General features: G+C 43.7%; 12 non-coding genes and 1 pseudogene across 12 annotated transcripts; 5 read left to right on the forward strand and 8 right to left on the reverse strand.

Annotated features, from left to right (window-relative positions):
* Positions 1–16458: 16458 nt before the first annotated feature.
* Positions 16459–16574, reverse strand: LOC112433392 (U2 spliceosomal RNA; annotated as a pseudogene).
* Positions 16575–17673: 1099 nt separating this feature from the next.
* LOC112433394 (U5 spliceosomal RNA) lies at positions 17674–17786 on the reverse strand. The gene has a single exon (XR_003023501.1). It is a non-coding gene; the product is annotated as a U5 spliceosomal RNA (small nuclear RNA).
* A 9867-nt stretch (positions 17787–27653) lies between these two features.
* trnal-cag (transfer RNA leucine (anticodon CAG)) lies at positions 27654–27736 on the forward strand. Its single transcript has one exon. It is a non-coding gene; the product is annotated as a tRNA-Leu (tRNA).
* A 1351-nt stretch (positions 27737–29087) lies between these two features.
* On the reverse strand, positions 29088–29159 carry trnaq-uug (transfer RNA glutamine (anticodon UUG)). Its single transcript has one exon. It is a non-coding gene; the product is annotated as a tRNA-Gln (tRNA).
* Positions 29160–30657: 1498 nt separating this feature from the next.
* On the forward strand, positions 30658–30740 carry trnal-cag (transfer RNA leucine (anticodon CAG)). Its single transcript has one exon. It is a non-coding gene; the product is annotated as a tRNA-Leu (tRNA).
* Positions 30741–32091: 1351 nt separating this feature from the next.
* On the reverse strand, positions 32092–32163 carry trnaq-uug (transfer RNA glutamine (anticodon UUG)). Its single transcript has one exon. It is a non-coding gene; the product is annotated as a tRNA-Gln (tRNA).
* Positions 32164–33661: 1498 nt separating this feature from the next.
* Positions 33662–33744, forward strand: trnal-cag (transfer RNA leucine (anticodon CAG)). Its single transcript has one exon. It is a non-coding gene; the product is annotated as a tRNA-Leu (tRNA).
* Positions 33745–35095: 1351 nt separating this feature from the next.
* On the reverse strand, positions 35096–35167 carry trnaq-uug (transfer RNA glutamine (anticodon UUG)). The gene has a single exon. It is a non-coding gene; the product is annotated as a tRNA-Gln (tRNA).
* A 1498-nt stretch (positions 35168–36665) lies between these two features.
* trnal-cag (transfer RNA leucine (anticodon CAG)) lies at positions 36666–36748 on the forward strand. The gene has a single exon. It is a non-coding gene; the product is annotated as a tRNA-Leu (tRNA).
* A 9733-nt stretch (positions 36749–46481) lies between these two features.
* trnal-cag (transfer RNA leucine (anticodon CAG)) lies at positions 46482–46564 on the reverse strand. Its single transcript has one exon. It is a non-coding gene; the product is annotated as a tRNA-Leu (tRNA).
* A 592-nt stretch (positions 46565–47156) lies between these two features.
* On the forward strand, positions 47157–47228 carry trnaq-uug (transfer RNA glutamine (anticodon UUG)). Its single transcript has one exon. It is a non-coding gene; the product is annotated as a tRNA-Gln (tRNA).
* A 2088-nt stretch (positions 47229–49316) lies between these two features.
* trnal-cag (transfer RNA leucine (anticodon CAG)) lies at positions 49317–49399 on the reverse strand. Its single transcript has one exon. It is a non-coding gene; the product is annotated as a tRNA-Leu (tRNA).
* A 2752-nt stretch (positions 49400–52151) lies between these two features.
* On the reverse strand, positions 52152–52234 carry trnal-cag (transfer RNA leucine (anticodon CAG)). Its single transcript has one exon. It is a non-coding gene; the product is annotated as a tRNA-Leu (tRNA).
* Positions 52235–71827: the final 19593 nt, after the last annotated feature.

A 71827-nucleotide genomic window follows, 5' to 3' on the forward strand; every position in this document is an offset into this window, starting at 1 on the left:
CCACCAATCCAGTTTATTCATGTATAACTTCTCCGTCTCTGCCCATAAGGGGAAGAGCTCTGCAAATTTTTTCTTATATTCTTTTTCCATAAGTACTTCATTATTTAGTTTCCAGTAACCTTTTCCATAGTCTGTTCCTTTTATCTCCACTTCCACCTCTACCATTTGATGATCCGTGAACAGTGCCGGTATTAGTTTTCCTTGCTTTATTTTGCACTTTTTGTCTACCAATATATAATCTAATCTACTTTCCACCCCTCTTGTATTCTTCCATGTGTGCCCCACTTGTTTCCCCTGTAGTGTAGCCATTGCATCTATCAAACCATATTTTTTTATGAAAGTCTTGAAGGGGAGGGAGGATTTTTCCTTCTCCAAGGTGCAGTTGAAATCCCCTCCCACCAGAATATTTTTTTTTGTCATAAAACAGGTATCCATTTTTAAGAGTAGTTCTCTTCTCAACTTTGGGTCCACATGTGCGTACACGTTTATTATCCGGTTTTGCATTCCACTTTTTTCCACATCTACAACCATCACCCTTCCCTGTATTAACGTGTAACTTTCCTTTATCCTTATACTTTTGTTTCCACATAACACTCCGACCCCAGTCCCGTGTACCCCCCCTATACTCCAAGCCGATTCACCTCCTCTCCATTCCTCCGTAAAAAGGTCAATATCCCCCTCATCCTTTAGATGTACTTCTTGCAGTAGGCAAACATCAAAATTATAATGTAACAAAAATTCATAAACCATTTTCCTCTTTCGGGCGTTTTTAAGCCCCCTTACATTTAAAGTAATTATTCGGAATTTTCCCATATCTTAACAACAAAACCAAATCATTACCAAACAAAACCATGGGAATACGTTTATAATTAAAGTCCGGAGGAAAAAATTAAATAACTGCATTAAGTAACCTAAAAAATCTTCTTTTATTCCGAAATCCCCATTTTTAACTCTCCATATTAACTTGCGCCAGCAAGTTTTTTATAAAGGAATCTTCCGACTTTTCTTCACTTTCGGCCTCTTCCCCCGTATCCCCATCACTAGTTAAGTCACTTAAAGGCGTGTGCATACATTCAGTCTGTGTACCTCTCAGAACATGTCCCTCCACATTTTCCACCTCCTCGGTCCGTTCCTCTCTGTCCTCTCTACTTTTCATTTTAGTCTCTTCTGAAGAAGCGCCCGAGCTCACCTTTCTCCGCCTCTTAGCTGATTTTCTCCGAGGCTTCGCTACTACTTCCCACACCTGTCCGTCCTCCCCTTGTTTCTCTCTCTCGGCATCCAGTTCGCGTGGATTTCCTCCCTCCTCCTTTCTCTGCTCTGCTCCACCTTCCTTGCTCCCATCTCTCTCCTCATTAGTCTGATCTTCGGCAGCCGTTGGCGCCTCCTGTGCTCTCCTTTCAGTATCAGTTTCTGTGTCCGTTTTTCTATGATATCCGTCTTTAGTTCCAGATTTTGCCGCTTCAGAATATGACCTTGGCCTAGTACAGTCTCTTGCCATGTGCGTCTCCGAATCACACAAGTGACATTTTCTAGGCTCCTTGCAGTCTTTTGTTATGTGGCCTATCTTTCCGCAACTCCTGCACCTCATTTGTTCGCAACTGTCCGCATTGTGTCCGGTGCTACCACATTTTCTGCACGCTTGGGGCTGCCCGGCATACACTAGGAAGCCCCTATCCGCTCCAATAGAGAACACCGCGGGCGGGTGGCAATACCCGTCTTCGGTGGCCATATCCACATTTAATTTGACTCGAAATTGTCTTTTTCCGGTCCATAGGCCTAAGCCATCCTTTATTTTCCGCACTCCTGGTAGTACTGTAACGTACCTTCCCAAGAAATACTTAATAGTCTCTTCAGAAACCCATGGGTTGTACATATGAACAGTTAGGATCCTATAATCATTTCTGTACATAGGGGTTACCATGTATTTTCTCAATTCTTCGTTTTCTTCTCCAGTACACTTCCTTCTCACCTCCTCCGCGCATTCTCCCGTGCAAAAGGTTACATCGTAATGTTTACTTGCCGTGCTCTGCTGAAGGCAGTAGATTTCCTCAGGCTGTATCTTTAAAGCCTCGTATAGGATCCTCCGTCCAAAATTAATTCTGTCATGGATTTCCTCATCTTTCTCCATCAGCTCGAATCTCAAAGTATTTCTTGTACCTTGCATCCATGCATTCCTCTCATGGAAGTTGGCCGATGATGCCGCCATCCTGCATTGCTTCTCGCCTTATCACTGATAAGAACAGATTTTTTTTTTTTTTTTTTTTTTTTTACTTCTTTTATTTTCTTTCCACAACAATTCAAAAAACTTTTTCCATTTCCATTACAAAGACATATTTACATTTCATTTCTTTCCCACATTCATTCATCGCAAACCAATCATTTTCATGTAACATATTCATATAACTTATTGCTTTTCATTGCTCCTTTTCCCTTTCTCCCTTCCTTACTCTTTACCTACCACCACTTTTTAGGTGCCTTCGCAGTAAAGAAGGAAGGGAAATCTTTCCATCTATCCTTGATCGTGTCTATTCCCCAGTTTTTGTAGTTCATGCCAGTATGTCTTTTCAAATTCCCTCTCTACAGCTTTAGTCGTACCTATTTCCCCCTCTTTATATCCTCCCATTATACAACTCTGTCTTGCCTTCCACAATTTCATTTTTACAATTGTTAACAACATACAACGTATTTTGTATCTCTCTTTTTCTATGCTGTTAGCCCTGAAAAGGGTAATCTCTTCATAAGTCACCGTGCCCAAACCTTTATACTTCCCCTTTACCCTTTCCCATACCTTTTTTGCGTATTCGCATCCCCAAAGTACGTGTTCTATTGTTTCCTCTTCTACGCAGTTGTCCCTCGGACACTTTTTCTGTTTTCCCAAGTTATGTGCATACATGATGATCCTCACGGGTAACCTTTTGTGTAAATGCATCCAATTAAAATCCTTCAAAACATTTTTAAAGGTCTTATCCTGTGCACATTTCCACACTTCTGGACTCACCGGTACCTGGTTATAATTAGCTTTCCATACCATTTTCTTATATAAAAGTTTATGGTTTAGTACGGTATCCACCTCTTTACATTCAGCATGTTTCTTTCCCCATCCCAGCATCCTCTGAAAATATTTTGGTCTAGTTTCCGCCTTTGGTCCCTTATTTTCCCACCCTATCAAAAAACGGTATGGAATCGCTAACCAAAACCATAACAATATTTGACATTTATGGACATAGTTCTGTTTCAATAGCTTGCATACATTTGCATAAAACATTGTATCTAACTTCAAAGGGACATTTGGTACCCCTTTCCCACCATCTTCAATTTCTTGATACATTTGCGTTCTTTTGACATACTCATAACCCCCCCAAATAAATTTAAATATCGCTCTGGTTATTTGCGCTCTGTAGATCTGAGGCATCGAAAACACATAGGCCAGATGTAATAACTTCGGCACCACCTCACTCTTTATAATCAGAACCTTCCCCGTAATTGTTAATTTCCTTGCTTTCCAAAGGCCTAGCTTCTTTTCTACCGCACTTAACCTTTTTTTCCAATTGCTAAGCTCATCTCCTTCCTTATTTCCAAAGGTGATTCCTAAAATATTCATTGGGCCTTGGCACAAAGTAAAATCACAGATATTATCTCTTCTACCCTCCCATGTCCCCAAATATTTATACATCGACTTCTCTTTATTTATCTTTGATCCAGTCGCTTTTTCATAAATATCTAAAATTTCTATCGCACCCTTTAAACTATCATCATCTGCCAGATATAATACTGTATCGTCCGCATACTGCGATATCTTTAAAACTTCCCCCCGCGGCATCGGAATCCCTTTTACTCTCTGGCTTTCCCTTATTGCGCAAGCCAAAGGTTCAACATACAGTACATAAAGAACAACAGATAATGGACATCCTTGCCTCAAACCCTTTGTTTGATACACTTTTTCTGTAAGGAATCCATTTACTTTTATTTTCAGACTTATGCCGTTGTATAAATTTTTTACCCATTTTTTAAATTTCTCTCCCAAGCCCATACACTGCATTACCCTCCACAAAAAATCATAATCTACCCTATCAAAGGCCTTTTGTTGATCTAAGCTCACACATAGTGCTGGCAAATTTCTATCTCTAACGTATGTGAGTATGTCTCTGTGTAGTTGCACGTTCCAAGACATTTGCCTCCCCCTAACCCCACACGTCTGATCCTTCTCCACTATTTGCATCATTACTCCCGCGAGTCTATTTGCCAATATCCTACTCAGGATCTTATAATCCACACATAGCATAGTTAACGGTCTATAATTATCAAGTTGTTGTGGGTTACCTTTCTTGAATAGAATAGAAACCACACCCGTCTTCATACTCTCTGTCATCTCCTTTCCCTCCATGATTTCCTTAAAAACTCCCAACAAATGTATCCCCACCATTCCCCAGAAAGTTTTGTAAAATTCCTTTGTTAATCCATCTATCCCTGGCACTTTGTTTGCCTTCATTCCTTTTAATACTTTATATGCCTCCCCTATTGTAACTTCCCCTTCTAAACTGTCGCTTTCTTCTCCCGTTAATCTCTTTTTTATTTTCTTTAAGAAAAAATCCCCTTTTTCTCCCTCTAATTTTTCTTTTCTAAACAAGACCTCATAATACTCCTTCGCCGTTTTAAGCATATTTTCCTTCCCTTCTATCATTTTCCCATCCTTCTCTAATTTTATTATAACTCCCTTTTTTTCCTTACTTTTCATCTTTTTAAAGAAAAAGGCCGAACATTTCTCGTTCTCCTCATACTCCTCCTGCTTTATCTTATATGTTTCAGCCCTTGCCTTCCTTTCAAGTAGTTCTTCCTGCTTCAATCTTAAACTTTCCATTTTCTCGTCCATGTTTTTGTTGTTTCCTTTTTCATTTTGTAGTGTATAAGTATATTCTATTTCTTTTTGCAATATACGAAATTCCTCTTTCCTTACGCTGGACCTTTCCGTACAATAATCCACCGTAAACTTTTTTATTTTGTTTTTTACATCCTCCCACCAATCCAATTTATTTATATATAAGCTTTCCATCTCCTCCCATAAAGGGAAGAGCTCTGCAAACCTTTCCTTATATTCTTTTTCCATAAGTACTTCGTTATTCAGTTTCCAGTATCCTTTTCCATAATCTATTCCTTCTATCTCCAAATCCACCACTATCATTTGATGATCTGTGAACAAAGCCGGTATTATTTTCCCTTGTTTTATTTTACACTTTTTCTCTATCAAGATGTAATCTAATCTACTTTCCATCCCTCTTGTGTTCTTCCATGTGTACCCCACTCTTTTCCCTTGTAGTGTGGCCATTACATCTATTAAACCGTATTTTTTTATAAAGGTCTTAAAAGGGAGCGAAGTTTTTATTTTCTCCAGTGAACAATTGAAATCCCCTCCCACAAAAATATTTTTCCTTGTCATAAAACAAGTGTCCATTTTTGAAAGAAGTTCTCTTCTTAATTTGGGATCCACATATGCATACACATTTATTATACGGTTTTGTGTCCCACTTTTTTCCACATCTACAACCATAACCCTTCCCTGTATTAAAGTATAACTGTCCTTTATTCGTATACTTTTATTCCCACATAACACTCCTACCCCAGTCCCATGTACTCCCCCTATACTCCAGACCGATTCACCTCCTCTCCATTCCTTCGTAAAGAGGTCAACATCCCCCTCATCTTTTAAATGTACTTCCTGCAACAAGCAGACATCAAAATTATAATACAACAAAAATTCATAAACCATTTTTCTTTTCCGAGCATTCCTAAGTCCCCTTACATTTAATGTTATTATTCGAAAGTTTCCCATGTCTTAAAACATAAATCAAATAAAAAAAAGGGGGTCTCAAAAACAAAACCAAAACAAATCAAAACCATAGGAGTTTTATTTCAGTATCCCCATTTTTAACTCTTCATATTAACCTGCGCCAATAAGTTCTTAATAAAGGAATCTTCCGATTTTTCTTCGCTTTCAGCCTCTTCCCCCGTATCCCCATCACTAGTGAAGTCACTTAAGGGGGTATGCATGCATTCAGTCTGTGTACCCCTCAAAACATGTCCCTCCGTATTTTCCACCTGCTCGATCCGTTCCTCCCTATCCTCTTTATTTTTCGTTTTTGTCTCTTCTGGAGAAGCACCTGAGCTCACCTTTCTCCGCCTCTTTGCTGATTTTCTCCGCGGCTTCGCTACTACTGCCCACACCTGTCCGTCCTCTGCTTGTTTCTCTCTCTCGGCGTCCGATTCACGTAATGTTCCTTCCTCCTTATTCCTCTGCTCTACTCCGCCTTCCTTGCTCCCAGCTCTCTCCTCGTTAAGGTGATCTTCGGCAGCCGTTGACGCCTCCTGTGTTCTTTTTCCGATATCAGCTTCTGCATCCGATTTTCTGTAATGTTCATTTCCTGCCGCTTCAGAATATGACCTTGGCCTAGTACAGTCTCTTGCCATATGGGTCTCTGAATCGCACAAATGACATTTTCTAGGTTCCTTACAGTCTTTAGTTATGTGGCCTATCTTCCCGCAACTCCTGCACCTCATTTGTTCACACCTGTCCGCATTATGTCCGGTACTGCCACATTTTCTGCACGCTTGGGGCTGCCCAGCATACACTAGGAAACCCCTATCTGCTCCTATGGAGAATACCGCGGGTGGATGGCAATATCCGTCCTCGGTAGACGTATCCACATTTAATTTGACTCGGAATTGTCTTTTTCCGGTCCATAGTCCTAAGCCATCCTTTATTTTGCGCACTCCTGGTAGTACTGTGACGTACCTTCCTAAGAAGTACTTAATTGTCTCTTCCGAAACCCAAGGGTTATACATATGGATCGTTAAAATCCTATAATCATTTCTGTACAAAGGAGTTACCGTATATTTCTTTAGTTCTTCGTTTTCTTCTCCGTGAAATCTCCTTCTCACCTCCTCCGCACATTCTCCCGTGCAAAAGGTTACATCATAATGTTTACTTGCCGTACTCTGCTGGAGGCAGTAGATTTCCTCAGGCTTTATCTTTAAAGCCTCGTAAAGGATCCTTCGTCCGAAGTTAATTCTGTCATGAATCTCGTCCTCTTTCTCCATCAACTCGAATCTCAAAGTATTTCTTGTACCTTGCATCCATGTATTTCTCTCATGAAAATTGGCCGACGCCGCCGCCATCCTGCATTGCTTCTCGCCTTGTAACTGATAAGAACAGATTTTTTTTTTTTTTTTTTTTTAAGAACAGATTTTTTTTTTTTTTTTTTTACTTACAACACCATCTTACATTTCCATTTGCTCAACATTCCATTGAATACTTTTCATATTTCACAAAAACATCTTTTACATCATTCATAATAATCCTTCCACCTGTCCTTAATCGTGTCTATTCCCCATCTTTGTAATTCATGCCGATATATCCCCTCAAATTCCCTCTCTATATCCTTTATTGTTCCCATCTCTTTCCATTCATACCCCCCCCTTATATACCCCTGTCTTGCCCTCCATATCTTAAGTTTTGTAATTGATAACAACATACAACGTATTTTATTTTCCTCCTTCTTTTTATCCTTAGGCCTAAGATAAGTTATTTCCTCATATGTCAAAGCCTCTAGTCCCTTATACCTCCTCTTCATTCCAGCCCATACCTTTTTTGCATATTTGCACCCCCATAGGACGTGTTCAATCGTTTCTTCCTCTGTGCAATTATCCCTCGGACATTCTTTTAACTTCCCCAAATTATGTGCATACATCGTAGTCCTTACAGGTAATTTCCTATGTAGGTGCATCCAATTAAAATCTTTCAAGACATTCTTATAACTCTTATCCTGTGCGTATTCCCAAACTTCCGAACTCACTATCCCCTGGTTGTAGTTAGCATTCCTCACCAGTTTTTTATACAGAAGTTTATGATTTTGTATTGTATCCACCTCCCTGCACTCTATATGTCTCTTTCCCCACTTAACCATCCTCTGAAAGTATTCTGGTCTTGTCTCTGCCTTCGGCCCCTGATTTTCCCACCCAATTAAAAACCGGTATGGAATAGCTAACCAGAACCATAACAATATCTGACATTTATGAATATATGGCTTCTTTAACAGCGTACACACATTTGCATAAAAAATCGTATCTAACTTTAACGGAATGTTCGGTACCCCTTTTCCCCCATCGGCAACCTCCTGATACATTTGTACTCTCTTTACGTACTCGTAACCTCCCCATATAAAGTTAAATATTCCCCTCATTATTTGTGCTCTAAATACTTGTGGCATCGGGAACACATAGCCTAGATACAATAATTTCGGCACCACCTCACTCTTTATCACTAACACCTTCCCAGTAATTGTAAGCTTCCTCATTTTCCATAATCGTAATTTCCTTTCCACCTCTGCCATCTTCCCCTTCCAGTTCCAAATAGCATCGCCCTCCTTATTCCCAAAAGAAATTCCTAGAATGTCCATAGGACCTTCACACAAAGTATAATCACAAATATTTTCCCTTCTACCTTCCCACGTCCCCAAGTACTTATATTTTGTCTTTTCCTTATTTATTTTTGATCCTGTAACTTCTTCATATATTTTTAATATTTCCACAACTTCTCTTAAACTGTCGTCGTCCGCTAAATATAGTATAGTATCATCCGCATATTGAGATATTTTCAAACATTCCCCCCCCGGCATCATTATCCCCCTCACTCTTTTATTCTCCCGAATCGCACAAGCCAATGGTTCAACATATAATACATAGAGTACCACCGATAACGGGCACCCTTGTCTCAACCCCCTCGCTTGATGAACTTTTTCCGTGAGGAACCCGTTCAATTTGATTTTTGAATATATCTCTTTATAAAGGATCCTCACCCACCTTATAAATTGTTTTCCCAAGCCCATCTTAGTCATTACCTCCCACAAAATTTCGTAATCTAGCCTATCAAATGCCTTTTGTTGGTCTAAACTTACACAGATTGCCGCCATTTTTCTATCCTTTACATATGCAAGTATGTCTCTATGTAATTGTATATTCCATGAAATTTGTCTCCCCTTCACCCCACACGTTTGATCACTTCCCACTATATCCGACATTACCCCTACCAATCTATTTGCAATTATCTTACTTAAAATCTTATAATCTACACATAACATAGTGAGCGGTCTATAATTATCAAGTAAATGAGGATTCCCTTTCTTAAATAATAACGAAATCACACCCGTCCTCATACTCTCCGCCATCTCTTCCCCCTCTAATATTTCTTTAAAGACCTCCAACAAATGTAACCCTATCACTCCCCAAAATCCCTCATAAAATTCTTTCGTTAATCCATCTATTCCTGGTACCCTATTTACCTTCATTCCCTTTACCACCTTATATGCCTCTTCCATCGTTATTTCCCTTTCCAGAAACTCCCTGTCTTCCTCTACTAATCTCCTCTTTAATGACCCCAAAAGAACATCTCTTTTTTCTGTCCCTACTTTTTCTTTTCTAAATAAATCCTCGTAATATTCTTTTACTACCCCCAACATGCTTTCCCTCCCTATAATCTCCTTCCCATCCTTTTCCAATTTCTCTATAACCCCCCTTTTATCCCTACTTTTCATCTTTTTAAAAAAATATGCGGAACACCTTTCATCTTCCTCATACTCTTTCTGTTTTAATTTATATGTTTCTGCTCTTGCCTTCCTCTCTAATAACTCTTCTTGCCTCACCTTTAAGTCTTCAATTTTCAAATCTACATTTTTTTCCTTCCCCTCCTTTTGTATAACATAAATATGTTCTATCTCTTTTTGTAACATATTAAATTCTTCTTTTCTACGTTTAGATCTATCTGTACAATATTCTATCGTAAATTTTTTTATCTTGCATTTTACATCCTCCCACCAATCCCCTTTTTTTCCATAAAGTTCTTTTACTTTCACCCATAAAGGGAAGATCTCTAAAAATTTATCCCTATAATCTTTTTCCTTTAACACCTCATTATTTAATTTCCAATATCCCTTCCCGTATTCCATCCCTTCTATCTCCAAATCCACCTCTACCGCCTGGTGATCCGTGAGTAGAACCGGAATCGTTTTTCCCCCTTTAATTTTACACTTTTTATCTATCAAAATATAGTCCAACCTACTCTGTACCCCCCTTGTATTCCTCCATGTATACCCTACTTTTTTCCCCAGAAGTCTGCCCATAACATCCGTTAACCCGTATTGTCTTATAAATGTCTTTAATGGGAGAGAAAATTTTTCTTTTTCTAAAGATACATTAAAATCCCCTCCCACTATAATATTTTTCCTTGTAATAAAACAAGTGTCCATCGACAAAAGGAGTTCTCTTCTTTGTTTTGGATCCACATGTGCATACACATTTATTATCCGGCTTTGGACCCCGTTTTTTTCTACATCTACCACCATCACTCTTCCCTGTATCACCGTATAACTTTCTTTTATTTTTATACTTTTATTTCCACACAACACACCCACCCCTGTCCCATATACTCCTCCTATACTCCATGCCGATTCACCCCCCCTCCACTGCTCCGAAAAAATAACAACATCCTTCTCGTCCTTCAAATGTACCTCCTGTAATAAACATACATCAAAATTATAAAACAACAGAAATTCATATACCATTTGTCTTTTTCTGGCATTTTTTATCCCCCTTACATTTAACGTAATTATTCGGAACCTCACCATTTTGTAGTAAAAAAAGGGGTATCTATACACCTAAGCAGAGGGCACTTAATAATTTTATAACAAAGAAACAAAAGAAAAAACAGATACCATCTCCTAGTTGTCTTTTTGATCTTCATATCCCCTGAAAAAAAGGAAAACTTTACAAAATTAGAGCCGAAAAAGAAAAAAAAAGAAAAACCTCTGTCGTCCATTTTCCCCTTCCTTATTAGTCCATGTTGACTTGCGCCAGCAAATTTTTTATAAATGAATCTTCCGATTTTTCTTCACTTTCTACTTCTTCTTCTTCAACGTCTTCATCACTCGTTAAATCACTCATTGGTGTGTGCATACATTCAGTCTGCGTCCCTCTCAACACATACGCTCCCATCTCCCCTCCCTCTTCCATCCGCTCTCCTTTACCTTCTTTCAAATTAGTCTCTCCTGGAGGAACTCCCGAGCTCACTTTCCTACGCCTTTTGGCCGACTTTCTTCGTGGCTTAGCTGCCACTTCCCATATTTGTCCTTCTTCGCACTGCTTCTCCCCATTTTTCTCCCCCATCTTATCGCCTTCTTCTTTTCCTTGTTCGGCCCCATCCTCTCCCCCCCCCCCTTCTTCCTCATTAGTCTGATTCCTTTCTGCTGGTGGCGCCTCTTGTGCGCTTTCCCCAATATTTGTTCCTATATCCGTTTCTTCATACCGCTCTACCTCGGTCCCTGCTTTAGCTGCTTCCGAATATGATCTGGGCCTAGTGCAATCTCTTGCCATATGTGTATCTGAGCCACATAAGTGACACCTTCTAGGCTCTTTACAGTCTCTTGTGATATGGCCATTTTTCCCGCAGCTCCTACACCTCACCTGCTCACAATTGTCTGCATTATGTCCCGTACTGCCGCATTTTCTGCATGCTTGTGGCTGTCCTGCATACACCAAAAAACCTGATAAGAACAGATTTTTTTTTTTTTTCTTTTTTATTTTTACTTACAACACCATCTTACATTTCCATTTGCTCAACATTCCATTGAATACTTTTCATATTTCACAAAAACATCTTTTACATCATTCATAATAATCCTTCCACCTGTCCTTAATCGTGTCTATTCCCCATCTTTGTAATTCATGCCGATATATCCCCTCAAATTCCCTCTCTATATCCTTTATTGTTCCCATCTCTTTCCATTCATACCCCCCCCTTATATACCCCTGTCTTGCCCTCCATATCTTAAGTTTTGTAATTGATAACAACATACAACGTATTTTATTTTCCTCCTTCTTTTTATCCTTAGGCCTAAGATAAGTTATTTCCTCATATGTCAAAGCCTCTAGTCCCTTATACCTCCTCTTCATTCCAGCCCATACCTTTTTTGCATATTTGCACCCCCATAGGACGTGTTCAATCGTTTCTTCCTCTGTGCAATTATCCCTCGGACATTCTTTTAACTTCCCCAAATTATGTGCATACATCGTAGTCCTTACAGGTAATTTCCTATGTAGGTGCATCCAATTAAAATCTTTCAAGACATTCTTATAACTCTTATCCTGTGCGTATTCCCAAACTTCCGAACTCACTATCCCCTGGTTGTAGTTAGCATTCCTCACCAGTTTTTTATACAGAAGTTTATGATTTTGTATTGTATCCACCTCCCTGCACTCTATATGTCTCTTTCCCCACTTAACCATCCTCTGAAAGTATTCTGGTCTTGTCTCTGCCTTCGGCCCCTGATTTTCCCACCCAATTAAAAACCGGTATGGAATAGCTAACCAGAACCATAACAATATCTGACATTTATGAATATATGGCTTCTTTAACAGCGTACACACATTTGCATAAAAAATCGTATCTAACTTTAACGGAATGTTCGGTACCCCTTTTCCCCCATCGGCAACCTCCTGATACATTTGTACTCTCTTTACGTACTCGTAACCTCCCCATATAAAGTTAAATATTCCCCTCATTATTTGTGCTCTAAATACTTGTGGCATCGGGAACACATAGCCTAGATACAATAATTTCGGCACCACCTCACTCTTTATCACTAACACCTTCCCAGTAATTGTAAGCTTCCTCATTTTCCATAGTCGTAATTTCCTTTCCACCTCTGCCATCTTCCCCTTCCAGTTCCAAATAGCATCGCCCTCCTTATTCCCAAAAGAAATTCCTAGAATGTCCATAGGACCTTCACACAAAGTATAATCACAAATATTTTCCCTTCTACCTTCCCACGTCCCCAAGTACTTATATTTTGTCTTTTCCTTATTTATTTTTGATCCTGTAACTTCTTCATATATTTTTAATATTTCCACAACTTCTCTTAAACTGTCGTCGTCCGCTAAATATAGTATAGTATCATCCGCATATTGAGATATTTTCAAACATTCCCCCCCCGGCATCATTATCCCCCTCACTCTTTTATTCTCCCGAATCGCACAAGCCAATGGTTCAACATATAATACATAGAGTACCACCGATAACGGGCACCCTTGTCTCAACCCCCTCGCTTGATGAACTTTTTCCGTGAGGAACCCGTTCAATTTGATTTTTGAATATATCTCTTTATAAAGGATCCTCACCCACCTTATAAATTGTTTTCCCAAGCCCATCTTAGTCATTACCTCCCACAAAATTTCGTAATCTAGCCTATCAAATGCCTTTTGTTGGTCTAAACTTACACAGATTGCCGCCATTTTTCTATCCTTTACATATGCAAGTATGTCTCTATGTAATTGTATATTCCATGAAATTTGTCTCCCCTTCACCCCACACGTTTGATCACTTCCCACTATATCCGACATTACCCCTACCAATCTATTTGCAATTATCTTACTTAAAATCTTATAATCTACACATAACATAGTGAGCGGTCTATAATTATCAAGTAAATGAGGATTCCCTTTCTTAAATAATAACGAAATCACACCCGTCCTCATACTCTCCGCCATCTCTTCCCCCTCTAATATTTCTTTAAAGACCTCCAACAAATGTAACCCTATCACTCCCCAAAATCCCTCATAAAATTCTTTCGTTAATCCATCTATTCCTGGTACCCTATTTACCTTCATTCCCTTTACCACCTTATATGCCTCTTCCATCGTTATTTCCCTTTCCAGAAACTCCCTATCTTCCTCTACTAATCTCCTCTTTAATGACCCCAAAAGAACATCTCTTTTTTCTGTCCCTACTTTTTCTTTTCTAAATAAATCCTCGTAATATTCTTTTACTACCCCCAACATGCTTTCCCTCCCTATAATCTCCTTCCCATCCTTTTCCAATTTCTCTATAACCCCCCTTTTATCCCTACTTTTCATCTTTTTAAAAAAATATGCGGAACACCTTTCATCTTCCTCATACTCTTTCTGTTTTAATTTATATGTTTCTGCTCTTGCCTTCCTCTCTAATAACTCTTCTTGCCTCACCTTTAAGTCTTCAATTTTCAAATCTACATTTTTTTCCTTCCCCTCCTTTTGTATAACATAAATATGTTCTATCTCTTTTTGTAACATATTAAATTCTTCTTTTCTACGTTTAGATCTATCTGTACAATACTCTATCGTAAATTTTTTTATCTTGCATTTTACATCCTCCCACCAATCCCCTTTTTTTCCATAAAGTTCTTTTACTTTCACCCATAAAGGGAAGATCTCTAAAAATTTATCCCTATAATCTTTTTCCTTTAACACCTCATTATTTAATTTCCAATATCCCTTCCCGTATTCCATCCCTTCTATCTCCAAATCCACCTCTACCGCCTGGTGATCCGTGAGTAGAACCGGAATCGTTTTTCCCCCTTTAATTTTACACTTTTTATCTATCAAAATATAGTCCAACCTACTCTGTACCCCCCTTGTATTCCTCCATGTATACCCTACTTTTTTCCCCAGAAGTCTGCCCATAACATCCGTTAACCCGTATTGTCTTATAAATGTCTTTAATGGGAGAGAAAATTTTTCTTTTTCTAAAGATACATTAAAATCCCCTCCCACTATAATATTTTTCCTTGTAATAAAACAAGTGTCCATCGACAAAAGGAGTTCTCTTCTTTGTTTTGGATCCACATGTGCATACACATTTATTATCCGGCTTTGGACCCCGTTTTTTTCTACATCTACCACCATCACTCTTCCCTGTATCACCGTATAACTTTCTTTTATTTTTATACTTTTATTTCCACACAACACACCCACCCCTGTCCCATATACTCCTCCTATACTCCATGCCGATTCACCCCCCCTCCACTGCTCCGAAAAAATAACAACATCCTTCTCGTCCTTCAAATGTACCTCCTGTAATAAACATACATCAAAATTATAAAACAACAGAAATTCATATACCATTTGTCTTTTTCTGGCATTTTTTATCCCCCTTACATTTAACGTAATTATTCGGAACCTCACCATTTTGTAGTAAAAAAAGGGGTATCTATACACCTAAGCAGAGGGCACTTAATAATTTTATAACAAAGAAACAAAAGAAAAAACAGATACCATCTCCTAGTTGTCTTTTTGATCTTCATATCCCCTGAAAAAAAGGAAAACTTTACAAAATTAGAGCCGAAAAAGAAAAAAAAAGAAAAACCTCTGTCGTCCATTTTCCCCTTCCTTATTAGTCCATGTTGACTTGCGCCAGCAAATTTTTTATAAATGAATCTTCCGATTTTTCTTCACTTTCTACTTCTTCTTCTTCAACGTCTTCATCACTCGTTAAATCACTCATTGGTGTGTGCATACATTCAGTCTGCGTCCCTCTCAACACATACGCTCCCATCTCCCCTCCCTCTTCCATCCGCTCTCCTTTACCTTCTTTCAAATTAGTCTCTCCTGGAGGAACTCCCGAGCTCACTTTCCTACGCCTTTTGGCCGACTTTCTTCGTGGCTTAGCTGCCACTTCCCATATTTGTCCTTCTTCGCACTGCTTCTCCCCATTTTTCTCCCCCATCTTATCGCCTTCTTCTTTTCCTTGTTCGGCCCCATCCTCTCCCCCCCCCCCTTCTTCCTCATTAGTCTGATTCCTTTCTGCTGGTGGCGCCTCTTGTGCGCTTTCCCCAATATTTGTTCCTATATCCGTTTCTTCATACCGCTCTACCTCGGTCCCTGCTTTAGCTGCTTCCGAATATGATCTGGGCCTAGTGCAATCTCTTGCCATATGTGTATCTGAGCCACATAAGTGACACCTTCTAGGCTCTTTGCAGTCTCTTGTGATATGGCCATTTTTCCCGCAGCTCCTACACCTCACCTGCTCACAATTGTCTGCATTATGTCCCGTACTGCCGCATTTTCTGCATGCTTGTGGCTGTCCTGCATACACCAAAAAACCTCTGTCTGCTCCGATGGAAAACACTGCAGGCGGGTGGCAGTATCCATCTTCCGTTGTCATATCCATTTTAAGTTTTACCCGAAACTGTCTTTTTCCAGTCCATAGGCCTAGCCCGTCCTTTATTTTTCGTACCCCTGGGAGCACTGTAACGTACCGCCCCAGGAAGTACTTAATGGTCTCTTCTGTAACCCAGGGATTATACATGTGCACCGTTAAAATCCTATAATCGTTCCTGTATAACGGGGTTACCATATATTTTTTTAGTTCTTCATTTTCTTCTGTACCACATCTCTTTCTCACCTCCTCCGCGTACTCTCCCGTGCAAAAAGTCACGTCATAGTGCTTACTTGCCGTGCTTTGCTGGAGGCAGTAGATTTCCTCTGGTTGTACCTTCAATGCATCATAAAGAATCCTTCGTCCGAAATTAATTCTGTCATGGAAATCCTTTTCTTTATCCATTAGTTCGAATCTCAAGGTATTCCTCGTTCCATACGACCATGTATTCCTCTCCGAAAAATTGGCCGACGTCGCCGCCATCCTGCATTGCTTCTCGCCTTGTAACTGATAAGAACAGATACTACACTTGATCTTAGCCAAAAGGCCGAGAAGCGATGGCCTCCCGCAGGTTCCTGGCTGAGCCGCCTTCTCGGGACACTTCTCGCTTGTGACGGTGCGCTCTTTCACTTGGCTGACAGGGAGGGAGCCGCTTCAAATCTCCGCCCACCTACAGTACTTCAGAGGCCTGCGAAGCTTCCTGGAACTGTGCGTGTAGCTGAGATATAATATACTGAGTGTGAACATTCTCAAAACTGTATTGTATATAGTTTATTTATTTTTTATTGTGTAAATTTAATTTATGTAAAACTAAGGTTCCACGTGTCACTGTTGAAGTGGGGCATTAATCAGTGTGACGCCACTTGTAAACATGTTGCGTGTGTGGGGTTTCCCAGCCAGAGCTGCATGGACTCCACACTGGTGAGGCACACTTTCTGTAGCTCCTCTCCCTGTACTAAATTATACATTTAAATTTGGTGTATTTTTCTTTGCTAACTATTAGTTCTCATGGCTAAAAGCTCCCAAAGTGTTTTTGATTGCTTTGAACGAGAAAAATAGTAATTGGAACTGCGTTTTATCTGTTACACCATCCGTTTATGTGGTCCTTACTTGTGCTAAACAGGGATGAGGAGAGGCCTGCTGTTGCTGTGTGACACTGATTTTGCTGCTGCACTTTGTCTTCTAGGTATGTGTAAATGTATAGGTTATGTTTTATGTGTATAATGAGTTCATCACCTGAGGCTGCACACTGCATAGTATTTTCAGCCATGTTGAGAAAAGTTAAAGTTGTTTGAATATGTATTGTGTAATTGATCCATCTTAGTGGGGATTTAAATATTACAAGTTATTATTAGTGGCTTCATATTTGTCTCTGTTTTACCCCACTATAACATTTGACTTTAAAGTGGCTGTTGGGAGAATCGTTGTTTTGATAGATTGTATTTTCTTTTATATATTGTAAGCAGAGCTGCATGGACTCCACACTGGGATGAGGAGAGGCCTGCTGTTGCTGTGTGACACTGATTTTGCTGCTGCACTTTGTCTTTTAGAAATAAATCCAGTTTCCAGCCAGTCTGTCGTCACAACGCAGTCAACCATTTGAAATCTGCTACACGCGCTTTCTTCTATTTCTTCTTTTGAACAACGAGGAGAGGGGCCAGCCAGACGGCAGACCCTGCCAAAAATAGGTGCAACTCCTTAGCCTCACTCTCCACGGAAGTCTTTAGTAAAAGGCGAAAGACTTGTACGTTTTGAAGAGAAGCCAGAGTGTGTGTTTCTTTGGCCTCGCAGGAAGCCGCAGTGACTCCTCGTCCCGGCTTCCGGCGTCACGGTAGGCCCTGTTTGCTTGGCTGAAGGGGCAGATCTCAGGCCCCGCCTGCTCTGCTCCAGAGTTCCACTTTGACAGGAAAGGGGTGACTGGAGAGGAGCACATATGTTACTGTAATACATCACATCCAATTTCAAAGGGATGTATTGGACATCCCTCCCACCTTTTGATATTGTCTGATACATAGTTGTTCTTTTACATATTCATACCCCCCCCCCCCCCCCCCCCCCATATTAATTTAAAAATTCCCCGTGTTAGCACCTTCCTATGAGTCTGTGGCATTGGAAAGACATATGCCAAATGGAGTAGGGCAGGTAAGATGTCAGCTTTTACGGCCAAAACTTTGCCAGTTATAGTGAGCTTTCTTTTTGACCACATCCCCAATTTCTTTAAGATCTTCGCTATCTTCAAATCCCAGTTGTAATTTGCTGGATTTCCAAAATCAATGCCCAGGACCTGCATGGACACTTCACACAAAGAAAGCCCGCAAAGCGTCTGTCTCCTACCTGCCCATCGTCCCAAAAATGTATATTTTGATTTCTCCTCATTGACCTTTGACCCCGCAGCGCTCTCAAAGGTCTGTATTGTTCGTATCATCTCCCTCACACTTCCATCATCTTCCAAGTAAAGAACTGTGTCGTCAGCGTACTGGGAGATCTTCAACACCTCCCCCCTGGCAAGGGCACTCCTCTAATTTTCTCGTTTCCTCTTATTGCACATGCTAAAGGTTCTACATATATAACATAGAGTAGGGCGGACAGGGGGCAACCCTGCCGTAGCCCTCTCGTTTGTTGTACTTCCTCTGTTAAGTGTCCATTTATCTTTATCTTGCAGATTATGTCAGTATACATCATACTTATCCAATTCAAAAATTTACCTCCTATATCAAAATTTCTCATCACCCTCCATAAGAAATCATGATTGACCCTATCAAAAGCTTTTTCCTGATCAAGTGTTACGCATATTGTTGTCAAGTTCCTCTCTTCGATGTATGTAAGCACATCTCTATGTAATTGTAAGTTCCAACCAATCTGCCTGCCCTTTACCCCGCATGTCTGGTCTGCATTAATAATAGCAGGCAAGACTCGGGCCAGGCGTCTTGCTAGAGTTCGACTCAAAATTTTGTAGTCCACGCAGACCATTGAAAGAGGCCTATAATTTGAAAGCACAGCAGGTGAGCCTTTCTTATGTAGAAAACTTATCACACCCGTCCTCATACTCTTTGGCATTCTACCCGTTTCACACATTTCTTCAAATACCTCCAACAAGTGGTCTCCGATGAGATCCCAAAAGGTGATGTAAAACTCCTTTGTGAGTCCATCTATCCCAGGTACCTTGTTATTCTTCATTGTCTTTATCGCCTCGTATAGTTCGTGGTTTGTTATGCTCCTTTCCAAAAGCTTCCTTGCGTCCTCTGGTAACCTCTCTTTCAGAAAACCTAAAACCATTTCTTGAGCCCCTCTATCTACTTCTTCCACACCAAACAATGAACTGTAGTACTCCTCTACCATCTTCAAAATATTATCCCGTCCAGTAACCGATTTCCCTTCCCTTTCCAGTTCCATAATTGCCCCTTTTTCCTCTTTCTTTTTCATTTGAGCAAAAATGAGCAAAGACGTCAAGACCAAGATCCTGTGCCGCGAGTGCCGAGTGCACGTGTGTACAAACTGCGCCGTCACGTACTGTCCCAACTGCGCCGCTTCTTCCCGCGCCGCCGCTCCCCAGACGCCACCGACGCCGTGATAACACAAGCGCCCCACGGTGGTCCTAGCGACCCCCCCCCACCCTATCATCATCATCATCATCATCATCATCATCATAACACACATATGCCCCGAGGGGGGTCCTAGCGACCCCCACCCTAATCACCATAACACACATATGCCCCGGGGGGTCCTAGCGACCCCCCCCCCCCCACCCTATCATCATCATCATCATCATCATCATCATCATAACACATATATGCCCCGAGGGGGTCCTAGCGACCCCCACCCTATCATCATCATCATCATCATATTTTTTGTAATTTTGAATTCCAGTTCTTAATTCTCATATTTTCTCCTATTTCCACCCCTAAAATTTTCAACGTTTCTGATTTTTCTTGCAATCCCCATTTTTCTTTAATCTTCCGCCACTTAAAATAAATCACCTCACTCTTCTCTTTATTCATTTTCATCCCTGAGGCTGCTGAAAAAGCTTCACAAACTGCCAAACTTACTTCAATCGACTTATTGTCCGTAAGCAGCAGAGTTATATCGTCCATATACATGGAAAATTTAATTTCCAACCCTCCGCTACCCGGTGGGGTCAACCCTTTAATTAGCTCATTAGCTCGTAATGCACACGCTAATGGCTCCATCACCAATATAAATAAGGTGGGAGACAACGGGCATCCCTGCCTTACTCCAGCTTTCACTGCAACTGTAGTAGTCTGTACACCATTCACATTCACAACACTACTACAACCAGAATACAACACCTCAATCCATCTCTGAAAGACTTCTCCAAATCCTAATTTATCTAGGACTTTCATCAGAAAGGCATGACTGACATTGTCAAAGGCTTTTTCTAAATCCAAGCTTAACCCACAAAGGGGGATATTCCGCTCATGGCTATAAAGGTAGCTATCCCTTATAATCACTAAACTATCTGTCATCTTACGTCCTTGTATCCCACATGTTTGTTCCACTCCAACTAACTTAGGTACTACTGTCTGTAAACGAAAAAAAAGGGCTTTTGCTAAAATCTTAATATCTACCCCTAACAATGTCAGGGGTCTCCAATTTCTCAAATCTTTTTTAGAACCCCTTTTCCATAACAGGGAAATCACTCCTGTATTCATGGACGTTGACCATACACCTTTATCCCATGCTTCTTTATAAACCTTGCACAACGACGGGCTAAGTTGTTCCCAAAAGGCCTGATAGTATTTCTTAGGTAAGCCATCCATACCTGGTGACTTGATATCTTGCATACTTTCCATGGCTCTTGTGATTTTCTCTAGTGTTATACCTTCATCTAAATTTATACCATCTTCTGGATCCAATTTTTGTGTTAACTTTGAGATAAAGGATTCTACAATCGCCTCATCAATACTTTGTTCTTTGTACAAGTTGATATAAAAGGAATATACTACCTTTAAAATTTCTTGGGTACTTTTCACTTCTTTCCCTTCTTCATTAATCAGGCTGTCAATAGCAGGTTTAGATTTATACAATTTTAAAAAAATATATCTCGTACATTTTTCATTTTCTTCCACATGTTTTACCCTACTCCATATTAATACTCCCTTGCTTTTGTCATTTAAAACTACCATCATTTCTTTTTTCAGATTTGTAATCTCTTCACTAACATCAAAGCCCAAATTCAGGAGGTTGTAAAACCTTTGTAATTTTCTTGCTTTCTCAATAACCTCCTCTTTGCCCGCCTTTTCCCTTCAAGACTAAAAAATACTTGGGTCCTAATCTTTATACTCTCCCACCATTCCCCTACAGATTCATATAGTGGTTGTAGAGAGACCCATTGTTGTAATTTAAGTTTATACCTTCCCGTAACCTTTCCGTCCTTCAATAGATTCAGGTTTAGTTTCCATGGCCCTGGGGCCGACTGAAAAGAAGATTGAATACTAAATCCACACATGACCTTATGGTGATCAGAAAAAGGTACTGGTTCCACTTTACATGACAGGGGTATTAAGCCTTCACTGGCAAACAAAAAATCAATCCGTGAAGAGGACTTATTATTAGACCAGGTATATCCAGGGTCTGACGGGTTAAGAAATCTAAACACGTCTTTCAAATTACCGTCTTTAATCAAATTATCTAATGCACAAGTACTTGAATCTTTCTTCACTGTTGAAGCCGCCCCCTGGATTCCACTTGTTTCTGGTGTACAGTTAAAATCCCCACCCATTATTATCGGTCTTCTATTACAAAGAAATGGTTGTAATATTTGAAATAATGCCGTCCGTTCTTTCAACTCTGTATGTCCATAGACATTAATAATCCTGAGTTTACTCCCATTTTTTTCTACATCTATACATAAAGCTCTTCCGTCCACCACTACCTCCACTTTTTCTATATTAACAGTTTTATTGTTAATCAAAAAACCTACACCAGACATCCGATTTTGGTTATCCCCTGACCAAAAGGATTGGCCATATGTCCATCGTTTTGCAAACTTCGTGTAGTTGTTGTTACGAGTTCAAAATTGGGGATGGATACAAGAGGAAAAACCACAATAACAACACTGGTCCGGCCGGGTTAAGTCAAACGATGATTTTAATAGTCACACGCGTGGGAGATGGACACTGTATGCAGACAGCCTCAGATCTCAAAATGGTGGAGCATTGATCAAACTCTTATAGCCTCTGGTGTCCCCACCTTATCATAAAAGCCTAAACATTCACATGCTTTCTCTCACACGGCGCCTAAGCTACGACCTTGGCTCCCTGTTTATCTGCTCCTGCTGAGATGGGGCAGAAAACTCCAGCATGTTCCGTTCTCTTCTAATCAGACAAATAAGGCGATGACTTTCTGCAAACAGTATTTCTTATAACATCATAAAACAACATCATTCATCCACAATAAATCAGCAGTCTAATGTAATGCAAATCAGTTTAACAAATGCAATAGTTATCAGCTTCTTCTAATTCAGGAGAATAATGCAAACTAAAACTACATAATAATTCACAACCTTTAATTAGGGGTCTAACATGGCATAAAATAATATTATAATCTAACACTTCCCCTGATGAGCTCGTTAGAATAATGAGCTCACCTACACCCTGTACTCCAGTGTGGCCGGGTTCATTTCTTCTTACTCCTGAGGTCCTTTGTCCCCCTGATGGGCGAACCACATGTGAGATGACCTCTGAGTTTGCGCAGTTCAGATGTAAGAAAAACTATTATTACAACAGTAGCCGGTACAGATGACACTCCCCAGTTCTCCCACAGCTTTATTTGGTGCTACCTTATACCCTTCAGACGTACTCAGACTAGAACCTCTGTCCAAGGAGCTTTTAGCCTTTATTTTATTGCTGCAGCTACCAGTGTCGTCCAGTTGGGTGATCCTCTGCTCTTCTTTCTTCAACCTCAGGGGTTAGACAACCCTTCAGTCGTGGCACAGATCAGGGGATTATTCTGCCTCGATTTCAAACGACGATCTGTGTATCCTCGGGTCCTGTGTGTCCTGTGTATCCTCCAGAAAAAGAACAGGAACGCGTCCCCCTTTTGCCCAAGAGCCTCTCGAACCTCGTTGGTCTGGTGTTCCCGGATTTCCGCCAACCCCTTCATGGTTATTGCTGTGTTTATGGGATCCATCCTTTTGAGGTGACTAGCTGGAGCCCAAACGCCATGACACTTGCACCCAGCTGGCGTCTCGGCAGTCACTGTGTCCGTCTCTGCTGCGAAGGATCCTCGCCTATCTGTGACCTCGTCTGGTGTCTGTTCCTTTCTCTGTAAGAGACAAAAAACCAAAACACCTCTCTTCCTAACCCTAATAACCTAATGTTGTTATCTACTGACCTTCTAGTGATTCAGAATTGGTTTAGAATATTCAGAATGTCCCAGGGACTTATTGTAATCATATCCTATGTGTGTGTAAGCGTGTTTGCATTTAGCCCTCTGCACTCAAGGCATTTCCTACACTTTATCAGTCCGGACCATCACGCCGAACGAAGCTTATGACCTTCAAAAGACTGAGTGCCAACTCATTATAAGCACATTTGCAAAGTGTGTCTGAAAATTACTAAAGCCACTCATATTAAGAAAAGACATCAAAAACAAATTAGCCATTTTTAATCCTAACATTTGCCCCCCAAAAATCATGTGTTTGCTTCTGCCTACTGTCCCTTATGGAGACACAATATTGCAGCTACAAGGTCTCCCAGGTTGTCAAGTTGATCTGCATGTGATTCTCTGACTCAGGTATATAATATTAAATGAATCTCGTGTAATTAACTGCCACTACTTAAAACTTAACTTAAAGATATAATTGAATAAAAGATCACAGAGAATAACATGATATCAGTGTTATGTAAGCGCGTGCGGCCTTCCATGCTCGAAGCCTTTCCCCTCCATAGATCAGCCAGACATCGTGCTGACTGTAGCTTTTAACCCTTATTAACTTGAGCACAACTCTATAATGAGCAACAAACTGCAATATGTATAAAAATGTTTTGATTAGCGCCAGTTATAGTTTTAGTAGTGTTTTGCAAAAATTAAGTGTCACCAAATCCCAGCTCCATCATATCAGTCATGCTCTTCTGCTTATCCTTGGGTATTGAGACTATTAACTCTTGCAGCACCGGGTGCTCCTAATTTTGGTTCAAGTGAATTGATAAACTTTTTGAAGGCGATTGACTCACACAGTTATATAGGTGTCCCCGTCCTGTTGTCTCGGGATGCATCACGCTGCCTTATCTGGGGTTAGCTGTTTTCTGGGGATGCGGGTTGAGTGGGGGAGCTCTTCAAGGAGGGGGAGTGTGCTCCCCCTGATGAGCTCTTCAAGGTAAGCTAGGTTAGCCTTCTTGTGTGAGCTTTTCAAGTGCCCTTCAAGGTTTGTGGGATTTTTAGTTTTATAAATGTCCCTCATAACCTCCTGATGACCCAGTACTTCATTTTTGCGCACTAGTACACATTTAGTTTTTGCTTGTAGCTCTCATACTCTACTTACCACTCATCTAAGTCCTGATGTTTCTTAGAGAGGACAACAGTACCTTTAAAATTATATCAAATGTGTGTGGGCGTGGCCTTGCCAATTGTTTTGTTTTTTCCCCCCACCTTTTCAAAATGGCTGGCATGCCCACAAGCACATTTTATGGAAGAAAGAAAGGTAAACTTGATACAATTAAAATGTTTTGTTAAACTCAGATCTTGATTAATTTTCAAAAATAAACATCTAGTAAATAATTTGAGGGGTTCTTAAGAATTATGCTTATTTAGTTTCACAGAGGAAATGACTAATTTATTAATGTGTACTCTAGTGCACGTCGGGACTTTGTACTTATATTTATTTCACTTTTTCCTAGTAGACAACTCTTTAACAAAGGCAGAGAAAATTCTCAACAGAATAATTGAGCGAGATTCAAACATAGATTTTTCAGAAGATGAGAGTCATGTGAGCCAGATAGGAGAGGGTGAGAACCCAGGAGGAGCCACACAAAGATTATCGAGATTCAGTGGCAGATGTAATAGAGAAAAACACAGGGCCACCTGAAATCTGTCGTCCTATCTGGTCCAAAACCAACATGTAGGAGAATCTGGAATTTTTGATTTTGAGTTAAAAATAAAATATGGGTAAAATGCAGAAATGTTTTCCAGTAAGGTAAAAAATAAGAGTCGCATTTATAGCTAAATCCATGACACCTAATTATTTCTACAAGATCACGTCGTTGCTAAAAATTATCAATGATCTCAATGTGTGAAAAGAACTCACAGTATCTGGAGTTCAAGCTCCTCTTGGCTGAGAAACCAGGGACAAACATGTGAGCGAGACCTGAATAATACCAGTAATTAAGAGTTCTCTCCAAAAATCAAGAAAAGGAAGCCCCAATCAGATGAGAATGTAGCAAAATATGGTTCACTCCACTTGCCTGAAATGGTTAACAGTCCAAGGCATTTCAGTTGTAGAATGGTTGGGTGCAACAGTAAAACAAGCAGGGTCACTGGATGAATTGGGAGAGTTTTGAAAAGAGGAAACTCTTATGGAGTGAAATCTGGTGAAATCGGTGGGACCTGATTTTTGGGGGGTGAAACCATACTGCATGTCTTCTCTGGCACATTGAATTTCTGTATGACTTGTGTTTTCTGTGAGAGCTTTATAAAATCAAGCAGCTAACCATGACGTCTGCCTTTACAAAACACTTGTCAATCACTAAAGAGTTCCTTCACTTGTCAGTCACTATGTGGTACTAAAGAGCTGTCTGAAATTCAGTTACAGCCCACACAAAGTTACAGATTGGAGTATCCGAGTGCTGAGGTGCGCTTGTGCGCAAAAGTCACAAACACTCTGCTGACTCACTAACTGTACAGCTCCAAACCTCTTCCGACCTCAAAGTCAGCACAGAAAGTGGGCGCCACGAGCTTCGTAGTATGTGTTTACATGGCTGAACAGCTGCTATATTCGAACAAACGCCTTCAGAGGAGACTGCGACCTGAACGCAGTGCCTTCGACCGCTTGGCGACCAAAAACAAGTTACCACTATGTGACATGCAGTATGGTTTCACCTCCCAAAAAGCAGATGCCACCGAGATTTGAACGCGGATCGCTGGATTCAAAGTCCAGAGTGCTAACCATTACACCATGGAACTGATGTGAAACTGTGTGAACTGTCATGTCATGGCAACCTGCCTAAAAGTATTCAGCCAAATGATCAGTATGGATGACATTGTAGATTATTTGCATTACGTTTCCATGGCTGAACAGCTGCTATATGTGTTATGAGAAGGATAATGTGTGTTTCTTCCAAAGTATCTAACAGTGGTAACCTCCACCAAACTGGCACTGCAATGTCAGAATGGCTGAGCGGTCTAAGGCGCTGCGTTCAGGTTACAGTCTCCTCTGGAGGTGTGGCTTTGAATCCCACTTCTGACATTGAAGCTTTACTCTTCTTGATATTGTGACAAAATACTCTTGGGTTAACCACGAGCTTTCTAAAAACTTGCATATAACAATTGTGCACCATTCATTCCTCATCTTTGCTGCCCATCATTACAACTTTGCTAATGATGGGCAGCAGGTTAGTGTCATGATGTTACCTCAGACATGGTTAAAAGCCCTGTTAACGTAAGTGCTTCTCGCCGGGTGCGGTGGCGCGTGCCTGTAATCCAAGCTACCGCGAGGCTGAGGTTTGAGGATTGTTTGAGCTCAGGAGCTCTGAGCTGCAGCAGGCTATGTCGATCGGGTGTCCGCATTGCGTTCGGCATTGATATGGTGATCCTGGGGGAGCCTGAGACCACCAGGTCACCTAAGGAGGGGTGCACCGGCCCAGGTTGGAGACGGAGCAGGTCAAAGCCCCCGTGTCGCTCAGTAGTGGGATCGCACCTGTGAATAGATGCTGTAGCGCAGCCTGAGCAATACAGCTAGACCCAATCTTTATACACATCCTTATACTTGTCTCTAGATCACACAGCAACCTCATCAGCATGTCTTGGTCTTTTTAATTCAAGTCCAAAACACTCACAAATCTGCTGCTCTGCTTGTCCGGCACCACCTCCACCTGCAGGACAGCTGCAACTACATCCTCCACTCTAAACACGCCACCGCCCAGCAGGTGGAGACAAACTCAAAGTAGGACATTTCCTTGGTGAGGAGAGAGGATGGAACCAAAAATGCATTTATCCCCGTGTTCTGTGTTGATGAAAATCACCCAACAGGAAAGCAGCTGGGCATTCATTTGAAACCAGTTCACAGGTTGGGCTGTGGTTCCCCCTCTAGCGTGTCTGCTTGAACTTTCAACTGTGAACCTCTTAGATCCAACCTTCCCAACTGCTCATCTCGCAAAAGACAAAATAGAAGAACCCAGAATGTCTTTTTATACCTGCTCACGCTTTTTCACGCTTCCCTCACAGGACGTCACATTTCACACTTTGGCCATCCAATCAAGTTGTTGACATCTAATCATTCCTGTCCACCACACCTGATCTTTCTATTTCGATCTGACTTACAACATTTAACACAAACTTTTAAATCAATATATTTTCTTAGTAATTATTTTTATTTGTTTATTACATGCACTTAACATACAAGTATGTCAAATGGAAATCAGCAACTGCGTGGGATTATTCAACTAGTTGGCTGCTGCAATGTGTCAGGATGGCCGAGCGGTCTAAGGCGCTGCGTTCAGGTCGCAGGCTCACCTGGAGGCGTGGGTTCGAATCCCACTTCTGACAATTGTATCTTGGCACTTCTTTCTTCCTTCTACTCATGGGTCTTTGATCAGTGGTTGTTGATTAATGGTCATGAGAATTTGCATAATCGTGATGAAGGAACTGACCTCCAAGCCCACTGTTCCTTCAGGGGGCTACTTTCAGTCATTATGCAAATATACTGTTTATAAGATTGGGGAAACCTGCAGTCAGCTGACACTGAAGAAGTCACTTGGATGAGTGATGAGACATTTTTCCCACTGAAAACGCTACATTCAGATGAACAGAATCAACCTTTGGAGACGTCTTACTGTTGTGACAAAATACACTTGAAACTGGCAATTCTATATCAGTGGAGAACCAATTCCAACAGTCTAAGAGATGTCCATCAAGAGCCTGGGACGGTGGTATAATGTAGACCTCAATGATACCTGGCAACTTGACAAACGAAGGCAAAACTTGGCTAATGACCTCAGGCGGATTAACAACACTGCACTCCTTGAGTGAGGCTTGAGATGTCACTCAAGGACTCCCGGGACCCCATAGTGAGGGGCGCTGCTCCCACCCTAGCAACAGGGAGGAAGTGGACCACAGCCACGTCTGTGCTACAGGCCAAATCGGCTCTGAGCCATAATGACATGGTGGGTCGCGTCCAACAGGGCAGAGAAGGATTTGGTCTTGGCAACCTCGGTGGCAACAGGCATCTGTAACCGAACGTCAAAAAATGGTGGTGGAGGAGGTGTGTCGAAAGGAGGAAACAGTAAGACACGCCAGAGCCATAGCGCTGGCCAAGCAGGGTCACTGGATGAATTGGGAGAGTTTTGAAAAGAGGAAACTCTTATGGAGTGAAATCTGGTGAAATCGGTGGGACCTGATTTTTGGGGGGTGAAACCATACTGCATGTCTTCTCTGGCACATTGAATTTCTGTATGACTTGTGTTTTCTGTGAGAGCTTTATAAAATCAAGCAGCTAACCATGACGTCTGCCTTTACAAAACACTTGTCAATCACTAAAGAGTTCCTTCACTTGTCAGTCACTATGTGGTACTAAAGAGCTGTCTGAAATTCAGTTACAACCCACACAAAGTTACAGATTGGAGTATCCGAGTGCTGAGGTGCGCTTGTGCGCAAAAGTCACAAACACTCTGCTGACTCACTAACTGTACAGCTCCAAACCTCTTCCGACCTCAAAGTCAGCACAGAAAGTGGGCGCCACGAGCTTCGTAGTATGTGTTTACATGGCTGAACAGCTGCTATATTCGAACAAACGCCTTCAGAGGAGACTGCGACCTGAACGCAGTGCCTTCGACCGCTTGGCGACCAAAAACAAGTTATCACTATGTGACATGCAGTATGGTTTCACCTCCCAATAAGCAGGTCCCACCAAGATTTGAACGCGGATCGCTGGATTCAAAGTCCAGAGTGCTAACCATTACACCATGGAACCGATGTGAAACTGTGCGAACTGTCATGTCATGGCAACCTGCCTAAAAGTATTCAGCCAAATGATCAGTATGGATGACATTGTAGATTATTCGCACTACGTTTCCATGGCTGAACAGCTGCTATATGTGTTATGAGAAGGATAATGTGTGTTTCTTCCAAAGTATCTAACAGTGGTAACCTCCACCAAACTGGCACTGCAATGTCAGAATGGCTGAGCGGTCTAAGGCGCTGCGTTCAGGTTGCAGTCTCCCCTGGAGGTGTGGCTTTGAATCCCACTTCTGACATTGAAGCTTTACTCTTCTTGATATTGTGACAAAATACTCTTGGGTTAACCACGAGCTTTCTAAAAACTTGCATATAACAATTGTGCACCATTCATTCCTCATCTTTGCTGCCCATCATTACAACTTTGCTAATGATGGGCAGCAGGTTAGTGTCATGATGTTACCTCAGACATGGTTAAAAGCCCTGTTAACGTAAGTGCTTCTCGCCGGGTGCGGTGGCGCGTGCCTGTAATCCAAGCTACCGCGAGGCTGAGGTTTGAGGATTGTTTGAGCTCAGGAGCTCTGAGCTGCAGCAGGCTATGTCGATCGGGTGTCCGCATTGCGTTCGGCATTGATATGGTGATCCTGGGGGAGCCTGAGACCACCAGGTCACCTAAGGAGGGGTGCACCGGCCCAGGTTGGAGACGGAGCAGGTCAAAGCCCCCGTGTCGCTCAGTAGTGGGATCGCACCTGTGAATAGATGCTGTAGCGCAGCCTGAGCAATACAGCTAGACCCAATCTTTATACACATCCTTATACTTGTCTCTAGATCACACAGCAACCTCATCAGCATGTCTTGGTCTTTTTAATTCAAGTCCAAAACACTCACAAATCTGCTGCTCTGCTTGTCCGGCACCACCTCCACCTGCAGGACAGCTGCAACTACATCCTCCACTCTAAACACGCCACCGCCCAGCAGGTGGAGACAAACTCAAAGTAGGACATTTCCTTGGTGAGGAGAGAGGATGGAACCAAAAATGCATTTATCCCCGTGTTCTGTGTTGATGAAAATCACCCAACAGGAAAGCAGCTGGGCATTCATTTGAAACCAGTTCACAGGTTGGGCTGTGGTTCCCCCTCTAGCGTGTCTGCTTGAACTTTCAACTGTGAACCTCTTAGATCCAACCTTCCCAACTGCTCATCTCGCAAAAGACAAAATAGAAGAACCCAGAATGTCTTTTTATACCTGCTCACGCTTTTTCACGCTTCCCTCACAGGACGTCACATTTCACACTTTGGCCATCCAATCAAGTTGTTGACATCTAATCATTCCTGTCCACCACACCTGATCTTTCTATTTCGATCTGACTTACAACATTTAACACAAACTTTTAAATCAATATATTTTCTTAGTAATTATTTTTATTTGTTTATTACATGCACTTAACATACAAGTATGTCAAATGGAAATCAGCAACTGCGTGGGATTATTCAACTAGTTGGCTGCTGCAATGTGTCAGGATGGCCGAGCGGTCTAAGGCGCTGCGTTCAGGTCGCAGTCTCACCTGGAGGCGTGGGTTCGAATCCCACTTCTGACAATTGTATCTTGGCACTTCTTTCTTCCTTCTACTCATGGGTCTTTGATCAGTGGTTGTTGATTAATGGTCATGAGAATTTGCATAATCGTGATGAAGGAACTGACCTCCAAGCCCACTGTTCCTTCAGGGGGCTACTTTCAGTCATTATGCAAATATACTGTTTATAAGATTGGGGAAACCTGCAGTCAGCTGACACTGAAGAAGTCACTTGGATGAGTGATGAGACATTTTTCCCACTGAAAACGCTACATTCAGATGAACAGAATCAACCTTTGGAGACTTCTTACTGTTGTGACAAAATACACTTGAAACTGGCAATTCTATATCAGTGGAGAACCAATTCCAACAGTCTAAGAGATGTCCATCAAGAGCCTGGGACGGTGGTATAATGTAGACCTCAATGATACCTGGCAACTTGACAAACGAAGGCAAAACTTGGCTAATGACCTCAGGCGGATTAACAACACTGCACTCCTTGAGTGAGGCTTGAGATGTCACTCAAGGACTCCCGGGACCCCATAGTGAGGGGCGCTGCTCCCACCCTAGCAACAGGGAGGAAGTGGACCACAGCCACGTCTGTGCTACAGGCCAAATCGGCTCTGAGCCATAATGACATGGTGGGTCGCGTCCAACAGGGCAGAGAAGGATTTGGTCTTGGCAACCTCGGTGGCAACAGGCATCTGTAACCGAACGTCAAAAAATGGTGGTGGAGGAGGTGTGTCGAAAGGAGGAAACAGTAAGACACGCCAGAGCCATAGCGCTGGCCAAGCAGGGTCACTGGATGAATTGGGAGAGTTTTGAAAAGAGGAAACTCTTATGGAGTGAAATCTGGTGAAATCGGTGGGACCTGATTTTTGGGGGGTGAAACCATACTGCATGTCTTCTCTGGCACATTGAATTTCTGTATGACTTGTGTTTTCTGTGAGAGCTTTATAAAATCAAGCAGCTAACCATGACGTCTGCCTTTACAAAACACTTGTCAATCACTAAAGAGTTCCTTCACTTGTCAGTCACTATGTGGTACTAAAGAGCTGTCTGAAATTCAGTTACAACCCACACAAAGTTACAGATTGGAGTATCCGAGTGCTGAGGTGCGCTTGTGCGCAAAAGTCACAAACACTCTGCTGACTCACTAACTGTACAGCTCCAAACCTCTTCCGACCTCAAAGTCAGCACAGAAAGTGGGCGCCACGAGCTTCGTAGTATGTGTTTACATGGCTGAACAGCTGCTATATTCGAACAAACGCCTTCAGAGGAGACTGCGACCTGAACGCAGTGCCTTCGACCGCTTGGCGACCAAAAACAAGTTATCACTATGTGACATGCAGTATGGTTTCACCTCCCAATAAGCAGGTCCCACCAAGATTTGAACGCGGATCGCTGGATTCAAAGTCCAGAGTGCTAACCATTACACCATGGAACCAATGTGAAACTGTGCGAACTGTCATGTCATGGCAACCTGCCTAAAAGTATTCAGCCAAATGATCAGTATGGATGACATTGTAGATTATTCGCACTACGTTTCCATGGCTGAACAGCTGCTATATGTGTTATGAGAAGGATAATGTGTGTTTCTTCCAAAGTATCTAACAGTGGTAACCTCCACCAAACTGGCACTGCAATGTCAGAATGGCTGAGCGGTCTAAGGCGCTGCGTTCAGGTTGCAGTCTCCCCTGGAGGTGTGGCTTTGAATCCCACTTCTGACATTGAAGCTTTACTCTTCTTGATATTGTGACAAAATACTCTTGGGTTAACCACGAGCTTTCTAAAAACTTGCATATAACAATTGTGCACCATTCATTCCTCATCTTTGCTGCCCATCATTACAACTTTGCTAATGATGGGCAGCAGGTTAGTGTCATGATGTTACCTCAGACATGGTTAAAAGCCCTGTTAACGTAAGTGCTTCTCGCCGGGTGCGGTGGCGCGTGCCTGTAATCCAAGCTACCGCGAGGCTGAGGTTTGAGGATTGTTTGAGCTCAGGAGCTCTGAGCTGCAGCAGGCTATGTCGATCGGGTGTCCGCATTGCGTTCGGCATTGATATGGTGATCCTGGGGGAGCCTGAGACCACCAGGTCACCTAAGGAGGGGTGCACCGGCCCAGGTTGGAGACGGAGCAGGTCAAAGCCCCCGTGTCGCTCAGTAGTGGGATCGCACCTGTGAATAGATGCTGTAGCGCAGCCTGAGCAATACAGCTAGACCCAATCTTTATACACATCCTTATACTTGTCTCTAGATCACACAGCAACCTCATCAGCATGTCTTGGTCTTTTTAATTCAAGTCCAAAACACTCACAAATCTGCTGCTCTGCTTGTCCGGCACCACCTCCACCTGCAGGACAGCTGCAACTACATCCTCCACTCTAAACACGCCACCGCCCAGCAGGTGGAGACAAACTCAAAGTAGGACATTTCCTTGGTGAGGAGAGAGGATGGAACCAAAAATGCATTTATCCCCGTGTTCTGTGTTGATGAAAATCACCCAACAGGAAAGCAGCTGGGCATTCATTTGAAACCAGTTCACAGGTTGGGCTGTGGTTCCCCCTCTAGCGTGTCTGCTTGAACTTTCAACTGTGAACCTCTTAGATCCAACCTTCCCAACTGCTCATCTCGCAAAAGACAAAATAGAAGAACCCAGAATGTCTTTTTATACCTGCTCACGCTTTTTCACGCTTCCCTCACAGGACGTCACATTTCACACTTTGGCCATCCAATCAAGTTGTTGACATCTAATCATTCCTGTCCACCACACCTGATCTTTCTATTTCGATCTGACTTACAACATTTAACACAAACTTTTAAATCAATATATTTTCTTAGTAATTATTTTTATTTGTTTATTACATGCACTTAACATACAAGTATGTCAAATGGAAATCAGCAACTGCGTGGGATTATTCAACTAGTTGGCTGCTGCAATGTGTCAGGATGGCCGAGCGGTCTAAGGCGCTGCGTTCAGGTCGCAGTCTCACCTGGAGGCGTGGGTTCGAATCCCACTTCTGACAATTGTATCTTGGCACTTCTTTCTTCCTTCTACTCATGGGTCTTTGATCAGTGGTTGTTGATTAATGGTCATGAGAATTTGCATAATCGTGATGAAGGAACTGACCTCCAAGCCCACTGTTCCTTCAGGGGGCTACTTTCAGTCATTATGCAAATATACTGTTTATAAGATTGGGGAAACCTGCAGTCAGCTGACACTGAAGAAGTCACTTGGATGAGTGATGAGACATTTTTCCCACTGAAAACGCTACATTCAGATGAACAGAATCAACCTTTGGAGACTTCTTACTGTTGTGACAAAATACACTTGAAACTGGCAATTCTATATCAGTGGAGAACCAATTCCAACAGTCTAAGAGATGTCCATCAAGAGCCTGGGACGGTGGTATAATGTAGACCTCAATGATACCTGGCAACTTGACAAACGAAGGCAAAACTTGGCTAATGACCTCAGGCGGATTAACAACACTGCACTCCTTGAGTGAGGCTTGAGATGTCACTCAAGGACTCCCGGGACCCCATAGTGAGGGGCGCTGCTCCCACCCTAGCAACAGGGAGGAAGTGGACCACAGCCACGTCTGTGCTACAGGCCAAATCGGCTCTGAGCCATAATGACATGGTGGGTCGCGTCCAACAGGGCAGAGAAGGATTTGGTCTTGGCAACCTCGGTGGCAACAGGCATCTGTAACCGAACGTCAAAAAATGGTGGTGGAGGAGGTGTGTCGAAAGGAGGAAACAGTAAGACACGCCAGAGCCATAGCGCTGGCCAAGCAGGGTCACTGGATGAATTGGGAGAGTTTTGAAAAGAGGAAACTCTTATGGAGTGAAATCTGGTGAAATCGGTGGGACCTGATTTTTGGGGGGTGAAACCATACTGCATGTCTTCTCTGGCACATTGAATTTCTGTATGACTTGTGTTTTCTGTGAGAGCTTTATAAAATCAAGCAGCTAACCATGACGTCTGCCTTTACAAAACACTTGTCAATCACTAAAGAGTTCCTTCACTTGTCAGTCACTATGTGGTACTAAAGAGCTGTCTGAAATTCAGTTACAACCCACACAAAGTTACAGATTGGAGTATCCGAGTGCTGAGGTGCGCTTGTGCGCAAAAGTCACAAACACTCTGCTGACTCACTAACTGTACAGCTCCAAACCTCTTCCGACCTCAAAGTCAGCACAGAAAGTGGGCGCCACGAGCTTCGTAGTATGTGTTTACATGGCTGAACAGCTGCTATATTCGAACAAACGCCTTCAGAGGAGACTGCGACCTGAACGCAGTGCCTTCGACCGCTTGGCGACCAAAAACAAGTTATCACTATGTGACATGCAGTATGGTTTCACCTCCCAATAAGCAGGTCCCACCAAGATTTGAACGCGGATCGCTGGATTCAAAGTCCAGAGTGCTAACCATTACACCATGGAACCGATGTGAAACTGTGCGAACTGTCATGTCATGGCAACCTGCCTAAAAGTATTCAGCCAAATGATCAGTATGGATGACATTGTAGATTATTCGCACTACGTTTCCATGGCTGAACAGCTGCTATATGTGTTATGAGAAGGATAATGTGTGTTTCTTCCAAAGTATCTAACAGTGGTAACCTCCACCAAACTGGCACTGCAATGTCAGAATGGCTGAGCGGTCTAAGGCGCTGCGTTCAGGTTGCAGTCTCCCCTGGAGGTGTGGCTTTGAATCCCACTTCTGACATTGAAGCTTTACTCTTCTTGATATTGTGACAAAATACTCTTGGGTTAACCACGAGCTTTCGAAAAACTTGCATATAACAATTGTGCACCATTCATTCCTCATCTTTGCTGCCCATCATTACAACTTTGCTAATGATGGGCAGCAGGTTAGTGTCATGATGTTACCTCAGACATGGTTAAAAGCCCTGTTAACGTAAGTGCTTCTCGCCGGGTGCGGTGGCGCGTGCCTGTAATCCAAGCTACCGCGAGGCTGAGGTTTGAGGATTGTTTGAGCTCAGGAGCTCTGAGCTGCAGCAGGCTATGTCGATCGGGTGTCCGCATTGCGTTCGGCATTGATATGGTGATCCTGGGGGAGCCTGAGACCACCAGGTCACCTAAGGAGGGGTGCACCGGCCCAGGTTGGAGACGGAGCAGGTCAAAGCCCCCGTGTCGCTCAGTAGTGGGATCGCACCTGTGAATAGATGCTGTAGCGCAGCCTGAGCAATACAGCTAGACCCAATCTTTATACACATCCTTATACTTGTCTCTAGATCACACAGCAACCTCATCAGCATGTCTTGGTCTTTTTAATTCAAGTCCAAAACACTCACAAATCTGCTGCTCTGCTTGTCCGGCACCACCTCCACCTGCAGGACAGCTGCAACTACATCCTCCACTCTAAACACGCCACCGCCCAGCAGGTGGAGACAAACTCAAAGTAGGACATTTCCTTGGTGAGGAGAGAGGATGGAACCAAAAATGCATTTATCCCCGTGTTCTGTGTTGATGAAAATCACCCAACAGGAAAGCAGCTGGGCATTCATTTGAAACCAGTTCACAGGTTGGGCTGTGGTTCCCCCTCTAGCGTGTCTGCTTGAACTTTCAACTGTGAACCTCTTAGATCCAACCTTCCCAACTGCTCATCTCGCAAAAGACAAAATAGAAGAACCCAGAATGTCTTTTTATACCTGCTCACGCTTTTTCACGCTTCCCTCACAGGACGTCACATTTCACACTTTGGCCATCCAATCAAGTTGTTGACATCTAATCATTCCTGTCCACCACACCTGATCTTTCTATTTCGATCTGACTTACAACATTTAACACAAACTTTTAAATCAATATATTTTCTTAGTAATTATTTTTATTTGTTTATTACATGCACTTAACATACAAGTATGTCAAATGGAAATCAGCAACTGCGTGGGATTATTCAACTAGTTGGCTGCTGCAATGTGTCAGGATGGCCGAGCGGTCTAAGGCGCTGCGTTCAGGTCGCAGTCTCCCCTGGAGGCGTGGGTTCGAGTCCCACTTCTGACAATTGTATCTTGGCACTTCTTTCTTCCTGGTACTCATGGGTCTTTGATCAGTGGTTAGAGAGTTAATCTCATACAGTTTATGACAAAATTTGATCCGAAGTGATTGATGGCCCTAATCACGACCTTTTGACCTCCCGCCCCTCCCCCCCGGAAGCGTGTAATGAGCGTGACGAATCGCATCCGGAGAAGGGGGGTGGGAAACCCCCCGCGTGTCGAATTGCATCCTGAGAAGGGGGGGTGAACCCCGGAAGCGCGCCATCTGTTGCTAACCGTGTCGAATTGCATCCTGAGAAAGGAGGGGGGGAACCTCCGGAAGCGCGTCATCTGTTGTTGGGAAAAAAAAGGTTTTAGAGGGGAGGGGGAAACCTCCGGAAGCGCGCCATCTGTTGGAGGAGAATAAAAAAGCAGAGAGGTGGAGTCCGTCACAATTTCTAAGGCACAGACACAAGATGGATTTCCTTCTGCAGCCCAGCAGCGTTCCTGTGTCCGATGAGATCTGCTCTCCCAAAGAAGAAGGCTTTGAATATGACATATTCAATCTCGATCCGGACCTTATGACCCTACCGGAAATACTCCGGAAGTGTCTAGTCATTTTCAGACCTGTTGCGTCATGTTCCCTAAGCACAGCGGTGATGCAGCAGCTGATTCTGTGATGTATAGAGAGACAGAGCGGGTGTAATTTTACTTTCTTAAGCTGCACCGGCGTTTGTAATGGAAATAAAGAGTGACTTCCTGTAGAGATTTCAATAGTATTTTATTTTCCTATAATACAGACGCTGTAAAGAACCTTTAAGATACACCATAGCTTGTGATGAAAAGAAGAACTTTCTATCCGCTTGTAACCTACAGGCTGCCTATGTGTAAAAAACGAATAAATATCCCTTAGTGAATACTACTTTTCCTTTTGAGAGACTGAAAAACAAACCAGCGACAGGCGATCTTGTTTCACTCACACACACACACACACACACACACACACACACACACACACCCCGCGGGCCAAGGAGGAGTTTTTTTCTTCAATACTTTAACAATAAGTTTTCTCAATAGATAGAAAATGATGACGCTGAGGAGTCAACATCCGATATTATCATTGCTTGTAACCCGGTAAATAATTTCGTACATCTCCCCATAAAACAAGTCTTAGCGGGGAAAAAAGCTCATATTCGAATAAGTTTATTAAAGCACCCCCCTCTGTGGAAAAGAGTCAACCATGAGGCAAGTTTTGTCAACAGCAATTGTCCATTTGGTAAAACAAATATCCGTCTCAAAGTCGTATTTTACCGTTGCAGAATGCGGAAAACAGACGGCGTTCGCAAGAAGGCACACACACACACACACACACACACCCCGCGGGCCAAGGAGGAGTTTTTTTTCTTCAATACTTTAACAATAAGTTTTCTCAATAGATAGAAAATGATGACGCTGAGGAGTCAACATCCGATATTATCATTGCTTGTAACCCGGTAAATAATTTCGTACATCTCCTCCCCTAAAATAAGCCTTAGCGGAAAAAAAAGCTCATATTCGAATAAGTTTATTAAAGCACCCCCCTCTGTGGGAAAGAGTCAACCATGAGGCGAGTTTTGTCAACAGCAATTGTCCATTTGGTAAAACAAATATCCGTCTCAAAGTCGTATTTTACCGTTGCAGAATGCGGAAAACAGACGGCGTTCGCAAGAAGGCACACACACACACACACACACACACCCCGCGGGCCAAGGAGGAGTTTTTTTTCTTCAATACTTTAACAATAAGTTTTCTCAATAGATAGAAAATGATGACGCTGAGGAGTCAACATCCGATATTATCATTGCTTGTAACCCGGTAAATAATTTCGTACATCTCCTCCCCTAAAATAAGCCTTAGCGGAAAAAAAAGCTCATATTCGAATAAGTTTATTAAAGCACCCCCCTCTGTGGGAAAGAGTCAACCATGAGGCGAGTTTTGTCAACAGCAATTGTCCATTTGGTAAAACAAATATCCGTCTCAAAGTCATATTTTACTGTTGCAGAATGCGGAAAACAGAAGGCACACACACACACACACACACACACACACACACACACCGCGGGTCAAGGAGGAGTGAGACGGCAGAATAGTTTTTTTCTTCATTACTTTTACAATGGGATTTCTCAATAGATAGAAAATGATGACGCTGAGGAGTCAACATCCGATATTATCATTGCTTGTAACCCGGTAAATAATTTCGTACATCTCCCCATAAAACAAGTCTTAGTGGAAAAAAGCTCATATTCGAATAAGTTTATTCCCCTCTGTGGGAAAGAGTTTTTTTCTCAGAGTCAACCATGAGGCGAGTTTTGTCAACAGCAAGAACAAAGCCAGACAACTGTTGCCCATAAGGTAAAACAAATATCCGCCTCTAAGTCGTATTTTACCGTTGCAGAATGTGGAAAACAGACAGCGTTCACAAGAAGGCATTCAAAAAAAGGAAATTGGATACCCCAACTCTCCCGACTGCACACACACACACACACACACACACACACGCTTGCATAGATAAACTCTGAATATAGTAGTGGGACTTCAGCTGTTTATGTAACTTACTATCTTAAGACTTTTGTGTCTACAATAATTAGTTTCCTTGGAACCAGATCCCTACCTGTTAATAATTCTCCACTGTACCCATGGTTCAGAAAATTACAGTCAGCCTGCCAGGGACACGTCACTCAGAGAGCTTTTAGAAACATGAGAGGCATCCATACATTTAGAGCACGGGTCTGTTATCAGAAAAAAGTACAAGCCGGAGTTGAATGGTGTTCAGTTTCACCTTCCTTCCTGTTGCTCTATGACGTAGTTTGAAACAGAAACCACAAGTGAGTCAGTCTCGGGTCGAGGTTAGGATTTCCAAAATCAGAGTTCACACACATGTAGCTCTTGATCATATATGTTCATATGTTAACAGTCTTTTTCTTCCCCTTCTTTATTTCTGCGGGAGTCAGGTGGCAGGAACTCTGTGGAGGTATTTCATCTCCAAAGGCATTGAGTATCTAGACACTGTGTTTTTCATCCTGAGGAAAAAATTTAACCAGGTCACCTTCCTGCACGTCTACCATCATTGCTCCATGTTCACGCTCTGGTGGATTGGCATCAAGTGGGTGGCAGGAGGACAGTGTGAGTAGCTTACAACACAGCAGACATCAGCTATATGATATATATATGAATTTATCAGCATTGCTGTTGATAAAGCCTTCATCGGCTCTGTAGTTTTGTGGTTTATACTGGGTGAGGGCTGGGAAGAGACACAAATGCCTTGGTGGATGCTTCAGGAAGCTAAACCAAACATGTGGAGCTACTTGTCTATAAACCTTTTATTCACTACTGGTTAATGTATTCATTATTGTTGTTTGTTGAGCTTATTTTTTTTTTTTTTTTTTTATAATATGCATCTGCATATTAACAGCCATGCTAGCAACTCTGTAAAGGTATACCATTGGCAGAGGAGCACTTTGAGCTAAGTGCTAATGCCAACAAGGCAACATGTTGAGAGTAATAGCATTTAATCGCTGAAGTTTACTATTGGGTACAATGTTTATCATGTTCACAGTATGTATTTAGCATGATAACACGCTATCACTTGCTAATTAGTAAACACAGGTGCAGCTATATGTATATTTGCAAGTAGATGATTGTGACTGAGAGTAAACTGAGTCTGAACCCTGATGAGGAAGCTAGATGACAAATTTCACTGAAACCCACAAGCATAGTATCGTCATATGTAGCTTGGATAGTTTAATCTGGATTCATGGGCCCCTGGACCTACACTTGTTTGTATCTCCCACCCCCTCAACTATTGCCTTTTTATTGGATACAGACAGCAGGAGTTCAGAGCAACTCAGTTTAAGATTTTTTTTAACTATAGTAAGCAGAACAAAATTAAAAACTTATTGTTTCTTCTACTGCAGCATTCTTTGGTGCACATATGAATGCGATGATCCATGTCCTGATGTACCTGTATTACAGTCTTGCCTCCTGTGGACCTAAGATCCAAAAGTACCTGTGGTGGAAGAAGTATCTGACAATTATCCAGATGGTAGGTTGATTTCCAGGGTGGCTGATTTTGAAATTAAATATACTGATTGTAGGGATCATTTGACTGAAAATCATTCTTCTTGCTATGAAAGAACGGTGAAAACACAATATGGTGCAAAAGCATAACTCTTATTCTCTCTTTGGGGCTCAGATTCAGTTCCATGTCACCATCGGTCACACGGCCTTGTCTCTCTATCTCTAAAGACAGAGCACATATCTGAACCACTGGAACACAGAGGTAAGAGAAATCTGTGGAGATACATGCGAAGGATTAAACTATAAATTAGTTAATATTAGATTATTTCTGCCAAGAAAAATGTTGCCTGAGTTGATGTAGCAGTAATCTTGTTTGCGTTGGCCATGTTTCTTTTGGTTTGTGTTACCTTACCTGCTTTTCTTTCATACTCTCTTTAGGTAATAAAGCCACATCTTTACCATGAAGCTACCTTTGGCTCTGGTGTTTGCACTCACCCTCCCCATCATCAGGGCTCAGGTTCCTCACTGGGGCCCGTGTCCAGAGCCTGCTGTTCAACCCCCCGTCAGCCTTAAACAGGTACCAGTGACGATGCAGACTGTGCAGAATATGCTGAACACATTAGGCGTGAATGTCATGAGATACTTCTTCTCTCGCACAGTTTGAAAAGGAAAAAGCTGACACCACAAACATTATCAGAGATTTCTGTTAAACGAGAATTTATTAATATAAATATTGTTTTCATGTGAAAAAATAATTTAATTTATTAAAAGTACTTTTTATTTATATAGTTTATAATATATATATATATATTTTTTTTTTTCAGCATTTCAGCATAATCTTTGTTGTAAGTCAACTCAGTACCCAAAGTATTGTGTAAGTAAAGCTTTTCAGTACCTTTAATAGCATAGAAATGTGCATACATTAGTACAATAACTGAATAAATGAAGACAGACTTTTTCCCAGAGGGGAAACTTGGCAAAACATTGTGTTTAATTACTTCCTCAGCTGGTGTAGAGTAGGTTTTTATAAAACACATACCATATATCAGAGTATGTAGATTTATTCATAGTCTGCCGACCCCCTCTTCTTCTTCTCTGTGTTGGTGTTGTTGTTCGTGTGCGTGTGTGTGCGTGTGTGTGTGCGTGCCTTAGAAGTCAAATAATACATTAGCCATACTTAAAAAACATCTGAATTTCATTTAGAACTGAGATTCTAAGTTGTAAGCAGAAATCTTATGCACAGCCAGAAACATGTTTCCCCACTTTCACAATGCTGAGGTGTCAAATCCACAACCCCCAACAAATGGTTTGTTACACGCGGGTGTGAAGGGCAAGCTTTACTTACACAGCCTCACACACAGTAGATTTTTAAAGTTTTTGGGTACAGGGGTTTAGCCACAGATGCAACATCCACTTTTGATAAAGATCCCTCCACCTGTTTATTTCTTAAGAAATTAAGCATCTTTATTAAGCTCTTATTTATAATTGTCTACACAATAATAGACACCGTGTGCTCTGTGACATTATAGTCTTCTACTGCTGCTTCCATCGGTTTGCATTTTAAACTCCCAGCCTTTCAGTTTGTTATGAACGACTTTATATCACAAAATGTTAGAAATATAAAGTGATCCATGCGACTTTTTTATTTTTTTTATTTTTTTATTTTCTGTTTGATGGAAGGACTTAAGACACGAGTTATTTAAACAATTCTAAATGACAGTGTGATGGCCATAGCACTTTATGCGGGTCAAATGTGTTAAGGATAATGTTTATCAATGTAAAATTGCAAAGAACCTTTGAATAGATTATAACATTTTGTAAACAGTTACCTCAGAAGCTGTATTGGTAGATCTATGTATGTAAGGTAAAACTATCCACAGTACTTCCACTTAAGTAGCTAAACACATAAAGTCACCCTTACCAATAATCCGCTGCTCCTTGAAAAAGTAGCACAAACAGACAACTGATTGAGCAATGATAAGTAGAGCTACCCGAGGCCGAGACTCAAGCAGAAGAAAATTAAAAGTTGTTGTTTTTGTGGCTCGAAAAATTAAAGAAAGTATGTTTAATAATTCAACAAGACCCGCACCTTCAACACATGTACATTCAAATTCTGGTACAGGCTCATCATTGCTGCTGTTCAATAGTTTTTATCCGTTTGAAAAAGTCATTTTACGGCTTTAATGTTTCCAGCTGATAAGGAGAATGAGCGCATTTTAAATGAGCGTTCAAAGGCTTTAAACATCTGCTTTGTCTGTAACGACAGTATCAAACTACAGAGCATTGTTTTTACTAAAATTCAACATTTTCAGATGAAAATTTGGCTGCTTTTTGTTTTTTTTCACTGTAACACCCACCTCAACGCCATTTTTAGGATATTCTTGGTGATCCCACCTTTTTCATATTTATGCTTCTGGCACTGAGGGTATCTAATACGCATGTTGTCACTGTGTTTGTACTACCAGCTGTGAGGGCTCTGCTTTTGCTTTGAGCAGTCTGTTTTTATTTTGTCTCGTGAGTGTGTGTGTTTTTCAAACGAGATCCTCGTCAGTTTGATTTTGTTACCACAAACTTTGTGTGAAGTTCACAACAGAGGTAAAGAGATTTAAACACCCCAGTTTAAGGAGGCAGGCAGGGGTTGAACCAGCTGCACAGGGCTGGTGAAGCAGAGAGTGTCGGGGGGAGATGTGCAACAGAAGCAGAGGGAACATTTTACAAGATGATAAATGGCAGATTTAGATGATTAAGGATTTGTTGACAAGATTAAAAGACACGTCCGTCAGAGTTCAACAACATTACAGTTTGATTAAATAAAAAAGTTTTTAGACTACACAAGGTTCATTTTCTCCTCTGATAGTAATCATATTAAACATGTCAAGAAAGAAAGAGTATAAAGAAAATAGTAAATGTGTGTCTAATTAAACTCTTCCTGTGAGCCTTACATCATCCTTTAATATGTTTGGTGTTACAAACTTGAAGAAGCACGGAAAAGATCATCAGACATTAATCTAATCAGTTTGCAGCCTTCATTCGTATTGAAAAGTTGAAATCTTCCCTGCTAGACCCAAGTGCAGCGTTTAACACCGTCGGCCAGAACATTTTATTACAGCTATTATTAAATGGAGAGTCCTCTTCACACACTGAGGTTAATTATGAAGCTCCACAGGCTTCTGTGCAAAGACCAGTTCTGTTTACATTATACGTGCTTTAGAAGACATAGCATACCACAGGTCAGCTCAGCAACATTTCGACTTTGGCTTGTTTTTTCTGGTTAACGTTAATTACGTAATTTAGAATTAAAGTTTAGTGTTTTTAGCATTTAGGATGGCCGTGGCGAGTAACTCAAGTGCTGTAAACATTTCATGAAACCTCATCAAAAGTTATCTGAGTTGGAAGGGTGGCTGTTAATAAGCCATTCTTAAGGAAGGAGAACAGAGAAAAATAAGGCTGAGGTGTGCCAAATTACACAAGAAATTGACTGGAAAAAGAAATCAGCTGTAATATGTCTTATGGAGTAATGATTCCAAATTTGAAATATGCATGGAAGAGGTCCGAAGAGAGATACAACAGTGAATGTCTATAGCCGTCTTTAACACAGCGTGGATACTCTACCGTGCTTTGAGGCTGGATTTCAGCCAGTGTTGTTGGAGCTCTTATCCAAATTAATCAAATTATGAATGTAGAAAAGTTCCACCAGATTTTGATCGACCATGTAATACCACGTAGTGTCTGATTGGCTTCAACTTCATTTTTCAGTACGACAATTATCGCAAACATACTGCCAATGTAGTCAAAGTATGCCTGGATGAAACAACGCATCAGTCATGGATTGATCTCTCCAGGGTTCGAACCTCAAGATAATCGAAGCAGTGTGGGATCATCTTGACAGAAAACAAAACAAAAGGCAGCCAGCATCCAAAGAAGAGTCTCGGATGTCTTTCAAGAAGCCTGCAGAACTAAGAAATTACAAGAAAGCTTACCTATTAGAGTTTAAGCTGTGTTGAAGAATGAAAGGCAGCTTTAACTGAACAAAAGGGGAAAAAAATCCCACATTGACAGCTAACTCAAGAGACAAAAAGCATTAGAACTCAAGTCATTACCTTACTTAAGGATAAATAAGTTAATTAATTACATTAATGCATAAGCAGAAAATAACCTACAGTAACTGCTTTGCGATATGGAAGTGCAAAAGACAACTGAAAGGGAGGATAGTTTCTATATATGTGGTTTCTATTAAGGGACAGAGGAACGATAAGAAACGATAAGAAATCAAGGACAAGGAGTGTGGTGTAGATAAGTGAGGAAATCCGATCATTACTACAAATTTAGTTGAAATTTAAATATTTTAACTATGGTGCCTCCTGTGAGGGCTGTCTGTTTTCCACATTCTGCAACGGTAAAATACGACTTTGAGGCGGATATTTGTTTTACTTTATGGGCAACAGTTGTTCTTGCTGTTGACAAAACTCGCCTCATGGTTGACTCTTTTCCACAGAGGGGGGGTGCTTTAATAAACTTATTCGAAAATGAGCTTTTTTCCACTAAGACTTGTTTTATGGGGAGATGTACGAAATTATTTACCGGGTTACAAGCAATGATAATATCGGATGTTGACTCCTCAGCGTCATCATTTTCTATCTATTGAGAAAACTTATTGTTAAAGTATTGAAGAAAAAAACTCCTCCTTGGCCCGCGGGGTGGGTGGGTGTGTGTGTGTGTGTGTGTGTGTGTGTGTGTGTGTGTGTGTGTGTGTGTGAGTGAAACAAGATCGCCTGTCGCTGGTTTGTTTTTCAGTCTCTCAAAAGGAAAAGTAGTATTCACTAAGGGATATTTATTCGTTTTTTACACATAGGCAGCCTGTAGGTTACAAGCGGATAGAAAGTTCTTCTTTTCATCACAAGCTATGGTGTATCTTAAAGGTTTTTTACAGCGTCTGTATTATAGGAAAATAAAATACTATTGAAATCTCTACAGGAAGTCACTCTTTATTTCCATTACAAACGCCGGTGCAGCTTAAGAAAGTAAAATTACACCCGCTCTGTCTCTCTATACATCACAGAATCAGCTGCTGCATCACCGCTGTGCTTAGGGAACATGACGCAACAGGTCTGAAAATGACTAGACACTTCCGGAGTATTTCCGGTAGGGTCATAAGGTCCGGATCGAGATTGAATATGTCATATTCAAAGCCTTCTTCTTTGGGAGAGCAGATCTCATCGGACACAGGAACGCTGCTGGGCTGCAGAAGGAAATCCATCTTGTGTCTGTGCCTTAGAAATTGTGACGGACTCCACCTCTCTGCTTTTTTATTCTCCTCCAACAGATGGCGCGCTTCCGGAGGTTTCCCCCTCCCCTCTAAAACCTTTTTTTTCCCAACAACAGATGACGCGCTTCCGGAGGTTCCCCCCCTCCTTTCTCAGGATGCAATTCGACACGGTTAGCAACAGATGGCGCGCTTCCGGGTTTCACCCCCCCTTCTCAGGATGCAATTCGACACGCGGGGGGTTTCCCACACCCCTTCTCCGGATGCGATTCGTCACGCTCATTACACGCTTCCGGGGGGGAGGGGCGGGAGGTCAAAAGGTCGTGATTAGGGACATCAATCACTTCGGATCAAATTTTGTCATAAGCTGTATGAGATTAACTCTCTAACCACTGATCAAAGACCCATGAGTACCAGGAAGAAAGAAGTGCCAAGATACAATTGTCAGAAGTGGGATTCGAACCCACGCCTCCAGGTGAGACTGCGACCTGAACGCAGCGCCTTAGACCGCTCGGCCATCCTGACACATTGCAGCAGCCAACTAGTTGAATAATCCCACGCAGTTGCTGATTTCCATTTGACATACTTGTATGTTAAGTGCATGTAATAAACAAATAAAAATAATTACTAAGAAAATATATTGATTTAAAAGTTTGTGTTAAATGTTGTAAGTCAGATCGAAATAGAAAGATCAGGTGTGGTGGACAGGAATGATTAGATGTCAACAACTTGATTGGATGGCCAAAGTGTGAAATGTGATGTCCTGTGAGGGAAGCGTGAAAAAGCGTGAGCAGGTATAAAAAGACATTCTGGGTTCTTCTATTTTGTCTTTTGCGAGATGAGCAGTTGGGAAGGTTGGATCTAAGAGGTTCACAGTTGAAAGTTCAAGCAGACACGCTAGAGGGGGAACCACAGCCCAACCTGTGAACTGGTTTCAAATGAATGCCCAGCTGCTTTCCTGTTAACAGGGCTTTTAACCATGTCTGAGGTAACATCTAGCAGCTGTTCAGCCATGGAAACGTAGTGCGAATAATCTACAATGTCATCCATACTGATCATTTGGCTGAATACTTTTAGGCAGGTTGCCATGACATGACAGTTCACACAGTTTCACATCGGTTCCATGGTGTAATGGTTAGCACTCTGGACTTTGAATCCAGCGATCTGCGTTCAAATCTTAGTGGGACCTGCTTATTGGGAGGTGAAACCATACTGCATGTCACATAGTGATAACTTGTTTTTGGTCGCCAAGCGGTCGAAGGCACTGCGTTCAGGTCGCAGTCTCCTCTGAAGGCGTTTGTTCGAATATAGCAGCTGTTCAGCCATGTAAACACATACTACGAAGCTCGTGGCGCCCACTTTCTGTGCTGACTTTGAGGTCGGAAGAGGTTTGGAGCTGTACAGTTAGTGAGTCAGCAGAGTGTTTGTGACTTTTGCGCACAAGCGCACCTCAGCACTCGGATACTCCAATCTGTAACTTTGTGTGGGTTGTAACTGAATTTCGTTGACCGCGGCCCTGCAGAGAATCAGTGCCAAAAAAACCAAGGTACTCCGAGTTGGCTATGCACGTGCCCGCATTCCTGTCATGATCAACCAACAACGTGCTGAAGAGGTGGAGAATTTTACATATCTTGGCAGCATCATCTCGAATGACGGGGTCTCTGATCGGGATGTCGACGGCAGAGTAGGGAAGGCAGTTGGTGTCCTGCGACGTCTCCAACCTATTTGGAACTCGACCTCCCTGAATGTAAGGGTCAAGATCAGACTACTGAACTCTATAGTCTTCCCTACTGCACGTTACGCTAGTGAAACCTGGCGCTCAACAAGTGCAATTATTCAACACCTGAACGTGCTTCAACAACGTGGCTTGCGGCGAATCCTGAGAATTTCCTACCGGGACCGAATAACAAATGAGGAGGTCCCACGAAGAGCAGGCACCTGCCCATTAGCCGATGTTGTTGCAGAAAGGTGCTTTCGCTTTGCGGGACATATTTTACACCTACCCCCTCATCGCCCAGCTAAGATTACCATGACATGGCGTCCACGCACTGGCAAGCGAAAGCAAGGCCGACCAAAGATCACATGGCGTCGAACATTTATGGACGATCTGAGAACTGTCGACATTGCCTGGGACGAAGCTGAAGCAGTCGCTGCTGACCGACATCGATGGAGATCACTAGCTGCCCGATGCGCCGCTCGGCGTAGGAGGAACATAGTACTAAGTAAAGTAACTGAATTTCAGACAGCTCTTTAGTACCACATAGTGACTGACAAGTGAAGGAACTCTTTAGTGATTGACAAGTGTTTTGTAAAGGCAGACGTCATGGTTAGCTGCTTGATTTTATAAAGCTCTCACAGAAAACACAAGTCATACAGAAATTCAATGTGCCAGAGAAGACATGCAGTATGGTTTCACCCCCCAAAAATCAGGTCCCACCGATTTCACCAGATTTCACTCCATAAGAGTTTCCTCTTTTCAAAACTCTCCCAATTCATCCAGTGACCCTGCTTGGCCAGCGCTATGGCTCTGGCGTGTCTTACTGTTTCCTCCTTTCGACACACCTCCTCCACCACCATTTTTTGACGTTCGGTTACAGATGCCTGTTGCCACCGAGGTTGCCAAGACCAAATCCTTCTCTGCCCTGTTGGACGCGACCCACCATGTCATTATGGCTCAGAGCCGATTTGGCCTGTAGCACAGACGTGGCTGTGGTCCACTTCCTCCCTGTTGCTAGGGTGGGAGCAGCGCCCCTCACTATGGGGTCCGGGGAGTCCTTGAGTGACATCTCAAGCCTCACTCAAGGAGTGCAGTGTTGTTAATCCGCCTGAGGTCATTAGCCAAGTTTTGCCTTCGTTTGTCAAGTTGCCAGGTATCATTGAGGTCTACATTATACCACCGTCCCAGGCTCTTGATGGACACCTCTTAGACTGTTGGAATTGGTTCTCCACTGATATAGAATTGCCAGTTTCAAGTGTATTTTGTCACAACAGTAAGAAGTCTCCAAAGGTTGATTCTGTTCATCTGAATGTAGCGTTTTCAGTGGGAAAAATGTCTCGTCACTCATCCAAGTGACTTCTTCAGTGTCAGCTGACTGCAGGTTTCCCCAATCTTATAAACAGTATATTTGCATAATGACTGAAAGTAGCCCCCTGAAGGAACAGTGGGCTTGGAGGTCAGTTCCTTCATCACGATTATGCAAATTCTCATGACCATTGATCAACAACCACTGATCAAAGATACATGAGTAGAAGGAAGAAAGAAGTGCCAAGATACAATTGTCAGAAGTGGGATTCGAACCCACGCCTCCAGGTGAGACTGCGACCTGAACGCAGCGCCTTAGACCGCTCGGCCATCCTGACACATTGCAACAGCCAACTAGTTGAATAATCCCACGCAGTTGCTGATTTCCATTTGACATACTTGTATGTTAAGTGCATGTAATAAACAAATAAAAATAATTACTAAGAAAATATATTGATTTAAAAGTTTGTGTTAAATGTTGTAAGTCAGATCGAAATAGAAAGATCAGGTGTGGTGGACAGGAATGATTAGATGTCAACAACTTGATTGGATGGCCAAAGTGTGAAATGTGACGTCCTGTGAGGGAAGCGTGAAAAAGCGTGAGCAGGTATAAAAAGACATTCTGGGTTCTTCTATTTTGTCTTTTGCGAGATGAGCAGTTGGGAAGGTTGGATCTAAGAGGTTCACAGTTGAAAGTTCAAGCAGACACGCTAGAGGGGGAACCACAGCCCAACCTGTGAACTGGTTTCAAATGAATACCCAGCTGCTTTCCTGTTAACAGGGCTTTTAACCATGTCTGAGGTAACATCTAGCAGCTGTTCAGCCATGGAAACGTAGTGCGAATAATCTACAATGTCATCCATACTGATCATTTGGCTGAATACTTTTAGGCAGGTTGCCATGACATGACAGTTCACACAGTTTCACATCGGTTCCATGGTGTAATGGTTAGCACTCTGGACTTTGAATCCAGCGATCTGCGTTCAAATCTTGGTGGGACCTGCTTATTGGGAGGTGAAACCATACTGCATGTCACATAGTGATAACTTGTTTTTGGTCGCCAAGCGGTCGAAGGCACTGCGTTCAGGTCGCAGTCTCCTCTGAAGGCGTTTGTTCGAATATAGCAGCTATTCAGCCATGTAAACACATACTACGAAGCTCGTGGCGCCCACTTTCTGTGCTGACTTTGAGGTCGGAAGAGGTTTGGAGCTGTACAGTTAGTGAGTCAGCAGAGTGTTTGTGACTTTTGCGCACAAGCGCACCTCAGCACTCGGATACTCCAATCTGTAACTTTGTGTGGGTTGTAACTGAATTTCGTTGACCGCGGCCCTGCAGAGAATCAGTGCCAAAAAAACCAAGGTACTCCGAGTTGGCTATGCACGTGCCCGCATTCCTGTCATGATCAACCAACAACGTGCTGAAGAGGTGGAGAATTTTACATATCTTGGCAGCATCATCTCGAATGACGGGGTCTCTGATCGGGATGTCGACGGCAGAGTAGGGAAGGCAGTTGGTGTCCTGCGACGTCTCCAACCTATTTGGAACTCGACCTCCCTGAATGTAAGGGTCAAGATCAGACTACTGAACTCTATAGTCTTCCCTACTGCACGTTACGCTAGTGAAACCTGGCGCTCAACAAGTGCAATTATTCAACACCTGAACGTGCTTCAACAACGTGGCTTGCGGCGAATCCTGAGAATTTCCTACCGGGACCGAATAACAAATGAGGAGGTCCCACGAAGAGCAGGCACCCGCCCATTAGCCGATGTTGTTGCAGAAAGGTGCTTTCGCTTTGCGGGACATATTTTACACCTACCCCCTCATCGCCCAGCTAAGATTACCATGACATGGCGTCCACGCACTGGCAAGCGAAAGCAAGGCCGACCAAAGATCACATGGCGTCGAACATTTATGGACGATCTGAGAACTGTCGACATTGCCTGGGACGAAGCTGAAGCAGTCGCTGCTGACCGACATCGATGGAGATCACTAGCTGCCCGATGCGCCGCTCGGCGTAGGAGGAACATAGTACTAAGTAAAGTAACTGAATTTCAGACAGCTCTTTAGTACCACATAGTGACTGACAAGTGAAGGAACTCTTTAGTGATTGACAAGTGTTTTGTAAAGGCAGACGTCATGGTTAGCTGCTTGATTTTATAAAGCTCTCACAGAAAACACAAGTCATACAGAAATTCAATGTGCCAGAGAAGACATGCAGTATGGTTTCACCCCCCAAAAATCAGGTCCCACCGATTTCACCAGATTTCACTCCATAAGAGTTTCCTCTTTTCAAAACTCTCCCAATTCATCCAGTGACCCTGCTTGGCCAGCGCTATGGCTCTGGCGTGTCTTACTGTTTCCTCCTTTCGACACACCTCCTCCACCACCATTTTTTGACGTTCGGTTACAGATGCCTGTTGCCACCGAGGTTGCCAAGACCAAATCCTTCTCTGCCCTGTTGGACGCGACCCACCATGTCATTATGGCTCAGAGCCGATTTGGCCTGTAGCACAGACGTGGCTGTGGTCCACTTCCTCCCTGTTGCTAGGGTGGGAGCAGCGCCCCTCACTATGGGGTCCCGGGAGTCCTTGAGTGACATCTCAAGCCTCACTCAAGGAGTGCAGTGTTGTTAATCCGCCTGAGGTCATTAGCCAAGTTTTGCCTTCGTTTGTCAAGTTGCCAGGTATCATTGAGGTCTACATTATACCACCGTCCCAGGCTCTTGATGGACATCTCTTAGACTGTTGGAATTGGTTCTCCACTGATATAGAATTGCCAGTTTCAAGTGTATTTTGTCACAACAGTAAGAAGTCTCCAAAGGTTGATTCTGTTCATCTGAATGTAGCGTTTTCAGTGGGAAAAATGTCTCGTCACTCATCCAAGTGACTTCTTCAGTGTCAGCTGACTGCAGGTTTCCCCAATCTTATAAACAGTATATTTGCATAATGACTGAAAGTAGCCCCCTGAAGGAACAGTGGGCTTGGAGGTCAGTTCCTTCATCACGATTATGCAAATTCTCATGACCATTGATCAACAACCACTGATCAAAGATACATGAGTAGAAGGAAGAAAGAAGTGCCAAGATACAATTGTCAGAAGTGGGATTCGAACCCACGCCTCCAGGTGAGACTGCGACCTGAACGCAGCGCCTTAGACAGCTCGGCCATCCTGACACATTGCAACAGCCAACTAGTTGAATAATCCCACGCAGTTGCTGATTTCCATTTGACATACTTGTATGTTAAGTGCATGTAATAAACAAATAAAAATAATTACTAAGAAAATATATTGATTTAAAAGTTTGTGTTAAATGTTGTAAGTCAGATCGAAATAGAAAGATCAGGTGTGGTGGACAGGAATGATTAGATGTCAACAACTTGATTGGATGGCCAAAGTGTGAAATGTGACGTCCTGTGAGGGAAGCGTGAAAAAGCGTGAGCAGGTATAAAAAGACATTCTGGGTTCTTCTATTTTGTCTTTTGCGAGATGAGCAGTTGGGAAGGTTGGATCTAAGAGGTTCACAGTTGAAAGTTCAAGCAGACACGCTAGAGGGGGAACCACAGCCCAACCTGTGAACTGGTTTCAAATGAATGCCCAGCTGCTTTCCTGTTGGGTGATTTTCATCAACACAGAACACGGGGATAAATGCATTTTTGGTTCCATCCTCTCTCCTCACCAAGGAAATGTCCTACTTTGAGTTTGTCTCCACCTGCTGGGCGGTGGCGTGTTTAGAGTGGAGGATGTAGTTGCAGCTGTCCTGCAGGTGGAGGTGGTGCCGGACAAGCAGAGCAGCAGATTTGTGAGTGTTTTGGACTTGAATTAAAAAGACCAAGACATGCTGATGAGGCTGCTGTGTGATCTAGAGACAAGTATAAGGATGTGTATAAACATTGGGTCTAGCTGTATTGCTCAGGCTGCGCTACAGCATCTATTCACAGGTGCGATCCCACTACTGAGCGACACGGGGGCTTTGACCTGCTCCGTCTCCGACCTGGGCCGGTGGACCCCTCCTTAGGTGACCTGGTGGTCTCAGGCTCCCCCAGGATCACCATATCAATGCCGACACCCGATCGACATAGCCTGCTGCAGCTCAGAGCTCCTGAGCTCAAACAATCCTCAAACCTCAGCCTCGCGGTAGCTTGGATTACAGGCACGCGCCACCGCACCCGGCGAGAAGCACTTACGTTAACAGGGCTTTTAACCATGTCTGAGGTAACATCATGACACTATCCTGCTGCCCATCATTAGCAAAGTTGTAATGATGGGCAGCAAAGATGAGGAATGAATGGTGCACAATTGTTATATGCAAGTTTTTAGAAAGCTCGTGGTTAACCCAAGAGTATTTTGTCACAATATCAAGAAGAGTAAAGCTTCAATGTCAGAAGTGGGATTCAAAGCCACACCTCCAGGGGAGACTGCAACCTGAACGCAGCGCCTTAGACCGCTCAGCCATTCTGACATTGCAGTGCCAGTTTGGTGGAGGTTACCACTGTTAGATACTTTGGAAGAAACACACATTATCCTTCTCATAACACATATAGCAGCTGTTCAGCCATGGAAACGTAGTGCGAATAATCTACAATGTCATGCATACTGATCATTTGGCTGAATACTTTTAGGCAGGTTGCCATGACATGACAGTTCACACAGTTTCACATCGGTTCCATGGTGTAATGGTTAGCACTCTGGACTTTGAATCCAGCGATCCGCGTTCAAATCTCGGTGGCATCTGCTTTTTGGGAGGTGAAACCATACTGCATGTCACATAGTGGTAACTTGTTTTTGGTCGCCAAGCGGTCGAAGGCACTGCGTTCAGGTCGCAGTCTCTTCTGAAGGCGTTTGTTCGAATATAGCAGCTGTTCAGCCATGTAAACACATACTACGAAGCTCGTGGCGCCCACTTTCTGTGCTGACTTTGAGGTCGGAAGAGGTTTGGAGCTGTACAGTTAGTGAGTCAGCAGAGTGTTTGTGACTTTTGCGCACAAGCGCACCTCAGCACTCGGATACTCCAATCTGTAACTTTGTGTGGGTTGTAACTGAATTTCAGACAGCTCTTTAGTACCACATAGTGACTGACAAGTGAAGGAACTCTTTAGTGATTGACAAGTGTTTTGTAAAGGCAGACGTCATGGTTAGCTGCTTGATTTTATAAAGCTCTCACAGAAAACACAAGTCATACAGAAATTCAATGTGCCAGAGAAGACATGCAGTATGGTTTCACCCCCCAAAAATCAGGTCCCACCGATTTCACCAGATTTCACTCCATAAGAGTTTCCTCTTTTCAAAACTCTCCCAATTCATCCAGTGACCCTGCTTGGCCAGCGCTATGGCTCTGGCGTGTCTTACTGTTTCCTCCTTTCGACACACCTCCTCCACCACCATTTTTTGACGTTCGGTTACAGATGCCTGTTGCCACCGAGGTTGCCAAGACCAAATCCTTCTCTGCCCTGTTGGACGCGACCCACCATGTCATTATGGCTCAGAGCCGATTTGGCCTGTAGCACAGACGTGGCTGTGGTCCACTTCCTCCCTGTTGCTAGGGTGGGAGCAGCGCCCCTCACTATGGGGTCCCGGGAGTCCTTGAGTGACATCTCAAGCCTCACTCAAGGAGTGCAGTGTTGTTAATCCGCCTGAGGTCATTAGCCAAGTTTTGCCTTCGTTTGTCAAGTTGCCAGGTATCATTGAGGTCTACATTATACCACCGTCCCAGGCTCTTGATGGACATCTCTTAGACTGTTGGAATTGGTTCTCCACTGATATAGAATTGCCAGTTTCAAGTGTATTTTGTCACAACAGTAAGACGTCTCCAAAGGTTGATTCTGTTCATCTGAATGTAGCGTTTTCAGTCCGAAAAATGTCTCGTCACTCATCCAAGTGACTTCTTCAGTCTCATCTGACTGCAGGTTTCCCCAATCTTATAAACAGTATATTTGCATAATGACTGAAAGCAGCCCCCTGCAGGAACAGTGGGCTTGGAGGTCAGTTCCTTCATCACAATTATGCAAATTCTCATGACCATTGATCAACAACCACTGATCAAAGATACATGAGTAGAAGGAAGAAAGAAGTGCCAAGATACAGTTGTCAGAAATGGGATTCGAACCCACGCCTCCAGGTGAGACTGCGACCTGAACGCAGCGTCTTAGACCGCTCAGCCATTCCATAAGAGTTTACTCGTTTCAAAACTCTCCCAATTCATCCAGTGACCCTGCTTGGCCAGCGCTATGGCTCTGGCGTGTCTTACTGGTTCCTCCTTTCGACACACCTCCTCCACCACCATTTTTTGACGTTTGGTTACAGATGCCTGTTGCCACCGAGGTTGCCAAGACCAAATCCTTCTCTGCCCTGTTGGACGCGACCCACCAATGGCACTGTCATCTTACATTATTTTCACTCTCTTCGTTGTAAATGTTAAATTCACCTTGAAGAGGTGATTGTTCAGAAAAAAAAAAGTACACTACTTTAAAATGATGGTTCCCTCTAAAAGGATAAAGTCAAGCACCCAGACCCCCACTTTAGGCATCAAAAGTTACATTTTTCCTTTAATACTGAAGACTCACAGATTTTACCAGGTCTTTACACATACACACACACACACACACACACACACACACACACACACACACTGTGCATTATTTACATGTCATTGCTTGGATTTGAAAAAAACTTTCTCCATTGTCAATAGATGGACAAGGAGAGAGCTCGAGAAAGCTGGTTTGCATTGTCTGCTCACGTTAGGTAGCAAGAAGGACAACCCAGCATACCTGAAGATGTTTATTACACAGAGTCTTCTTAATATTTTTATCTGTTTTATTAATGATTTAATTAAAATGTTTTGATGGACTTGATCCACATTTCCAATTTATTAGAATGAACTTCTGTTTGCCATTTCTTTGGGTTTTCCTCCACAGTGTTACATCTGAGTACTTAGAAAACCTTACAGCTGAGTAATGTGTGAGCAGATGCCATTAATTTTTAGTCTGTCTTCATTCAGTCTTACTGAAATTGACTATTTTTCCTTGCTGAGCAGTCTCGCTGTAATATGGAAGTTTGATTTGTGGTGGAGCTGTAATCTGCAAATACAGTCTGCATCTCCACCTGTTCATTTATTTTTGAGGCTGTTCACTGGTTTCCTTGAGTGCCTTGCAAAAGGTGCTTACACCTCTGGTGTGGTGGTTATGTTATTCATACTTCACACAGGTACTCTCTAGTATAATATGTATATGCAGTGTTTCATTTTACAGTATACTGCAATGATCGTCCTTCAAGGTAATTTGAACCATCAGACACTCAATACCCTTTGAATTGTTTTTCTGCGCCAGTTTGAAGTTTGAACATTTCCAGTTTAGAAATATCTCTATTTATAGAAGGAAAACTAAACTAAAGTCAGGCTTTATTTGACAAGCATATGCTGGCATCCATGAAAGAGTGAAATTTAGATGCAGACACTCTCCCATGATGCCAGTGGTTTTACTTGGAACCCCTGTTGGTAATGACAAATGCGGTTTTTCAAACCTTAGCTCATGATTAATAGTAGGTAGGTCAGCTACCACCTCCATAGAGAACAACCTCCATTAGGGTTTAAATAGCTGGGACTCTTCACCTTTTTGTTTTTCAAGCTGAACAAACCTCTTGGATGAGAAGTGAAATGTTTTAAAGGAGTCCAGCTGCCTCTCTTAAGACAAACATGACCTGATTGACTAGGAACCTACACAGACATGGAGTCAGCATGTCTTGTAGATTTCAAACGACATGCAGATAATGTAAAGACTGTATCCAGTCTTTGTTTATCTTGGGTCTGTGTTTGTGTCCTTCCTGGCAGATAGAACAGTTCATTTTACCTGAGATTTACTGCTTAAAGCACATATGATAAAACACTAAATGGATCCAGGCAATCAAGATTTGAGACTTGCAACATAAGAAAATGTAATTTTTCAGAAGCTGACCACGCTGCAGCTGTCAGCCAGCGACCAGGACAGCGAGCCGGGCGAGCTCATCTACTGCGTCACCAAACAGACGAGACTGGGACACCTCGAGCATGCTGCCAGTCCAGGTAGACCAGACCTATATGTTAGTGTTTTTAGAAAGGACGCAAAAGTAAAGATGAAAGCCAAACTAAACCAAACCAAACTTTTCCCACCGCTTTGTGAGTAGTTGGCATCCAACATGCAAACTGCAGATGACTATGGCAATCTGATTGCAACCAAAGCAAATTTGAAACTTTGTTACTTATTACCGTTGTTTGGAATAGATAGGAATATAGGGAATTATAAATTTTTATTTAAAGACAGTGTCATGGTCCTGGGCCATGTGGGCCCAGTATTCTTAGTTTCTTATATTTTTGTATTTCGTTCCTTATTTAGGCCATGTTTCCTAAGTTGTCCTGTTGTGTTGTTCCTTATTTGACTTCCCCTTGTGACTTTTATCCCCTGTGTGCCCCTCTATGTATCTGTGAGCCCTCATCTCCCCTCCTTGTTTCATTCCATGTTTCCCCAGCCCACTATGCCCGCGCTCTCTCTCTCCTCCTGTTTGCACCTGTGTACTTCCTGTTTTACTTTGACAGTCTCCCGTCAGTGTTGTTTACTCCTGCCATGTCTTGTTACGTTTATCTGTGTCAGCTGTGTTCCCATGTGTGGCAACTTCCCCTGATCATCCCTCTTGTGTATTTAGTCTCTGTGTTTCATGTAGTCTGTGTCGCGTCGTCTGTGTTACCACCCCCTGTGTTCCGTATCTCCAGCTATAGCTTTTCCTTAGTTTATGTCCAGTTTAGGTTTCTGTTTGAACTATTACTCTTATGCTGCCCTCACTCTGTTTTGTTCCTTTCATCAGCCAGAATAAAAGGCTCGCTTTTGTTTAACTCCACTCCTGCATCCTCGCTTGTGTTCGCTCCTGGGTCCACCACACACATTTCCGCATGGTCTGCCTCCGCAGACCGTGACAGTACGACGCGACCATGCTGGACCCAGCGACACACGAGAGGAAGATCATCCAGACGGTGGAGTCACTATGTACTAAATGGCTGCAGTGTTCCGGAGTGGAGGAACGGGAGGAGTTAGCCCGGCAAGTGGGAGTATGCGCGTCTGTATTCCCCTGGTTATGGGAGGCACTACACCCACTGATCGTTGACTTTCTCGTCACCACTCTCCAACTCCATCCGCAGCCGCAGCGGCCCGGTGTGCGTGTGCCTTCGCCAGAGCCATGCTGTTGCGATGTTACCCCGCTGCCTCATGAGCCAGTGGCAGTCAGAGTCGGAACGGTGAGGCTCACCACCGACACACCGTTGGCTCCCGCTTCATCGGCTTCCGCATCTTCGCCACCACCTGACTGCACGGAGATGCCCGAGGCTGTTGACTTCGGTGAGGAGGAGCGGCAGCAGGTGTTGCGGGCGTATCGGGAGGACGAGCTACGCTGGAAGCCCTGGCTTATCTCCGAGGAGGAGCTCCCGCCAGCCGCCCCGCCTCGGACCGGCCGCCCGCCCTCGCCGCCTCGGTCGGACTATTTTTCTCCCGCTTATTATCTGGCGCGGATGTGGTCGGAAGACGAGGAGCCGGTCGCCACAGAGATCCACGTTTCGCCCACCACCACTTCAAAAAGGAAGCGGCGTTCATGTCGCCGTCGCTCGTCGCTACGGCATGTCTCGCCCTCCCCGGTGCGACGCGAGGATGCTGTGGAGGCAGTGGATTTCGACCTCGGGGAGCGGCAGCGCGTGGCATGCGCTCGACTGGAGGAAGAGCTCCGGCGGAAGCCGTGGCTTGCTCCTGACTATGACGAGGTCTTCCGGGGAACTCGCCTGGCTCTCGGGGGTCCCCTGAGCTTCCAAGAACTCTCACCTACCGCTCCATCAGCGCCCAGTTCCCCAGCCTCTGCGACGCCCCCCGGCGCGCATGAGGCGCCCCTGCCTGGTTCATCGGACGCTGCGATCAGGAAGAAACGGCGTTCGCGTGCCCGTCGCGCTGCGAGGTGAGTGAATGCAACCTGTCATCACCAGCCTCCATTGAAGCCGTAGAAGATGAACTGGACTCAGAATTACAAAGCCACGGGTCAAAGTTAACAGAGACACATAGTGTGGCAATGGCTGACTCTGGTACTGTGAATGGTGTGGTCTGTTCGTCTGGCTTCCACGAACAGGGAGTAAGACCCACTCAGACTGTGAATTCCAACACTGGGGAGTTTCAGCCGGTGTTCTTGTCACCGCCACCCGAACAGGTGTTTGACTGTCCAGCCTCTAAGCTGACCGGGGAATCCCCTGTTTCGTGTGTTTCTGTTTGTGAAAATAAAGCCACTGTTTCGGAATTAGCCAGTGCTAACTTCAGACTGAGTAATGCTCTGCTAACCAAGCCACAGCCAAGTGAATTTGTTTCAGAGAGGCTCTTGGACAGGCCTAGTGATCGTGTAGGGACCTCTGACACTACACTTGGATTGACAGAGAGTTCCACAGGCCGTGATGTTGCTTGTGTGGGGAGTGGGGTGGAAGTGTTTTCTTCTGTGTCATTTAATGTGCCTGGGGTTCCATCAAAGACTGAAGTACCTGTGGCTAATGCCTCCCTTCCCGAGCCCGCTCCGCTCACCAACGAGCTACTTAAAGTAGGCCCCTGTGCTTCCTTAGCACATAAGGATTATTTAAAGGGGGGTCATGACGTAAAGTATAAGAGTACTGAGTGTGAGATGATGTGTAATCCTGTTTTGCATGCTGCTCCTATTCCCAATGAACTTAAAACTGAGAACGCTGATCATGAACTCACGTTGGTACTTAAAGATGACGACATGGAGTCAAATCAGGGTAACATGACCTGTGTAACATCACCCGTCTCAGCTAGGAATGCTAGCACAGCATTAGCCGTACCCATTTCACCATACACACTACATAACACCCTTGAGTTACAGTCCACCTCACACATGGTTCCTAGTCAATATAACACTTACCGCCATCATGCTGGTCAGTTCTCATCGCCCAGATTCATTCCTGAACATTTCATGTTTGCCCAGGAGCTTATCCGTGAAGGCTTAAGTCGTGTTTTTCTGGGGAATGTTGTAGTCCTTGTTTTCCCTGTGGCTGACCCGGCTTATCTGGGCCGTCAAGCTCTGTCATTGCTCGAGACTGAAGGGAGGAATATAGAAGCAGGACTTTCTGTTTTAGAGCCTGTTATGTCAGCCTACATGAGTCTTGAAGTGAATGAGCTGGTCTGTGCCTCAGGACATCTGACACCTGTTTGCTTCTGGACTGTTAACTGTAAGATGTCAGGTGAACGCGTCCAGCCTCATGTCTCGTCAGCTGGAGGGTCCGAGGAGCCCGTTCAGTCACCCGTCTCCGCTGGAGGGTCCGAGGGGCCCGTTCAGCCACCCGTCTCCGCTGGAGGGTCCGAGGGGCCCGTTCAGTCTCATGTCTCCGCTGGAGGGTCCGAGGGGCCCGTTCAGCCTCATGTCTCCGCTGGAGGGTCCGAGGGGCCCGTTCAGCCTCCCGTCTCCGCTGGAGGGTCCGAGGGGCCCGTTCAGCCTCCCGTCCCCGCTGGAGGGTCCGAGGGGCCCGTTCAGCCTCCCGTCTCCGCTGGAGGGTCCGAGGGGCCCGTTCAGTCTCATGTCTCCGCTGGAGGGTCCGAGGGGCCCGTTCAGCCTCATGTCTCCGCTGGAGGGTCCGAGGGGCCCGTTCAGCCTCCCGTCTCCGCTGGAGGGTCCGAGGGGCCCGTTCAGCCTCCCGTCCCCGCTGGAGGGTCCGAGGGGCCCGTTCAGCCTCCCGTCTCCGCTGGAGGGTCCGAGGGGCCCGTTCAGCCTCCCGTCCCCGCTGGAGGGTCCGAGGGGCCCGTTCAGCCTCCCGTCTCCGCTGGAGGGTCCGAGGGGCCCGTTCAGCCTCCCGTCTCCGCTGGAGGGTCCGAGGGGCCTGTTCAGCCTCCTGTCTCCGCTGGGGGGTCCGAGGAGCCCATCCAGCAGCCTTCCTCGTCTGCTGGTGGTTCCGGAGAACCACACCAGCCTCATGCCATGTCAGCTGGAGGGCCCGAGGAGCCCGTCCGGCCTCATGCCACGTCAGCTGGAGGGCCCGAGGAGCCCGTCCAGCCACCATCTGCTTCTGCTCCGCCTGGTCCGGCTTCGGGCCTCAGCCCCTGCTTCGCCGTCGCCTGGTCCAGCCTCGGCTCCTGCTTCGTCCTCGTCTGGCCCTGCCTCAGAGTCTTCGTCTGGTCCTGCTTCAGCCTGTGCTTCGTCTGGTCCTGCCTCGTCTGGTCCTGCTTCAGCCTGTGCTTCGTCTGGTCCTGCCTCGTCTGGTCCAGCTTCAGCCTGTGCCTCGTCTGGTCCTGCCTCGTCTGGTCCTGCCTCGTCTGGTCCAGCTTCAGCCTGTGCCTCGCCTGGTCCTGCCTCGCCTGGTCCTGCCTCGTCTGGTCCTGCCTCGTCTGGTCCTGTGGCCACCGGGCCATGGCCAGCACGCCTAACACTGGAGAGCCGCCGCTGCCTTCCGCGCGGCCGGCCTCCTGAACTGCTCCGTCAACTCCTTCGCCGCCGCCGCCGCTGCCTTCCGCGCGGCCGGCCTCCTGAACTGCTCCGTCTCCTTCGCCGCCGCCTTCCGCGCGGCCGGCCTCCTGAACTGCTCCGTCGTCTCCTTCGTCGCCGCCGTTGCCTTGAGCACGGCCGGCCCCCTGAACTGTTTCCACGTCGTCGCCGTTGCCTTGTGCACGGCCGGCCCCCTGAACTGAGCTGTGCTTTCCTTTTTGTTTTCTGTTCCGAGCCCTCCGTCCTGGGCCCCCGCCGCCCGCCCTGGGTCGTTTTCTGTTTGGTTTTTGTTTTCCTGTGTTTGGGCTGTCTGGAGCCAGCCCTTGAGGGGGGGGGGTGATGTCATGGTCCTGGGCCATGTGGGCCCAGTATTCTTAGTTTCTTATATTTTTGTATTTCGTTCCTTATTTAGGCCATGTTTCCTAAGTTGTCCTGTTGTGTTGTTCCTTATTTGACTTCCCCTTGTGACTTTTATCCCCTGTGTGCCCCTCTATGTATCTGTGAGCCCTCATCTCCCCTCCTTGTTTCATTCCATGTTTCCCCAGCCCACTATGCCCGCGCTCTCTCTCTCCTCCTGTTTGCACCTGTGTACTTCCTGTTTTACTTTGACAGTCTCCCGTCAGTGTTGTTTACTCCTGCCATGTCTTGTTATGTTTATCTGTGTCAGCTGTGTTCCCATGTGTGGCAACTTCCCCTGATCATCCCTCTTGTGTATTTAGTCTCTGTGTTTTGTGTAGTCTGTGTCGCGTCGTCTGTGTTACCACCCCCTGTGTTCCGTATCTCCAGCTATAGCTTTTCCTTAGTTTATGTCCAGTTTAGGTTTCTGTTTGAACTATTACTCTTATGCTGCCCTCACTCTGTTTTGTTCCTTTCATCAGCCAGAATAAAAGGCTCGCTTTTGTTTAACTCCACTCCTGCATCCTCGCTTGTGTTCGCTCCTGGGTCCACCACACACATTTCCGCACGGTCTGCCTCCGCAGACCGTGACAGACAGGACTCACATGTTTTCATTTCTAGTCTTTAAAACCTGTCTCTATCCATCTAGTATTAATTCTTTCTGGGAAACAAGTATGTATATTATGCACACACACAAACACACATGCAGCTATTACCTATTTCTTGTTTTTATACCTAGGATGAATTATTGTTGAATGAAGACATTTTTCAAACACATGTAAAATGTGCGCAATTGTGTTTATTGGGTAAAGGAAAAGGCAGAAGGGGGGGGGGAATGGGGGGATAGAAAGAATGAAAGAGCGAGATGAGAGAAAACCCCAACAATCCCCTCTGAGCAAGCACCAGGCGACAGTGGATAGGAAAAACTCCTTTTAAAGTGAAAGAAACCTAAAGGAGAAACCTATGGCAGAACCAGGCTCAGGAGGGGGCAGTCAACTGCCGGGACTGGTCGGGGGGTGAGGGTGAAAAAAGTAAAAGGAGGGAGGGGAAGGGGGGAAATGAAGATGGAATAGAGGTGGAGGAAGACGAGGTTACATCAGGTGAGAAGCAGCAGTGCCCCTCCTCCAGAACCAGTGGAAGCGTTTTTTCTTCTTTTTCAAATACTCTTCCACGAGCACTTTTTTTTCAATGATGAGGGTTTTCAGCTCATCGATTGTTTCTGCGTTTTCTTTCTCGTTTGTTGCATCTTTTCACCATGTCTTCTAATTAATCTTGTTTTTCTTTAAGCTTGTCTTTCAGTTCTTTAACTGTTGCCTCCTCTATTCGCTTTGCCTTGTGCACATCTGTGTGCATGTCTTCCAGCTGCTGCTTTCTCTTCTGGGTTTCTTGAAGTCTACACTGCAGGTCTTTATGTGTTTTCTGTTGTTCTTGCTTTTGCGCCTGGATTTCAGTGTTTTTGTACTTCAAGGTCTTAGAAAGTTCCTCAAGTTCGGTATTTTTTTTCTCAGCATCTCATTGATGCTACTCTGCATCGCTGAGCATTGTTTTTCCAGTTTTTTCTTTCTTCTTCCAGTACAGTTGTTTTGTACTTCGTTTCGTTATACAATTCTTGGAGTGCTTGATTTTTCCTCTGGAGATTAAGTCTTTCTTCTTCCTGTTGTATTTTCTGTTGGTCTTTTTCTTGAAGCAGCTCTTTATTTCCATGCACTTTTTTATCAAGCCTGATTTGGAGCAATCTGTGTTTTTCCTCCATCTTGTCAAGCTTGGAGTCCATTTCCTTCTGTTTCATTTCCATTTTCTTCTTGTCTTGAAGCAACTGTTGACTTTTGTGCAGAGTTTTGTCATGTTTCACCTGCAGCGCTTTGTATTTTTCCTCCATGGCTTGGAGTTTGCTCTGCAGGTCTCTCTGCTCTACGGGCTCTTGTTTCCTGTCTTGGAGGATCTCTTTATTTCTCTCCAGAGCTTCATCGAGTAGTACTTGCAAGCCTTCATTTTGTTTCTCGATGTTCCTCAGCTTGCAATCCATTTCTTCCTTTTGTATTTTCTGTTGGTCTTTCTCGTGAAGCAACTCTTTATTTCTCTCCAGAGCTTCATCAAGCATCATTTGCAAGCCTTCATTCTGTTTCTTGATGTGCCTCAGCTTGCAATCCATTTCTTCCTTTTGTATTTTCTGTTGGTCTTTCTCGTGAAGCAACTCTTTGTTTTTGAGCAGTGTTTCCTCAAGAGTTATTTGGAGCATTTTCAGTTCTTCTCCCAAGACTTCAAGCTTGGAGTCCGTTTCTTTCTCGAGCATTTCTTGTTCCTCTCTCTCTTGAATGAACTCTTTATTTCAGTGCACTGTTTTATCAAGCTTGATTTGGAGCAAACTGTGTTTTTCCTCCATCTCGTCAAGCTTGGAATCCATTTCCTTCTGTTTCGTTTCCATTTTCTTCTTGTCTTGAAGCAACTGTTGACTTTTGTGCAGAGTTTTGTCATGTTTCACCTGCAGCGCTTTGTATTTTTCCTCCATGGCTTGGAGTTTGCTCTGCATGTCTCTCTGCTGTGTGGACTGTTGCTTCTATTCTTGGTGGATTTCTTTCAGTTTTTCCAGAGCTTCGTCAAGCTTCCCTTGGAGCTCCTGATTCTTCTTGACCATGTTTTCCTGTTTTATGCACTCTTTTTTCTCCTTTTGGAGCAGATCTTTATTTTTTTCCAGAGCTCCATCAAGCTTTTCTTGGAGCTCCTGATTCTTCTTGAGCATTTTATCCCCTTTAATGCTCTCTTTTTTTCTCATTTTGGAGCAGATCTTTAATTTTTTCTAGAGCTTCATCAAGCTTTTCTTGGAGCTCGTGATTCTTCTTATCTTGGAGAGCCCATTGTTTCTCCTCAATAATACCTTCCCTTTCCTGAAGCTGGTAGGATAATTTTTCTAATTCAGCACTCTTTCTCTCATTTTCTTCTGTCAGGATCTTAATCTTTTCTCTGTTCATGAGATTTTCCTTCTCCATTTCTTCCAATCGCTTTTCCTCTAATTCTACGTGTTTGTCCCAAGGAAGAGAGCTGATGTAAGGGTCTAGGGACTCATACCATGGAATAGAGCTGGGGTCAGCTTCTTGTCTTTCTTGCTCTTTCTGAGACATGTTGGAGTCTGTATACCATGAGTACGAAAAGGATCCAAATGTTTGAAAATGCTTTACTGGTGAACGTTTGAATGCTGCTAACATAAGTGCTGCAAATAACGGACTAAAAGTTGTACCTCCTCACCCCTACTTAAGAATTCATGAGGATCAAAGCTTCAAAGGATCAAAGCTTTAGAAGCCTGTGACATCAGAATTCCGTAAACCAATGAGGTTCTTACATGACTTTTGAATGAGGATAATTCCATCCATCCATCTTCATCCGCTTTATCCGGGGCCGGGTCGCGGGGCAGCAGCCTAAGCAAAGAGGCCCAGACCTCCCTCTCCCCAGCCACCTCCTCCAGCTTATCCGGGGGAATACCAAGGCGTTCCCAGGCCAGCCGAGAGATATAATCTCTCCAGCGTGTCCTGGGTCTGCCCCGGGGCCTCCTCCCGGTGGGACATGCCTGGAACACTTCACCCAGGAGGCGCCCAGGGGGCATCCTTGTCAGATGCCCGAACCACCTCAGCTGGCTCCTTTCGATGTGGAGCAGCAGCTGCTCTACTCTGAGCCCCTCCCGGATGGCCGAACTTCTCACCCTATCTCTAAGGGAGAGGCCTGCCACCCTTCGGAGGAAGCTCATTTCTGCCGCTTGTATCCGCGATCTCGTTCTTTTGGTCACTACCCACAGCTCGTGGCCATAGGTGAGGGTAGGGACTATTAGATTATTCTGTTATTATATGTTACCTTATATATGTAATCAAAGTAGTTGAATTAGAATACTGCTGTAGATCATATTATACCCTTTAATATAGAGTGTGTGATCTGTATGTAGTTTAGTTCTCATTATACTTTTGAGTTAAAAGAACATATTCACTGATTAGTTTATTAGATAAGTGTGCATCACTCTGTATCCTTGATCTGCTGTGAATGTATTACATGCTTAATTGTTGAATCATGAAAAGAAGGTTGTAAGCAGGAGACTCTGTGTCTAAGACAGGGGAGATAGACAGACCACATTCCACACCCCCACCTTACAGAAAGCAGAGAAACAACTGCCGAGGTCATAACTTAGGCGCCGTAAGAGAGAAAGAATGTTAATGTTTGGTCTTTTACGACTAGGTGGGGGCCACTAGAGACTATAAAAAGCTGAGCAACCCGTCACCATTTTGAGACTTGCTGTGACCCTCTGCAGGCAGGTCTCCCCATCATGATGGTTCTTATGCTCTGACTGTTGAATTGTATGGAAATAAATGATTGTTGATTGAGCATTTATACACCGAGTATTGTCCTTCCTTCAGCCCAAAGATTCAAAGAATTGGGAGATTTCAACAACTTGGTGCCGTGTGACCCGGATCTTTGGTGTGCTGAGGAGGGGCAGATTTGGCCTTTGGTGAGATCGTGAGGCGAGGTGAACAGAGGACCGGTCCAAATATAAAAAGGTAAGCACAGCCTGTTGTATTATGAATACCAAATGTGCATATTGGGCTTTCCAAATTAATCTGTTCACTGAGTTACATGTATCTTCACATTAAATTTGTCGGTGTCTGGTTTTTGGCGCAAGATACTAACAACATAAGTTGAGGCTGAATTCCAGTGTGTTAAATAAACTGCTTCTACCGAGATACTAATAACATACTACGTTGGACTAGTTGCAGTAAACTGCTTCTACCGAGATACTAATAACATACTACGTTGGACTAGTTGCAGCCACTTTACCTTCCACATTTAATTTTGTCTAAGACTGGCTTCTGTAGCAATAATACATTAGAATTTCTTCTGGAGACGCGGCCATTAGTTCAGTACATTGAAGTCGAGGTTTTGAAGTTTGTTTATGGTGTCGGTTAAGTCCTGGCTCTTGCCGGCTATGAAATAGAAGTTGATTTAAGGAAAAGCAGATGCTGGCTTCACGGTGCAGTTGAACGCTGGCAACGCGAAAGCGAAACACGTCCGTAGGTTTGGTTTATGATACGGCCGTGTTCTGGTGGTGCGGCCGTGAAGTGCAGTAGTGGTTGGTGCTGGTTTTAGTACATTGAAGAGAGGTTTGACGGTGGTTTATGGCGTCAGTCGAGTCTCAAGGGCTGCGGTCATAAAACAAAGTAAAATTTTACTTGCCAAGAAGTACATAGAGCAAAACCTGGTTTATGGTGTCTGGTATAACTTCAGGGGACGCAGGCATCACTTTTATGATGCGATTTTGCCCCGTTGTGGCGGCCATAAGCGCAGAGAAAGGGGTATTTTGGTCTATGGTTGTTGTGCATCAAAAGAATTCTAACAGTTGAGCTCAGAGGTTTCTGTGCAAATTTCTGCTGATGAAAAGCGCTCTCTGTGGGTCTCACTGTTTTGAGTGTGTGAGGCGCGCTCTGAGTGTGTTTCTGTGGGGGAAGCGTGAAACACAGTGACAGTGACGGTTGATGTGTTTGAATAGGAGGACACTAGTGCGAAGAGGATGCTTTAAGATCTAAGGTTGACGCCTAGTGTACCTGTGGAAAATAATTTTGTCCTAGGAGTGGCAACCCTCCTGTTCGTGGACGCGCGGGCAGGCCCGGCGGCGTCCGGATGCCGAGGTGGTGACTTGGGGAGGTGAGGACCCCCGCATAGCTACAGAATAACACTGGAACGACCGTGTAATCACGGGTTCACATTCATTCTGGAATAGAACAAGAGAATGCTTTTACATCTAAGGTTGAGTTCTATCATAGGTGAAATATAAAAAGGTTGAATTCCTCGTTTCAGTGGTTGAAATTGTTGTGTGCCTGTCCCCTGACGAGTGTGAAATTAAATAAAGAGGGAATTTGGAGCCACATAGAGATAGACGGGCATAATTGGGTGTATTACTCTGTGGTGTAATAAAAAAATAAAAAAATAAAAAAGAGAGATAGTAAGAGGTGTGTAGTGGAGAATTATGGAGGAGTAGAGAGAGGAATGTGTTGGGAGACTGGCGTGCAGTTTACGCTGTCAAGGTAGGCGTGTTGCCTGCTTATCTGTTTAACAGTGATGAAAATGAAATTAAATAAATCTCTTAGTGTGTTAATACAGGAAGCTGCGGACCTGGACCAACTGCCCCCACAAGCACAGCGGCCGAAGCAAAATTATAAGTAATGGGAGCCACACCCAGTAAGAATCAGCAGCTGTGAAAAAGACAGCAGCGAGGAGAGAATTAGAGGAGAAATTAAGAGAAGTTTTAACACATAAAATTGGGGCCAACGGACTTGTGGAGGTTGGGAAGGCGTCCGGAGCATCACAACAAAAAGGTGAAACAAAAACATACACAAGCAGAGAAATCTGAGAGAAAGGCTCCTTTTAAGGTAACGCCTAGTTTGAGAAAAAGATCAAATTAACCTGCCTGCCTACAAATGCACACACACGCAATGAAGAAACAGCTTACACTCATGAACACGTGAAGATTTTCCAGCAAGGCTAAAGCAGCGAAACTTAACATACACCTGTTGTTAAAGGATAAATACATTACTGACAAATAAACTCTCTGGGTTGCAGGACAACAATTTAACTTCAAAGAAAAAGACACTGGTCTGACCAACCAGTGAAGACTCGACAAATTTAGGGGTTAAAAGATTCAAATTGTGACATGTTTTCTGCTGATTGATTAATACAAGTGATTACTGAATGAAAGAAAAGTCCATTTTTGGGCTTTTAAACATGATCTTAAGAATTTTAATATGTACCTGTGTTGTCCTGTCAGCTTGGCGGGTCATGAGTTGATTATAGGGTGAGAAAAAAAAAAAAAAAAAAGGGGGAGAGAAGGCTGACACAGGGCCTGGTCCCGGTGTTTCTCCCCTCTCTTTGTAATACAGCCAACACAACATCATTTTCCTGTTCGTTTGCTTTTGTTTTTTGTCTGTTTTTGTTTTTTGTTTTTCTCTATATATATTTAATTACAGGCTGCTTTGCCGGCCCTGAAAGCCGAGGCTGACTGGACTCCTGCTCTCCTCCATACGTGACCCTGACCAAATGCTGCAACAGCTGGACCCACAACAACGACCTGAAAATGTCAACAGTGCTGCAGGAATGTGATCTCATGCAGCAGAGACGGAGAGCACTAGACCTAAGGCCCGTTTCACTACACGGGGGAAAATTCCCAGACTGCGTCAGCTGACAGAGCTGTGACGAGAAGCCCGCCAAGCCTGAAGGAAAAGTAAGGCTGAGCAAAAGAATGCTGACCTTGATAACGCTGCATTTACACTGTGCAGGACAGTGATGGACCAACACGGATGATCGGGCAGCAAAAAGGGCGTGACCGGGACAGGAGGAATAACTGAGGACAGAAGGCACCTCAGAATGGACAAAAAAACACAGGAGAAGATGCAGGTTTCACCTGCGGTGAGCATGGACACTGGAGAAAGGACTGCCCCAATTGGGCTATTAGATTATTCTGTTATTATATGTTACCTTATATATGTAATCAAAGTAGTTGAATTAGAATACTGCTGTAGATCACATTATACCCTTTAATATAGAGTGTGTGAGCTGTATGTAGTTTAGTTCTCATTATACTTTTGAGTTAACAGAACATATTCACATATTAGTTCATTAGATAAATGTGCATCACTCTGTATCCTTGATCTGCTGGGAATGTGTTACACTGTTTTCTTGACATGCTTAATTGTTGAATCATGAAGAGAAGGTTGTAAGCAGGAGACTCTGTGTCTAAAGACAGGGGAGATAGATAGACCACATTCCACACCCCCACCTTACAGAAAGCAGAGAAACAACTGCCGAGGTCATAACTTAGGCGCTGTAACAGAGAAAAAATGTGATGTTTTGGCTTTTACGACTAGCTGGGGGCCACTAGAGACTATAAAAAGCTGAGCAACCCGTCACCATTTTGAGACATGTGCCTGACCCTCTGGTAGCATCTCTCCCGTCCGGACGTTGTAATGCTCTGACTGTTGAATTGTATGGAAATAAATGATTGTTGATTGAGCATTTATACACCGAGTATTGTCCCTCCTTCAGCCCAAAGATTCAAAGAATTGGGAGATTTCAACAACTTGGTGCCGTGTGACCCGGATCTTTGGTGTGCTGAGGAGGTGCAGATTTGACCTTTGGTGAGATCGTGAGGCGAGGTGAACAGAGGATCGGTCCAAAAATAAAAAGGTAAGCACAGCCTGTTGTATTATAAATACCAAATGTGCATATTGGGCTTTCCAAATTAATCTGTTCACTGAGTTACACGTATTTTCACAGTAAATTTGTCGGTGTCTGGTTTTTGGCGCAAGATACTAACAACATAAGTTGAGGCTGAATTCCAGTGTGTTAAATAAACTGCTTCTACCAAGATACTAATAACATACTACGTTGGACTAGTTGCAGTAAACTGCTTCTACCGAGATACTAATAACATACTACGTTGGACTAGTTGCAGCCACTTTACCTTCCACATTTAATTTTGTCTAATACTGGCTTCTGTAGCAATAATACGTTAGAATTTCTTCTGAAGACGCGGCCATTAGTCCAGTACATTGAAGTCGAGGTTTGTTTATTTTGTTTATGGTGTCAGTGACGTCCTGGCTTTTGCCGGCTATGAAATAGAAGTTGATTTAAGGAAAAGCAGATGCTGGCTTCACGGTGCGGTTAAACACTGGCAACGCGAGAGCGAAACACGTCCGTAGGTTTGGTTTATGATACGGCCGTGTTCCGGTGGTGCGGCCGTGAAGTGCAGTAGTGGTTGGTGCTAGTTTTAGTACATTGAACAGAGGCTTGACGGTGGTTTGTGGCGTCAGTCGAGTTTTAAGGGCTGCGGTCATAATACAAAGTAAAATTTTAAGTACATAGAGCAAAACCTGGTTTATGATGTCAGGTATAACTTCGGGGATGCAAGCATCACTTTTATGATGCGACTTTGCCCCGTTGTGGCGGTCATAAGCGCAGAGAAAGGGGTATTTTGGTCTATGGTGCAGTGTGCTTTAAGAAGATCTAATAGTTGAGCTCAGAGGTTTCTGTGTAATCTTCCACTGATGAGGAACGCTCTCTGTGTGTCTCACTGATGGTGTAACGCGCTGTGTGTGTAAGGCGCGCTCTGGCTGTGTGTGAGGCACGCGCTGAGTGTGTTTCTGTGTGTGAAGTCTGAACACAGTGACAGTGACGGTTGATGTGTTTGATTAGGAGGACACTAGAGCAAAGACACATTTTAGGATCAAAGGTTGATGTCTAGTGTACCTGTGGAAAATTTTGCCTATGGAGTGGCGACCCTCCTGTTCGTGGACGCGCGGCCAGGACCGGCGGCATCCGGATGCCGAGGTGGTGACTTGGGGAGGTGAGGGCCCCGCATAGCTACGAAAATAACACTGGAACGGCCGTGTAATCACGGGTTCACATTTATTCCGGACTAGAACAAGACACATTTTGCGAACAAAGGTTGAGTCTAGATTAGTAAAGAAATAAAAAGGTTGAATTCCTCGTTTCAGTGGTTGAAATTGTTGTGTGCCTGTCCCCTGACGAGTGTGAAATTAAAATAAAGAGGGAATTTGGAGCCACATAGAGATAGACGGGCATAATTGGGTGTATTACTCTGTGGTGTAATAAAAATAAAAAAGAGAGATAGTAAGAGGTGTGCAGTGGAGAATTATGGAGGAGTAGAGAGAGGAATGTGTTGGGAGACTGGCGTACAGTTTACGCTGTCAAGGTAGGCGTGTTGCCTGCTTATCGGTTTAAAAGTGATGAAAATGAAATTAAAATAAATCTCTTAGTGTGTTAATACAGGAAGCTGCGGACCTGGACCAACTGCCCCCCACAAGCACAGCGGCCGAAGCAAAATTATAGGTAATGGGAACCAC

Source organism: Maylandia zebra, linkage group LG14 (assembly GCF_041146795.1).
Source record: "Maylandia zebra isolate NMK-2024a linkage group LG14, Mzebra_GT3a, whole genome shotgun sequence".
Taxonomy (NCBI): Eukaryota; Metazoa; Chordata; class Actinopteri; order Cichliformes; family Cichlidae; genus Maylandia; species Maylandia zebra.